The 72,089-nt window shown below is 35.7% G+C and overlaps 2 protein-coding genes across 4 annotated transcripts in view; one reads left to right on the top strand and one right to left on the bottom strand.

Annotated features, from left to right (window-relative positions):
• Positions 1-5,180, bottom strand: part of LOC105749104 (zinc finger protein 420-like) — a 15,876-nt gene extending 10,696 nt beyond the window's left edge. The window contains exons 1-2 of the mRNA XM_023495018.2: positions 4,923-5,180; positions 2,305-2,390 (exon numbers count right to left, since the gene is read on the bottom strand). Coding sequence (XP_023350786.1) covers positions 2,305-2,390; positions 4,923-4,926 — 90 coding nt within the window. The 5' untranslated portion in view covers positions 4,927-5,180. The remainder of the gene's footprint in view (positions 1-2,304; positions 2,391-4,922) is intronic.
• A 34,882-nt stretch (positions 5,181-40,062) lies between these two features.
• Positions 40,063-62,753, top strand: LOC111718678 (zinc finger protein 501). 3 transcript variants are annotated; one of them, XM_031950344.1, is made up of 7 exons: positions 40,063-40,319; positions 40,704-40,755; positions 41,048-41,132; positions 42,718-42,776; positions 51,161-51,287; positions 51,643-51,738; positions 58,832-62,753. In XM_031950344.1, the coding sequence occupies exons 3-7, from the start codon at positions 41,099-41,101 to the stop codon at positions 60,058-60,060; spliced, it is 1,545 nt and encodes a 514-aa protein (XP_031806204.1). In that variant the 5' UTR covers positions 40,063-40,319; positions 40,704-40,755; positions 41,048-41,098; the 3' UTR covers positions 60,061-62,753. The 3 variants fall into 3 exon arrangements, with proteins under 3 accessions (XP_031806204.1, XP_031806203.1, XP_023350792.1); XM_031950343.1 differs by having other exon boundaries at positions 42,685-42,776; XM_023495024.2 differs by lacking the exons at positions 40,063-40,319; positions 40,704-40,755; positions 41,048-41,132 and adding an exon at positions 52,983-53,113 and having other exon boundaries at positions 42,757-42,776.
• The last annotated feature ends 9,336 nt before the right edge of the window (positions 62,754-72,089 follow it).

Here is a 72,089-nt window from a genome sequence, read left to right as displayed (position 1 = left end):
TCTAAGTAATGTATGAATTTTTTATGTCTTTTCCATTTATATGTGTTTTATTATTTAAATGACTTTAATTAGGAAATCATGTTTTAAAATAAGAAAATATATACATGCACACACCTGGATAAATATAAACATATTCTGTGTAAACCCCTGGTTTTGTTAAAAGGCCTCAGTAGTCAGTTGTCTTTAGCTTTGCTTTGGTAATTCTGACCTTTAACCTTGGCACTTCTTCTAAAAAAGCTAAAAGCCAACAAAGAGAGGGAGAAAGTTTTCTTTGCCATCCTGAGTCAGAGGACAGATCTCAATATCTCTTTAAACACTTAGGTCCAGTCTTTGAAATAAAAGAACTTGGAATTAATAAAGATAAAATTTAATTTTGGCCTCTGACTTCCTGAGCTTCAAAGAATAGATATTAAAAATGGGTAAAATTTATTAAGAACAACATAACCTATGTGAAGAAGTGAGACCCTTTTCTTGACACAAGTAAAGGTCCCAAAGCACAGATTTTTGCTTTCTTTATAGATCTACTTCCCAGCTGTTGGTGTTTATACCACTAGATTCTTTAATAGGCCCAAAACTGGAGACTGTAGCAAGCCTGAAGGAACATACCCCTTATTAGAACTACCTGAGGCCTTACACTGCCACGTTCATTTCCATTTAAGATTAAGTACCAGCCAGTCATATCCCTGGCTATCAATCAAAGAAATCTGACTTCAAATAGGGAGTAAGGGAGAAGGAGCATTTATTAAATGCCTTCACTTTGCTAATTGCTTTACATAAATATCATAACCTTGGAAGGTTGTTATTATTCTCATTTTATTGTTGAGGAATCTGAGGCAGACAAAAGTGAAAGGGTCACACAGTTTTTAAGTATTTAAGACTTGATTTGAACTCAAGTCTTTGACTCCAAGTTTAGCGTTCTATACATTGTGCCACCTGACTTACTTCTCTGGTGCTCATTGAATTACCACAAAAGTCACTTATTTAGGAAGTATTTCCAACTAAATATGAGGATGAAAAAGAGAGCTTGATCATCTCTTCTAAACTCCAACTCACAGAGAGGAAGACTAGTTAGGAGGCTACTGAACTAGACAAGGTGATGAGGGCCCGAGTTAAGAAACAGTATAGTACCACTGTGAGTGAAGACAATGTGAGGGCTACAAAAGATTTGATGGAAACAATATAAGTTAACTTTGCTCAATGATAATTTGTATCTGTGTGTATATATATCTTTGTTCATTGATAAAAGCTCTTTGAAAGCAGAAAGTGGATCTTGGAATTCTTAGATTTGTTTTCCTTAAAACATTTTAGCTCAAAATAAAGAAAAGGGAGATATGGATGAAAGATGATAGTATTGACTTAACCTTTAGTTAACATTGAAATTTTGCAAAATATCATATATTAATTCATTTAATCACTAAGTAGGTCAGAAGATGAGGAAATATTAGGGCACAATAACTCTCAAAGACCACCTAAGTTATAAAGCGAATCAGTTTTCCATGGAAGAAATAAAGCAAGCATTTATTAAGTCCTTACTTTGTACCAAAAATACACACACAGATTAAAATTAAAAATTTTTGCTAAATAGCTAATGTAGATAGATATTCATTATCTACATTATTATCCTGAAGTTGTCCCATGTATGCAGATCTGTACTATTCAAAGTTATAATATGTAAGATATGGTAATTTGTTCCAAGACAATGAAAATATGCAATGTGAATCTCAATATTATGAGCAGACTTCAGGGGGTTTTATTATTTAAACTAATAGAATGAGCTTTACTATAAGCATTAAGGATATTATCTTCATTTCACAAATGAAAAAACAATCAAAAAGGTTAAAAGATAACTATGTTAAATCTAGGTCTTTGCTCACTCTTTATGCTCTGCTACAATGTTTGAGTAATCAAAAGTTTATAGAGAAAGGAGAGTGATGATGAGGAAGGATACTAAATGAGACAAAGACAGGCATTTTCTGGAGTTTAGTAGTTTTGTAGGAAAAGTACAGAACTGGATATTGAGAAACCTAATCTAAATGCCACCTCTGGGAAATAAGGCCAAAATTTAAGGTCAAGAAGGGTCCAAATTAAAGGGGCTGTACTAGATAATCTCTAACATCTCTTCCAACTCTCACAAACTAATAACTACTTCATTTGCCAGAATATGCCATTTTCTTGGGAAAAGCAATTAGGGTTTAGGTCTCTGCACAAAATTTGCATGGGCAAGAAAGACTGAAGTTTACAGAACAAAAAGCATGACATACTCTGAGAACTGAGATAACATTTGAGAGAAAAACACCAACTTACCCGAGACCTGGCTGTTAGGATCATTCTCTCCTCTTCTTCCACTATATTCTGTCTTGAAAGAAGGCCAGAGCCTTGAGAAAGCAGAGCTGGGAGAGAAAAAAGTAAAAGGGAAAATTTTCTTGATTTGCAGTACCCAAATTTACTAAGTTATAAATGCCTACATGTTAGTAGGTATTATCCTGAGCTCCTTACAGGAGAGCTAGCAATATCAGGAGCACATACAGACTGGCAATATCAAGAGCACATAAAGACTGGCAATATCAGGAGCTAGCAATATCCGAGAAGAAACTCAAGAGTTTATATAGAAGCCCCGACATTGTTCCAACAGGCTCTAAGGGACACAGCTCAGGCCTGGAAATCAGAATACATGGGTTGAATTCATAGCCATGCCCTTTCTGTGAAGTGGATGCTGCACTCTGTACTTCAGTCGTCTCATTTAGTCACTGGCTCAGTAGGCCTAAAACAGAATTCATTATTTTTCCTCCCAAATCTTTTCCAAATATCCTTATTTCTATTGAGGGTGCCAATATCTTTCTAATCTTCTGAGTTCTCAACTCTGCTGTCCTCTTTTGACTTCTCATATTCCCTCATCCCACACATCCTATCAGTTGCCATATTGTGTTGTTTTTATATCCACATCACTCACATCCATCCTGTTCTCATGACTCACATTAGCCACCATTTTTAATATAGGATTTTGTTACCTCATACCTGAACTACTAAAATTTGCTACAAATTGGTCTTCCAAGATAGTCATTTCTCTATTTAACATACTTCATTTTATTATGGAGTCCTTACTTCCCCTAGGATAAAAAACCCAAAAAACTAAAGTTTGGTTTCAAAAGCTCTTCACAACTTAGTATTAAACTATTTCTCCAGCTTTATCGCTTCCTAATCTTCATCTCTCCATCTATCCTCAAATGCATCTCCTAGCACTAGGGATGTCTCTTTTGAGATGCTCCTCATGCCTATAATGTGCTACTCCCTCCTTACCTCCAACTCATAGCCTCTCTCACTTTCTTCAGACTCAGATCATCTATTACTTTATAAATGCTTTCCTGATCTCCCTCAGTTGCTAGTGTCCCACCTCTCTAAATCATCTTATATTTATATATGTACAGGTTTGTTTCCACCAAACAGAACATAAGCTCCTCAAGAGCAGAAACTTTCTAATGTTTAATCTGTTCTTGACACATAGTGTCAATTAACTTCTCTAGAAATCACTTTCCTCAATCTGTATAAAAGGGATTCAACTAAATCTCTGAACTCTAAATCTATGATTGTATACAATGTTTGTAGCCAAACAGTATAAATTAAAGTCCTCAAAAGGAATCTGACTCAATTGGAAAATAACAGACAAAATAATAGCCATACATATAAAATACTATATTACATAAATATGCTATATATATTATTTACACTACTATATATTATATAATATATTATATTACTATACAATCACATATATGCATATTATAGTGCTTTATGATTTGCAAAGTACATTACAAATATTATCCCATGTTATCTTTATAATTGTTCTGAAAGGGAGATGCTATTATCATCCTCATTTCAGATGAGGAAACTGAGGCAAACACAAGTTAAATCACTTGATAAGGAGTACAAGGCGAAGCTGAGTGTCCGAAACAGGATTTTGTTTTTCCTAATTCCAAGGTCAATGTTCTTTCTTAACCAAGCAAGCACAGCACATTCCTCCTCTTCAATAATAACGAGGAGAATTACTAGTCTTCACCCCAAATAAAAGGATAGTTTATCTTTGGGTACCGATTCAGATAGCTCATAAGCCTAGGAGTCTGGAAGCCCAAATCAAAAATTTCACCGTTCAATCTCCCACATGACCTTGGAAGTCACTTAAGCTTTAAGAGCCCATACTTCCTAGGAGAGGCCTTGGAGTCTTCGGGGGTCGCTTCCATCTGAAGACGGACCATGCCAGGATCTCTATCTCTTTCCACTCCCCACCAACCGCACCCTCTGCAAGCAACACTCCCTCTCCCCCAGGCCCAGAGGCACACACAGATACAGATGGAGACCCAGAAATGTAGATGTCTCGCCCCCCCCACTTCGCCCTTCCCCTCTCCTCAGGCCCTGCAGGGCAGGCTCCTACGCAGACACACATTCAAAGACAGTCACCCAGCCGCCCCACGTTCCCCTCTTAACTCTGCCATCCACCCCCGGCTACACTGCGGTAACGGACCGCGCGCTTCCCCAGGTCAGGCAGGACACGCTTCTCAGACACTGACACACAGGCCCGCAGGGCACGCTCTGGCACACCTGCATACACACATATCCCACAGGGGACATAGGTATTACACACACTCCCTCTCCCCCAGGCCCTGCAGGGTATGCAGCTCACAGGCTCACACACAGACTATAACACGCTTTCCCTCTGCCCCAGGCCTTTCAGGGCACTTTCATACACGGACACACACCCTCCGTAGGGCACGCTGGTGTGGCACATCAGCGTCTTCCCCCGGGCCCTGCAGGGCACGCACATACACACTGGCCCAGCCCCTTCCCTCCCCGTACACCTCTGCTTCTAGCAGCGGGGGCCGCCGCCCTCCAGCCAGGCAGCGAGTCCGGGGGCTCGCTCACTAGCTCACCCATCCTCCTGGCTGGTGGCTGAGTCGGGAAGGAGAACAAAGGGCCGAGGACAGCCCACTCCCACGCGGCCCTGCACGGACTGGCTAGCTCCGTCAAGATCCGCACGGACGCTGCGTGATTCAAGGGCCGTGGGGAGTAGCGGCACAGCTTAAGTATCGGGCTTGGGGAGATGGAATCCCATGAAAGAAATGGGTCCCGGCTCTAAGGATTCTGGGGAACGTAGTTCAGCGGCCACTCCAACATCACGTGTTCCACTAGTCAATGGATAACTGAGTGTCGGCTGTGGGTTGAAGAAACCTTAGCCTGAAGCCTTCCTTTGTTTCCGCCTCAGCTGAACTCGGTTTTCTCGCTGTTAGTTACCTATGTAGTTACTTAAGCCAGTCATAATAACTTGCCCAGTCTCCTTCCTTTAGAAAGAGTGTTCATTCATTGCCCACTGGTTTACTCTCCATTCCTTTGCCAAACTTTTGCCCTCTGCCTCCTGATTTCTGCATTTTATTAAGTCTACTCACTCCAAGATCGGCATAGCCTCTTGATTGTTCAGCCTGAAGGACTGACTCGGCTTAGTCGCCTTAGTTTTTGTTTGATACTATTGACCACTCCTTCCTGGATATTTTTGGTCCATCTGGCCCCTTCTTTTCCTTCTTCGGTGATCTCACCTGCTCCAATTGCGCTGTCTCCGTCTCTCTCTGTGTCTGTTTCCAACTTCTATGAATTGTCCAGCACGTCCTGGCGGAGAATTAACACTTGTACCAAATACTTCTCACGCAACATGATCCAAACTGAACTCCATTTTTCGCTCTAAAACCGCTCCTCCTCCAAGTTTCCATTTCTTTTTATACTCCCAATAAGTCAGACTTGAAGCCTTGAGTCTTCCATTTCTATCCCATCCATCCATAGCTTAATTCTATCAATTCAACCTTTATAAACTTCTCTAACATTTGTTATCCTCTTTTCTCCGTTCAAATTTCTGCTGCTCTAATTTAGACTCTTTTCATGTGCCTTGAACTAATGCAATGTAACCTTTAAAAAAATTGGAAAGACAGTTTCTGGGTAATTAACATTTTATTAATAATGCTAGAATTTCATTAATAAAAGAGTTAGTGACAATCTAGAATGCCAAAGATAAATCATGGAGGTGGGCTCACCGTTTATATACCTTTTGAAAATGTATATTTCCTTAATTCCTAGACTCTTAAGTGTTTTCTTTGATGGTTCTCCCATACCTGGAATACTCTCCCTTCTCTGCTCTGCCTGCTGACCTTCCTGGATTCCTTTAAGTCTCGATTAAAATCCTATTTTTCCTGGAAACCTTCTCAAACTGCTCTGAATTGTTACTCTTTTCTTCTGTTAATTATTTCCTATTTATCCTTCAAACTGCTTACTTTGTGTATATTTGTTTACATGGTTTCTTCCTTATTAGATTGCAAACTTCTTGAGAGCAGAAACATCCTTTTGCCTCTTTATCTCAAGCACTTAGCATAGTACCCATCATATAGTAAGACTGTTTTAATAAAGAAAAATAAAAATAGAATTCAAATAAATATCCATCAACTGATTAAAAAAAAGAAGAAAAGTTGGTGTTTCTGAGAATGGCATTCAATTTTGACTTGTTAACAATTAAAGTAAGAATGAATATTATGATGAGAGGTAGGTTTATTCAAATGAGGGTCTTGAGGTACCTGACATTGAATACTCAAAAGAGACTTATCAATTCCCATACCTTCTGTCTGTTAAAAAAAAAAAAAAAAAAAGGAGAATCCACATTTCTCCAGATCTGTCTGAGTAAACCCCACAAGCAGGAATGCACCCATTCATCTGAATTTAGAATTTCCTTAAATTTCCTTATTGTCTTTGATTATACCTTAGCCTGGGTAAGTTTTTGACCAAAATTTCCTACACCAGTTGAATTCTGAATAAGAAAATAGAAAAGAAAGGAAACCTTGGCCCTAATTCAATAATTAGTTTATTATATATGAAATAAATAATCTCTTCCCTTAACAGTATCATCCTTGCTGATCTCTCTGCCTCCAGCATCTTCCCTCTTTAATCAGCTGCCAAAATAATCTCAAGAACATTTCTGACCACATCTCTCTCATATCCCAAAACTTTTATTGGTTTATATTGATAAATTACCTTTAGTATAATGTAAACTCCTATGGGCAAAATCTAAAATTCTACACAATCTGGCTCCACAATTATTTGGAATCAGTGCAATAGAGATGGAGATTCAGAAGACCTGCTGACCTTCAGTCAATCCCTTATTTAAACTTATTATTAAGCTAAGTGACTTAGCTTAATTTCTCTGTTCTTCAAGGAGCTCATATGTAAAGTGAACCTAATGACTTCTGGATCTCTTTTCTCTCTATGTGGCCCCATGATCATATTATTCCTCCACCTACATTCTATGTTCCAGATTAAATAAACTACTAGCTAAATTCAACATGTTGTCTTACTGATGTAATAAGGACTCTGAGTTTCCTGGATCTTTGTGGAGGGTGGGCCGCTTGGCTTGGGGAAATTCCTAAAAATGATCCTCACCTTCCTACCTGGTTCCCATGGGAATCTCTCATCTCCAATTAATCTGGGAATCACTTTGGTCTGGGAAACAATCACCACCCTTTATTAATTTCAAAATTAGCCCCTACTTGCTCCCTAGCTCTAAATCATAGAAAGCTGGATAAAAGTCAAGTTTCTGCACCCAAACTTTGGCTAATTCCTATCAGAAATTGGCCCATTGAGTGGTTTCTCAATAAAAATAAAACCATCTTTGTCATAATCTTTGTTGCTTTCTATCAGGAACTGGCCCAAAGAGTGGTTTCGCAATGAAAATAAACTCACTCTCTCTCTTTCTCTCTCTCTCTCTCTCTCTCTCTCTCTCTCTCTCTCTCTTTTGCCAAAAAATCTCACTTGCAGATCAGGACTGTGAATTCAATCATTTCATTTCCCATCTGTGGGGTGGCTGGAGCACAGGCCCTCAGACTCAAAGAGACATTTCATCTTTGATAAGGCTCTCCTTCATTTCTCCACTGAAACCAAGTCTCTTCTGAAGGCCCTCCAGAAAGCTATCTGAGCCCCAGGTGAAGGAGACAGACTTTGAAGGAGATAATAAAGAACTTTTTCTTTTTCAGGAATTCCTTTATGAATCTATTTTCTCTCTTATTCTGTTCTTTTCTCCATATTCTCTGCTGCCTACTTGTTGAATTAAGATATATTCCTATGTTTAACTGTACATGTAGTCTACTCTCCTTTTGACGAGGGGAGCCCCAAAACTCTTTCTCTTTCTCTCTTTCTGAATTTTGGGGGAATGCTAAGCTTTTCTCTAAGAGACCTGCCCCAGGGAATCAAGATAACGTGGTTTTCATTCTGTTATCTGGGTGGGACTAGTTGAGTCCAGGATCACTCTCAACTCTACTGAATTGGAAACTAGCCCAGAGACATTCATTCAATTCCAAGATTTTCTATTCTGATTCCAACTCAAACTGCTCCCAGCCCACATCAAGAGCTGTCCCCAGCTTCTAGCCAAGGTTTCAATTCTAAAAAGAGGCAACTTGGGGCTCAGTCCTTGCAGAGGACCTAATATGCCATGCCAAGGACTCTCTCTCTCCCCTTGGCATAAACTGCAACCCTCTGCCCGCTGAAATGATATTCTCTTTCAGTGTTGCTCCCTCTTTATCTTTATCTCTTCCTCCTATGGCCTATGCTCTCTTTATCTTCCTGCTGGGGATTTCTCTGCTAAGATAGGATTTTTTTTGCTAAAAACTTTATATCACTCTGTTGGGACCTTGCCACCAAGGAATTCAGTCTTTCTAGCAAAGGCTGACTTCCCAATGCCAATAATAAACTTTTTTTTTGCCAGTCTAGCTTTTTGGGTTGGTAAATTCCTTGATGAAGTGTTAGGATTCTTACAAGGTGCTAAGTCAGTTATTTAATTTAGCATGGTATTTAAAAGTTCTTTAGTTCACTAATGTACTTAGTACTTATTAGAGTTCTACAAGATCCACACCTTTAAGAGTGCATATATAAACTAGGAGCCTCAACTAGGATTTAGTCCAGGACATTCAGAAGTCAGAAACAACAAGCCCACTCTCAGAGAAGGAGACAGATTCATTTCATTTCCCACCTTTATGCTGGCTAGAGACATTGGGAGGGAGCTAGAGGCTGAAGCTGGCAGAGGCAAAGGTCTAGCAGCAAGAGCTCTCAGAACCAAGGAGAGAGAGACAGACAGGCCTCTAAGAAAACTAACTGGGCCCAAGGAGGAGACAATACTTGAAAGAGAAAATAAAGGATTTGGACTTTAATCCCTCGCTGCATTTGGAGAGATTACACTGAACTGAAATGAAGGCTGCTCCTGGAAGTCCCCCAAGAAACCTGCTCCCAGAGAACATTATAATTTAGAGAAGAACATTACAATGAAGAACCTCTGCACTGACCCTGCCCTGTGCCAAACCCCATCATTGGTTCCCAGAACCTCTTCACTTTGGCAAGTCCAGATAAAAGTGAGATTTTTAAGTGTCATCTCATCTTCTTCCTACTTATTTGTATAGTATTTTATTTCTGTACCTTAATTATGTGAGATAAATTCCCTTCCCATTTCTCTTCTTTTTTTCCCAAATATATTCTTTCCTTTTTTTTAATTTCTTTTTTTAAGATCATCAAGACATAACAAAATTACTCTCAAGACTTCTTTCTTATTTCCCTCTGTGTCTCCGTTAAAATAATGATTCTGTGTGAATTCTTATTTTATGTTTCTTTTGACTCATATTTGTATTTCAAGGTTCTGATCTTTTCATTAGGAACACTTAAATGTTTTCTATTTCAAAGGCCCATTTCTTTTGAGCATTATTCTCAATTTTTCTGAGTAAATTATTCTTAGTTGTAATTCTATATTTGCTGCCTTTTGGAACATAATGTATTCCATGTTCTCTGCTCCTTTATAGTGATAGCTGCTAATTTTGAGTGAATCTGACTGTGATTCTTTTTGTTTTGGGCTGCTTGAAGCATTTTTTCTTTGACTTTGAAGCTCTGGATTTTTGCTTTGTTGTTTATAGGAATTTTCATTTTGGTGTTTCTTTCAAAAAGTAACTTGTAACTTGTGAGTTCTTTGTATCTTCTCTGTCCTTTGGCAAAATTTTAAGACAAAAATTTAAGACATGATATAGAGTCTCTATTTTTGTACATGACTTTTTAATAGACAAGAATTTTTAAATTATGTATCCTTAATCAGGTTAGTTGTTTTTGAGATTTGACATATGAGATACATATTTTATTTTCATTTTTTCACTTTGAATATTTTTTTCTTGAAATCTCAGTGGAGTAATTTTGGTTCATTCTGTTTGGTCCATTCTAAGTCTAAAGGAGTCTGTTACTTGGATAATGTTTTATATTTCCTGTACTAAACTATTTCTAATTATTTCTGCTAGCATTTTCATTTCATGTAAAAATAATTTTTTTTTAAAAGCTTGCTTCTTTCCTATCTGGGTGACCCTGGGCAAGTCACTTAACCCCAATTGCCTCAGCAAAAAAAAAAAAAAAACTAACAAAAAAAACCAACAACAACAATAACAACAAAAAAGCCTCTTGCTTTATGTCTTCTAGAAATTTTAGTTGATCTTGTGTTCAACTTCTGTTATTCTTTAGAGTTTTGTCTGTAGATTTTTAAAAATAATTTTCTTTTTCTGATTTTGTGTCTTAGGTGCCTCTGTTTCCATAATAGCTTTTTGTTCTTGGAACATTTTTTTATTTACTTCTTTTTCTACATTTTCTTTTCAAAATGTATTAGTTTTCACATACTTTTTAAAAGACTGTATGGATCTTATTGTTGTACCATAGTTCTCTTTTAATGTTCTGACCTAGTTTCCCTAAATTCCTATTTAGTTACTCTGCCTCAGGTTATAACCATTCCTTCTTAATGTTTGATAGGATAAAGGTCTTATATCTTAGACCTTAGGCTATACTTATTCCCTCTTAATGTTTAATGGGATAAAGATCTTTATCCATTTTAGATATCATCAGAATATCAGGAGTCTCCCCAGTACATCCTATTATGTCATCCTAGTTGCTTCCCCACCATTAGGTCATTGTTCTTGTTACCCTATAAAAGAATCTTGTGTCCCACAGTCTGTGCTGGATTCTTTGAGACAATAGTCTCATTCATCCCTGGGACCAAACATGAATCCATTTGGTCCCAGTAAATTTCTCTATTAAATAAATTACTAAATTGTTCTCTAATCACTATCTTGCTCAGTTTCTTCAGCATTCTATTTTGGAGGCCCCAACGAGATGTTAGAAAATGAGCAGGATTAGAGATAAGAGACTTTCAGGTCTCTGCCTTGGGCATCAAGGAGGCTGGGGATCTGAATTCTTGGCCAGGAGAGGTGAGGCCTCCCTGAATTTTTTTTCCAGAGCCTCTGGGAAAGAGAGCAGTTTTCAGCCACAACAGCCTGATGGTAGACACCCCCATTTTGGCCACAGCAGAGTAAGTCTGTCTGGGTACGTTTTGGGGTACCATCTGGTAAATTCTTAAGACCTGTTCTGTTCTGTCTGTATAAGACCTGTTCTATATGCTAGCATCTGTATTCCCAGAATTATGAAATGCTGGCAGGCATAAATTCTGGGAGTAGAGTCTTCTGGATGCAGGGGACCCTACCTGGGTGTCTAAGACACATCTGTGTGCCAGTTGGCACAACTCTGGGCATTCTAGAGTATAAATCTGGGTGTCATTTTTTAAGACACCATCTGGCTTTAAAAAAAAAAAAAGAGGCTCCGTTTGGATTATGGGAGAAAAGACTGGAGTCAACAACTTCCCTCAGGGCTATTCTTTCAGATAGCCCCTGGTCTGTGTTAAATGTTTTGACTGTGCAGTCTATGTGTGTTCTCTGTGATTTGTTTGTCTGTTTTGTTAATTTAAGAGCTCTGTTAGGTTAAAGAACAACGATCAAATTCAATGTACTTAGTATAATTCTGAACTCCAGCTGGAGAAAACATTTGATTAGGAATTTTAGAATAATTCTAAATTTGGGAATGCCTTTGCATGCCAGATTTGTTCTGAGCATTTTGGGCAGTTTTAAAATTGTGGGAAATAATTTTACTGTTGCCTATGCTGGCTAGATTGAGTTATCTTTAAGTATAAGATCTTAAAAGAACAATAACTTGTTAAAGAAGTTCTGTTAACTTGCCTGAAAGGGGTCACATGCCTCTAATTAGGTAAAATATGTAGCAAAAAGGATCTGACTTTCTGATGGCTTCAACTCTGGCCAAGTTGGAGCCTTGGAGAAGTCCATTGGGAATAATGGCCACATGGGGCCAGAGGGAGAGAAAGAAACTATGCTGTTTCATTATTTAAAATGAAATAGGAAAAGCAGTTTTATGTTATTGGGAATTTAAAGCTGTATTTTGGTTCAGAGTTTGTTACCTATATTATAACATTGTAAGTTATGCTTTAAATCCATCTCTGCTGGAATGTGGGTTTTATGGAATCTTCCCTACTTTATCCCCCCACTGATTTCTGCTACTTTAAATGTTGGGTGGAGTAGGGATCTTTTGTCTTCAAAAGTGAAGATTAAACTCACCCCCCACTGCTCTCTGCTACTTCTATTGAACATCTAGTTAGCCCAGAGTGCAGGTTAGTTTACTTCCCTTCCCTCCTGCCTCTTTGGAGGTGGAGTGGGGGAGGAAGGGAAACGTGGCCACAAAGAATTCTTTCCTTCCCCCCCCCCCTCTAAACTGTTCCAGACTTTTTTTAAAATCAAGTTGTAGCCCCCTAGTTTTGGCTAAAAGGAGCAAACTGATTTGTATAAATATAAGGTTATGGTAAATATCTGTTTAGTATTTGTCTGAAAATTTGGTTAATGGGATTTGTTATTGGAGGTAAAATTTCTTGGGTTTGTAGTTAATATGTCACTGCATTTTTTTTCCTCCTGTAACTGTTTCTATAATCAGAGCAATGGTAAATGGGAAACTGTTAATGCAATCTAATTATGTCATACCTTGCTGTTTTCAATCTGGTTATCTGTAATCATTATACCCTAAATACTTGAGCAAATAAGTATTTAGTCTGGTCATCTATCAGTAACTAGATACTGTATCTGGATATTCAACTTTTTTTTAAGGTTTATAACTAATGAGAGGCCACATCTTGTAGCAGTCCTTGTGGACCAGTCTTTCTATCTCAGATTGTTGTAACTTTTCTTTGTTAGATTTTTTTTGTTGTTGCTGTTTCTAGATTTGGTCAAATTACAAATATATTGATTTGCTTCTGGGACCTAGATCCGAGCTTTGATTGTCAGCATGCCACACTACACCCATTCCTCTCCCTGGACTGAGCATCTCCGTGTGATGACTGTGTTAACAACCTGGATACTTTAGACTCTGGCTGAGGCCAGAGTCAGGATAAGCAAAAATCCTTGGTCTTTATTCTTGGTTGAAAATGAGATGGATGGACCCAGGAATCTCTACCTCTTCCCTCTCCCAGGAGTCACCCTGGCTTGTCTTACTCCACCCTCTAATCTCTCCTCCCAATCTCTCTATACACCAACAGATAGAGCCAGCACAGAATAGTGGGGTGTGCCATTTTCCAAGCATATGCTAATAGAGTATTGTGCAATAAGTAATTAGCCTTAAGTGCTCGGCTGTCTAAGTGCATCTGCTCAATTTCAGGCCATTATATCTCCACGCATCTTCAGCAGGAAGCAGTTTTTGAGAAAATCGCCCCTGTTCCTGATGTAATTTGGACTGATGGGGGAGTGGAAAAGTGATTGAATTGTTAGAATTTTTACTGTATTACTGTGTTTAAGACTTGGGATGGAAATTGTTAAACTTGTGTAACTATTGCTATTATGTTTGAGGGATTTTTAGTCTGTTATGTATATATGTATATGATTTATATGTGGGACGTTTATTTGATAATTCCTTTCTGTGAAAAAAAAAAGAGAGGAAGAAATAGGAAATTGGGAAAACTTGTGTATTTTCTTAGGTACTACTGTCCCACCCCTATCTGACTAGGTCAGATTTAATTGGAAGTTACTAGTTCAGATTTAATTGGAAGTCCTTTAAACATTCCTTTTCACTTTTTACTCCTTGCATAAATTTACTGGACTATGATTTGCTGGTTATGCTTTAACTTTGGAACCACTTATTTTGTTGGAATTGCCCTGGTAGACTCAGTTTTGGGGATTATTTTTTAGAAATAACCAGAAATCAGACACTGTCTTGGGGCTGTCAGTCTCTCTGATCTGTTTTTCCACTCCTGTTACCCCAAGTCCTTAATTAGTATTTCAGCATACTTAAAATGACCTTGCAATTTGGTATCAGGCCTCTAAAAGTTTGGGGCTTCCCTGCCTTAGTCTGATCTGCTCAGAAATCTGATCCTTTCTGCAGCCCTGTCTGTTCCTCTGGGCAGGGACAGGTGGAGCTACTCCAAGCCTCACCCTTCTCCCCAGGAGTGGATTGCCCCTCTGAATGTCTTGAGCCCTGCTGCTCTGTAAGCACAGGCTGAGTCATAAATGACCAGAGACCTAACTCACGGTGAACTGTCCATATGCTCCGCAACTGCAGAGGACCTGACATGATTGCATAAGGAGCTTTGTGTATTGCTGATTAGCTCTAGGGTTATCAGGGAGAGACTTGTCCTTGCCATAAGTCCTTGTATTGTTCTAGCTTTATTTTGATTTTTATTTGGTCTATTTACTTCACATAGGATTGGTCAAAATTATGGTGCTAAGACCTTCTAGAGGAAGGTAATTCAAAGATTTGAATAGTTAGAAGAGAATATGGAATGTTGTGACATGGTTCTCTTTTAATGTCTTGACCCAGTTTCCCTAATTATCCTATTTAATTACTCTGCCTCAGGTTACAACCATTCCCTCTTAATGTTTGATAGGATAAAGGTCTTATATCTTAGACCTTAGGCTATTCTTATTCCCTCTTAATGTTTAATGGAATAAAGGTCTTTATCCATTTTAGACATCATTAGAATATCAGGAGTCTCTCCAGTACCTCCCATTATGTCATCCTAGGTGCCTCCCCCCATTAGGTCATCCCTATCCAGGTACCTCCCCAATTATGTCATTGTTCTTGTTACTCTATAAATGAATCTTGTATTCCACAGTCCATGCTGGATTCTTTGAGACGATAGTCTCATTCAGCCCTGGGCTGAATAGGCCCAGTAAATCTTTCATTAAATAAATTATTAAATTGTTCTCTAATCGCTATCTTGCTCAGTTTCTCTGGCATTACATTATTTGTGCTAGTTTTTCTTCTCTATGGAGCTGCTCCTACTTTTTCCTGTAATGCCAAAGAAACTGAGCAAGACAGAGATTAGAGACCAATTCAATAGTTTATTAAATGGAGAGAAATACTGGGACCAATGGATCCATGGTTGATCCCAGAGCTAGACGAGACTATCATCTCAAATAATCTAGCCCCAAGTATCGGGACAGCAAGCTTTTTATAGAATAACAAGAACAATGACATAGTGGAGGCACCTAGGTGGGGATAAGCTAATGGAGGGAGGTTACTGATATTCTAATGACATCTAAAATGGATAAACCTTTATCTTGTCAAACATTAAGAAGGAATGTCTATAAAACCCTTATCTCAAACATTAAGAGGGAAAGGTTATAACCTAAGGCGGAATAACTAAATAGGACAATTGGAAAAACGGGGTCACGACATTAAAAAGGGAACTTTGGCATAATATTCCAAGTATTGATTGCAGTGTTCTTCAAAGATTTCAGGGTCCAAAAAGGACAAGGAACTGCAAAATTTTAGTGAACTCTATACCTTTGCAAAAGCAGACTAATGTCAGGACCTAACTCAAAAGAATTTGCTGGTTTGAACCCATTTCCTTGTCAAGGTGATGCGAGTGAACTCTGTATGACCTGAGTGAGCTCTGTAAAATGATGTAAAATCACAAAAAACATGTCCCTTTGATCTACAACCCAAATGGTCTCGCATCCTCTCAGAGCCAGATAAGCTAGAGAAATCACAATCCCAGGCAAGATTTCACATTCAATTGGAGAATTATCAAACTTTCTCTAGACTTACACATAAAATGGGTCTTCAAAAAAATGATTCTTTGCAGTTCTCTCCCTTGTGAAAGATATGTCCTCTGAGAGAATCCTTCTTGGTGTTTCTTTAACAATAAAGCCTTTTTTACCATAGCCTCTGGGGTTAGCAAATTCTTTCACTCAGAACTCCTGTCTCTTTCTGAAAGAAGGGACCTCACTCATTCATTGCCTCACCTCATCAAAGGGGAAAAATTTATTGTAATTGCAATGCCAATTACAAGTAGACTGAATTAAAAAATAAATTTAGCAAAATCCTAAGAGAGAAGAGCCCCCTTTATCCAGCTTTTTATCATTGACATGCTAATTCTATGGCCCAGAGGAGTGGTCTCTGGAATTTGGTTATCACTGACTAACAGATTATTTGACAGTCAGCAATGAACTGAGGAGTGGTCTATTCACTATCAGACATTGTCAGAACAATGGTATTCTTATGTTGAGTGTGAGGGGCTGCAAAGCCAGAGGACTTTGGAATCAGATTGCCAGCAACCCCCCAAAATTATCATCATATATCTTCTATATTTGATTATCTGTGAATGTGTTATTTCCCCTTAGTAGGAGTGTAAGTTCTTCATGGACAGAAACTGTCTCATTCCTGCTTTTTTTTTTTTTTCTGTACTGAAGTAATAATACTCAGGAAAGTTGCTATCTTCTATCATTCAAGGAAACTAGTTAGAGAAGAAATCTCAGAGAAATTGCATAATCCTTGAGATGAGAGGGGACCCTGAAACTCTCTAAAACTCCTTCAAGGAGAAAGTCTCCTTGAATCCTGCCTCTGTAAAGGACCCCACCCAAGGGAAATACAATAAACAGCTTTATTCTGTTATCCTGAGAGACCGGCACCACTCCCATTGATAACACTCACTACTGATTAAGCTTCCCATTGAACTGAAAATCAAACCTAGAGACACTCATTCAATTCTATTCAAATTCCAGCTCAAGCTGCACTGACCAGCCCCCAGCAACAGCAAACTCCAGTTTGTGGATAAAAATAGCCAACTTGGGGCTCAGTCCTTGCAGAGGACTTAACATGCCAAGGAACCTCTCCCTGGCACAGCAGCAGCCTCTGCCCACTGAAATGATATTCTCTTTCAGTGTTACCCTCTCTTTATCTTTCCTACCTATTTCCTTAACAAGACTTTATACCTCTCTGTTGGGATCTCTCTCCTAGAAATTCTCTATCTCTCTGCCAGGACTCCTCCACTAGAAACTTTATATGTCTCTGCTAGGACCTTGCCACTAAGGAATTCAGTCTTTCTATTCATGCATAGCAAAGGGTGACTTCTCAATACCAATAATAAACTTCTTTTTTTTAACCAGTCCAGCATTTTGGGTTTGAAAATTCCTTTATGAAGGACCTCTGTGCTGCCAGAAAAGGTTTCCACAATTCCCTATCTTGTGCTGAATCCCAGGGGATATATCTCATCATTTTGGTTCCCTGAACCCCAAACCTGCCACTAACCTAATCATTTAACTCCCTGACCACTAGGAACCCTAATCTTATCATTTGGTTCCCTGACTGGGAATTGAAATCTAGACCTCATCACTTGTACTCCAGACCCCCAGCAAATATGAGGAGGAGTAAGTGGGGAAAGGAATGTCTGTCAATTTTCATTTGAATAATGGGATTTAAGAGGGTGATGGTAGTGATGCTAAAAAGTTGTCTGACAAGAAGTAGGGTAGATGTAGACATTAGATAGATTCTTCAAAACTATAATTTAAGGAGGAACAGGTCAGATTTCTTTTGAAGTCAGGAAAAGATTCAATATTTCTTGCCCTGATGAAGTTATAACTTTCTTCACAAAGTTGTCAATGATGAGATAAACTAGATTCTGAGATAATGACAATAGTTTTGGAAATGTCCCAGGGCAGCTCAGAACTTTGAAGTCTGATATTGGGTTCTTGTCTCAGTGCTTCCAGGATCATCTTGATAGTCTCAGGTTCATCCTGAGATGGAACTGTATCATCTTGCACTATTGCTCTTGCTTGTCTCTTCTAGGAACTAAGTCTGTTGGGACTCCTTCTGGGTCCCTTGCTTGGCTTCTATTGTAGCTGTTTATTTTCTGCTTCAGCTAAGCTCAAAGATCTGATGGCCTCAATGGATCAGTAAGTACACTTGGGCCCACAGGGTAATAAGCTATGGGGCATTGAAATTGACCACAATACTCTTAAGCACCTTGTTCACAAAAAAGGTCAATAATTTTTTCTCATAGCCCAGCCCTAGACACTTCTACCTTCTGAAAAGCTTCAGGATATTGTGGCAGTGATATGGTCCTGGGTCCTTGGTTGCTTCATGGGCCACAGGGAGGGGTATTAACGGGAGAGAACCTGAATAATTGTATACAATTTGAAAACCAAGCTATTCCTTGAAGCAAGCAGGGAGAGGCATTGACAGCATTATCTTGTCTTTTTTTTTTTTTTTTCAGGTTTATTGTACTTTAATGTTGAATATAAAAGTATACATACTAAGTAAATACTAAGTATACACACTAAGTAAAATAGGCATGGAATATAAGAATGGAAACAATAATTATACATGAAACCATGAATCTCTTTTAGGTACAATTTGCTTTTCTGTTTGAGTAAATAATAAATGCAACCTGCAACTTTCAAAGTTGCCTTGCTTTTCTGTGATTCCTTCTGTCATTTTTTATGTAATAAAAAGTTCTTTGATAATTTTCTTTTCTTTCTATTTAATTTATTTATTGAACTAAATACAAAATAAGAAAAAACAGAATAGAAAAAAGAACAGAAAAGGAAAATGAAAAAACAAAACAAAATAAAACATTGTCATGTGCACAGCAGAACATGAGAGAGGATTTAAATACATAGCAAAAATTTACATTCCAAGAAATCATATATAATAATAGAAGAAAATTATTTTGTTCTTGGCTGTGCACTTTACTTTATTCTTTCCCCCCTTTTTATCTCTCCCTTCTTCCCCCAGCAGGCTACAGTCAAGCACGGATATATTTATACCTACATACATATATATTCATATACATATATATATTTCACACATACACACACATCCTCCCATTCCCCCCACATATACATATCTCTATACACACATACATAGATCTACATGCATACTCACATATATTAAGACACACACATAAATGTGTAGATATTACATATACATATATATGTGCATTTACCCATATGTAAACATGAATCTACAACAATATTAATATAGCTGACATATAACGTAGATCTCTTTCTTGATTAAATCTTTGACATCTAAGATCAATGATTACTAAACCTTCTTTTTTTCCCCTAACAAATTCTACTACTGATCTTGGTGTAAACTGTGTCCCCCCTGATCTTTGGGAGGGGTGGACCTGGGTTAGAGAAACCCTAAAATCTCAACCTCTCCTGGCCTCTGGGAGAGTCCCCACCCTCCTGTTGATAGGGGAAACTCCTATAGCAATCTCCACTTACAATTCAATTGAAGATTTTTGCCTGGGGAATAATTACCACCCTTTATTGAATTGAAAATTAGTCCCTCAAACTCATCTGAAGATTGTTCCCTAGGTTTAGGCCACAAAAAACCAATATAAACAAAGCAAACCCCAAACCTTTGCTAATTCCTAATCAGAAAAGCCCACTGAGGAAGTTAATTCTCAGTGTAATAAATGAATTTTTGTCACAAACCTACCTGAATCAGAATTGCAAATTCTTGCACAGAGAGCCTGTGGCACCAGACAGGGGATTTCTCAACCCTTATTTCTCATACCACAACAATCTTATTATAATGTTTTTATATATCTCTTATTTCCTATTCCTGCTAACTCTTTTACTTTAATTCTACTGGTTAACTTGCCTTGCTATTATTTAACCTCTCCCATCCATAAACCCCTATCTTCTCCCTTTACCCTTTATCCCATTCCATTAATCTACACTAATCTATCTTTTCCTAGACATGATATATTTGGACACAGATCTAATATTGCCAGTATATATTATTCCAGGACCTGCTGTCCTTTATTGTGGTTGCTGATAAGTCCTGTACAATTCTAATTGGAGCGCTAGCATATTTAAATTGTTTTTTTGTTTCTTGCAAAAATTTCTCTTTGATTTGGGAGTTTTGAAGTTTGGCAATAATATTACTATGTGTTTTCTACAAAGGATCTCTTTGAGCTGGTGATTGGTGGAATTTTTCTATTTCTACTTTTCCCTCCTGTTCTATTTTGCAACAATTTTCATTGATTATTTCTTACATTATTGTGTTAAAGGTCTTTTTTTGATCACAACTTTCAGATAGTCTAATTATTCTTATATTTTCTCTTCTTGATCTGTTTTCCAGATCTGTTGTTTTTCTTACAAGATATTTCACATTCTATTCTGTTTTTTTCATTCTTTATATTTTGTTTTGTTATTTCTTGGTCTCATAGCTTCATTGGCTTCCTTTTGCCCAATTCTAATTCTCAAGGAATTATTTTCTTCTGTCCCCACTCGTCAAACCAGAGGAACTTCTGCCCAAAGTTTTCTTTGTTTTTCACATATTTTACAAATATGTTTGCCCTGAGACTCAAATTTGTTCTGTTTGTGGGGGAAATCTGGAGAGCTTGAAATTTTCCTCTGCTATCTTTCTAGAATCCTCCTTTTATCTTGTATTTAAGTGAGCTTTTGGTTTCTGAGTGGGCCTTTTATTATCCTTAAGTGAGTCTTTATTGCAGTTGACTCCTGGTGAATTCAACAAGGAATTGTGTTAACAAAATTATAATGACCCCACAGTTACTGTATCCAATTAGAAGACCAAGTTGTAGATGTCAACTCTCATGGTTATTTTTCTCCTATAAAAGAACCTACTTGTATCCCATTTCTTCACTAACACCTTTTAGGGTTAGGCCATTTGCTAAGTGTCACAATAGCTAATTTCTTTTTTATACCTTAGTCCATTAGTCAATGGTGTAATCTCACTAACTCTTTTAGGAATTTAGCCTGCTTTCTAGGTGTCACAATGGCTAGTTCTTTAAGAACTTAATCTGCCTTGTTATAATATCTTCCCCCTTATTAAGAGCTAAAACTCCCTTTTGGAACTTAGCCTGCAGGTGTAATAATAAAATGATAATAATAAAATCTCTGCCTTTTAAGCCTACAAATTCTTTTGAGACACCTTGTAACATTAGCCCCCAACCCAATATATTTTTGGGATTCAGTGATTCTATATCCTATATCTCACCAAAAAATGTTTGCTATCTGAAGGTCTTTGGATTATATAGAAGAAGAAATATTGCAGTGCCTAATAATTGATTTAATGATGGAACTAGGGATCCTAAAAAACAGATCTTCAGGGAGAATGGTGTCCTGCTGCACATCCTCAATTTGATGTAAGAAAATGTATCTCTGTCCACCTTCCACTGTAAATACTCTATAGCACTAGCCCTCAGCAGTAGGTGTTGATGTCTTAAGGTCCAATTGGTAGCTATCCTGCAAAGTCTTTCATTTCTGGACCATGTCTGCTCCTTGATGCATCTCATATACAATGATTTTCCACCAGCATGGCTCCTTCCAAGAGAGTCACAAATTTGTATCCCTGGAACCTAGTTTTGTACTGATACCTAGAAAATACTTTAAAAATGTGTACTGCTTGATGGTTGAATAACATTTCCCTGGGAAAAGGCTATTGCCTTTTAAAAATTCCCATCTGTATTCCAATAACATCCTTTTCAATAGACTATATTCTTTTTCAGACAATCTGTGGTTTATTTTTTTAAATCTTTGTACCTCTAGTGCCAAAAATAGTCTCTGCATCTGGTGGGCAGATATAGATCAGGATGACTGGGGATGGTCATGGATGCAGTGGGAGACTTTGGCCTTTTTAAACTAGTCTTTAACAGGTCTCAGTTTGACGAAGACAACTATCCATTTAGTGATTAAAGTTAGGTAAGGAAGAAATGAGGCCAAAAATGGCCTTTTTTACCTAGTCCAAAAAAAAGTAATCAGTCTGGGAGGGGAAGAACTTCAGAATTTCTGGCTAAAACAGAAAAAAATGCTATTTACATTTACTTTAGGCAATCAGGACTAAAACAAAGACCAAGTAGGCTTGGTCTTGACTTTTTATTGGATGATCAATGAGAGCCAGAGTGAACTGGATTTAAGGCATGGTCATTAGGAAAGAAATCTAGCTAGTAAACCCCAAGATATCTAGGGAAGAAGGAAGGGAAGAAAAAGAAAGGAAGGAGGGAAGGAAAGAAGGAGGAAAGAAAGACAGAAGAAAATTGAGATGTGGGCACAGAAGGAACAACTCTAGGAATGATAAAGTATTTACTCCAACTTAGTTAAGGCTCTACTCAGTGGTCATCTAGTTCAACTCATATCCAAACAAGAATTGATACTACTACTACTACTACTACTACTACAACACACACACACACACACACACACACACAAAAAAAAAAAAAAAAAACTTTATTTTCTTGGATTTTTATTTTGGTTTATGTTTTCTTTTACAACTTGTTTTTTTTTTTATTTTGATCTGTGATTTTTTAACATTACAAATATGGAAATATATTTTGTTTTGCATGACTCTACATGTATAATCTTTATCAAATTTCTTGTATTCTAAATGAGGAAAATGAGAAAACAGAGAGAATTTGGAACTCAATTTTAAAAACGAATGTTGAAAATTTATTTTTACCTGTAATTGAAGAAAAAAGAAAAAAATATTAAATACAAAAAGAAAAAAAAATCCTACCTAGATTGTAAACTCAATTCTTAAACAACTCTATCCCATCCCCCTTTAGAAATATGAATCTACTATTAGGATTTGTCCTCTCTTGTGAAAATTCATATTTGAAAGCAACCTGAGATTGTATCTCAGAGCTGGTCATACACATATGCATTCTATGTTATAATAAACTCCTTTTCCCCATAATTTTCCTGAGTTTGCCTGATTTGTTAGAATGAAAGCCTAACCAAGATTTTTCTTTGAAAAATTTAACTAGCCAAAACATGAAACCAAATAGCCTTGTGGTTCCAATGGATTTTTGTGAGGAAAGTGTAACTTCATTCATATTTTTCCTTAAGGATAGTTTAAAAACAAAAATGTTGACAAAACTGGCTAATTACTTTGGAAAAACTTTCATGATAACTGACTGCAGCTTTTTTGGGGTTATCTATATAATACTAGAACTTGGACAAATTTGAACTGGAGGCATCTTGAGCTTTACCTAATTTTTTCTTAAATCTTGTACAATTTCTCCCAACTTATCTCCTTTTGTAGATTAGAGGCATTAAAAAAAATCATGTAGGTTATCAGTCAATAAATAAACATTTATTAAATCCCTACTATGTGCACTTTACTAAGTACTGAGGATACCAAGAAACTGTCATGAAAGAATTTATAATAACTGACGAAACAGATTCTAAGCTAAGCAATTTATTAGTAAACCAAGCATAATTAATTTTGTCAAAGGCACAAAGTAGCAGGCACAAAGATTTTAAGTACAGATTTTGCATAGATTTTATGTATTATAAGAAAACAAACAGCAGGATATAGAATAGGATAGAGGATTTGATGATCTGATTTCTTTTTTATTAAAACTTTTTATTTACAAAACATATACATGGGTAATTTTTCAACATTGACCCTTGCAAAACCTTCTGTTCTAAATTTTCACCTCTTTCCCCTCATCCCCTCCCTAGATAGCAGATAGTCCAATATATGTTAAATATGTTAAAATATATGTTAAATCCAATATATTTATACACAATTATACATTTATCTTCCTGCACAAGAGAAATTGGGATGATTTGATTTCTTACTGGAAAAAAGATAAGGGACTTTGTGAACTGAGAGGGAGTAAATGAGGTAGAATTCCCTTAAATCAGATGATTTACAGGAATGTTTCACAGTGGAGCTTATCTTCAAAATGGAATCATTTTGTTTTTCATAATTCCCCTCTGCAACACTCTGCAATTACTCTGCAACAAAAAGAAGCAGGGGAAGGATTCCATTGGGGTTGCTTGGTTTAGGCAATTACATTTCTGCTATAACTTTTTGGAATTTATGAAGGCTTGAATGACTAATCAGTCATTGGTTAATATATTGCTTAATATAAAAATAATAAGATTGCTCATATCTCATATCCCTTCTATACAGGGAGTACTACCCAAGCAAACGGGTCACTCCCACAGAAATAATGATAAACCTAGAATCTATAGGGCCCAATTGTTCCAAGATGATACAAAGTATGCCCAACATTATCATGAAATGTACTAACTGTACTAAGTCTTTTACAATCCTCTTGGAAGGAATGGAATTTGAAAAGAGCAAATGATAACTTTAAAATTAAGCAATAATAAGGAAATGAGCAAGATTTAAAACATATAATGAGTATGATTGTGAGGCATAAAGCAAATGGTATTGTTATGAGTATTTCCCCATAGTTGACAATTTTTCATTCCTTGGATTAACTGGAGAAGGAGAAATATGAAGTGATGGTGTTAAGAACAAAACAAAAGATTTTCAGATACATTGGTCATGTAAAATGGTGAGCAGGGGTCCTCAAACTACTGCCACAGGCCAGATGCGACAGCTGAGGACGATTATCCCCCTCACCCAGGGCTATGAAGTTTCTTTATTTAAAGGCCCACAAAACAAAGTTTTTGTTTTTACTATAGTCCAGCCCTCCAATAGCCTAGGGACAGTGAACTGGTCCCCTATTTAAAAAGTTTGAGGACCCTTGGGAGAAGGTATTATTTGGACACAGTGAATTCAAGAAAAAATTTTTCTAATCTTGATTGTAGGTGCTATGATCAGTATATTTGGAATGGGCCTTTTTTAGCAAATTGAGTTCTGCTGGTCTGCTGGAAAATTTTTGATGTAGAACTAATTCTCATGGTGAAACTCATAGTGAAAAATCCAAATGCCCAGCTGGGTCATGCAGCATCTGTGTCATGAAGTTCCCTCAGTATATTTTGTAGTTTCTATGTTATAAGAAGTAACAAAAATATCTTTTCTCAGTAATGATGTATAAACTAGGGAGAAAGGTTTTATCTTTAGAGGAGGATGGTTGAAAAGCATTTCAAAAGAAGGAAGCTATAATTCTCACTTTGGTCTAATTCACAGATTAAAAAAAAAAACACAAAGGGGAGTATTTCAGGTCATTTATGGTAGTTCTCAGAATACAATTCCTCAGTCTTGTTCTTAAGTTCTTTCTTCATATGTTTAACTTGACTAGAACTCTAGTAAGTGATAAGGGGTACAAAACCTAGGTGTTTCTCAAAGACAAGAATAAGTTTGGGAGAGAATTCATGTTAATGAAAAGAGACCGTCTGTTAGAATTAATACAACCCAGTGGGCCAAACTAGGAAACTAAATTTTTTTGGAGAACAATTTTAGTCACAAAACTAATTGTGGTCTTAAAACCAGGAAACAACACAACCTAGTAAGTGAGCTTATCAAGGATAATAAGGCAGACCTTATAGTGGCCAGACTTAGGCATGCTTATGAAATCAATTTTAAAGAAGTATAAACTAGGGTTTAATCATTAAAAAGTGATTTAAGCCCTAAGAAGTAGGTTAAGAGGGGAAAATATGCACAGAAATAGGGGGTAATACATAGAATGACCCACACTTTTCTAATTTTATCAACAATTCTTTGTTTTCCAAAATGGTTCCTGTTATGGCCAGAGAGACATAACTGGTGATAGAAACTTCAAAGGAGGAATGGTTTGCCTTCCATAGTCACCCAGACTCTGGATACCTGCTTGGCACAAAAATACAGTTTCTACTTCACAATTTCAGAGTTATTGCAAAGGGACCTCAAGGCTGCTGTTGCAGCAGCAGCAACACAATTGTTACCTCTTGAAATGGTCATTTCCATTGTATAAGCAGGACAATAGACAATAAAAGAGCAATGGGAAGCTGTAGAATACATAGAAGTTCACTGATGTATAATGTGTTCCGTTGATCTTACTAGAAGAAGTTAAGTAGCTCCTATGCAACCATAGCATCCTGTTAGGTTGACAAACTCCAAAGGTATAATGGGAGTCATTGTAGATGATTGCATTTGTGTAAGTGCAGCCAATTGGGCAGTTTGAACTTAAATGGTAGACAAGCTGACCAAATAGTTTCATGGTCAGAAACCATGGCAATGTTAGGGTAATGGCACTCTCATAATATAGGAACCTAGTATATAGAATGCAAACTGAATCCTGCTGGGAGGTATCAGAAAGGTCATTGTGAATTGGTTCTATGAAAAAACAAATAAACAATAAACCATGAACTTATTTTATTTAAAAAGGGAAAGAAGAAAGCTAAATAATTTTTAGTTGATCACTTACCCTTTAAGATATGTTGCTCCCCTCATGGAGTCCATTTACAATCTATGTTATATTGCAATCAGTAAACTCTGCCATTTTGAATCCATAATCTTTTTTTTTTTAATATCTTTGATCGTTTTAAATATTTCATCTACCTTCATGCTTTAATATAAACATATCCCTTTCTTGTAGACAAATTATTTCATGTAGTCCTTTTCTTTGTAGGAACTGTATACCTACTATATTCTTCACTACCCCACTATTTAAAAAAATCATAAATGTAGTCTTTTATATTTAGATTATGTTCTATTTGGAGTTTATTATAACCTACAATATATGATACCTGGATAAATCTGATTTCTAGTATTTAGCTTTAATTTATTTAGCAAAGAAAATGATAATTTATACATTTTGTGAGAAGATCTGTCTTCCTGGGAATCTAAAAGCATTTCTTCTTTTTGTTTGGCCAACAATAAATAAGATATTCCTTCCACTGATTTTTGTAAAAGTTGTTCCACTTTTGCCTCAAATAATATAATCCAGAAATCCATACATCTCAATTAAATCAATCCAAATTATAATTTAAGTATGAATAAACACTGTTGAAAAATTATACATACACACACATTTTAAATCAGCAAAAAAAATCTTTAAGTTTGTGATCACTATATAAACTTTTCCCCTGGTTCTGTTACCTTTACTCTGCCTCAGTTCATATAAGTCTTCCGAGGTTTCTCTGTAGCTATTCCCTTCATCCTGTCTTATAACTCCATAATTATCCCATCACATTTATAAAACTTAACCTGTTCAATCAGTTTCTCAGTTTATGAGCTCCACCTCAGCTCAGATTCCTTAGTTTATGAGCTCCACCTCAGATTCTTATTTTTTGCCACTTCAAAAAAGCTATAAATATTTTACAGATGCATAGAATTTTTATTGCTCAAGACCAATCTCCTTTAAACTGTCATCCCTCTAATTCCATCTTTTCCCTTCTCTCATTTCTCTATTGAGTGAAATGTATTTTTGTACCCAATTCTCAATCTCTCTGTCTCCTCTCTCTACTCCCTTCCTTCTCATGTTTCCTCCTTTGACCAATGCAGGTGAGAGTATGGTTCAATTGTCAGCTATTTTTCACATCTCCTCATCTTTATTTGTAGAGTGGTAGGAAAAAACTCTTGTTTCATCCTTCCTGCTGCTACCAAGATAAGAAAAAAAATTGAGAGGTTCTGCCCTGAAATTCCTGTCCCCATTTGCTCAAAGTGAGTATGTCATGTACTCTATTGAAGTCTGCAAAATCAAGTTTGAGACAATAACTATAGTTCCAGTTTTAACCATCTCTAGGCAACTACTGAATGTGGAGTGAACCTGGGAGCTAGGTTGCAGTTAATACAGGGCAAATACTGAAAAATCAAGTGTGGGAAGACTTGGCTACTTTCCTGTAGTTAGAGCATCATCTGGTGGCCAAAAAGTATAATACAACCTCTCTGTTAATGGGACGATCAAGTTGTAAAATAGCAGAGTTTTGGAATGAACCAGGCAAGGTATGGGAGAATGTAGCTTTGGTAAGCATAGCCTGTAATACCCACTACTCACACAATTTTTCATATTTGTATTTTCTCCAGCACCAGCACAGTCTTCTGCACAGTTAGCAATTGGTAAATATTTGTTGAATGAATGAATTCTTTGCAAGCTATTAATTGCATGTTTTCACTAGCCTTGATACATTTTGTGAATTTCCTTATCTTCTTTGGGATTACTATTGTAATTTCAAGGACTCCAAATAGCTTTTTAACAAAGTCATTTGTCAGAAAACCTTTTAAAAAAACCTGTAGATTTGAGGGATGATTGAAATAGGAGCATTTTCAGAGGGCTATTATGAAGAAAGTACTATGTACAACTCTATAGCCCTATAGAAATATGGAGTAAAGATGACAGGAAAAGATATTGATGAATTTTGGAGGGGATGTGGGAATACTGGGACATTAATACATTGTTGGTGGAGTTGTGAACTGCTTCAACTATTCTGGAGAGCAATTTGGAACTATGCTCAAAGGCCAATGTGCATACCTGTTGATCATGGAGTATCTCTACTGGATTGGTATCTCAAAGAGATCATAAAAAAGGGAAAAGGACCCACATGTGAAAAAATGTTTGTAGCAGTCCTTTTTGTAGTGGCAAGAAACTGGAACCTGAGTGGATGCCCATCAATTGGAAAATGGCTGAATAAGTTTGGGTCATATTATTATTCTATAAGAAAAGATCAGCAGGATGATTTCAGAAAGGCCTGGAGAGACTTGCATGAACTGATGCTGAGGAAAGTAAATAGAATCAAGAGAACATTGTACATAGTAACAAGATTATGTAACGATCAACTGTGATAGACTTGGCTCTTTTCAACAATGATGTGAATCAAGCCAGTTCTAATAGTCTTGTGATAAAGAGAGCAACCTGTATCCAGAGATAGGAGTGTGGGGAGTGAATGTGAATCACAACATAATATTTTCATCTTTTTTGTGGTGGTTTACTTGCTTTTTGGTTTTCTTTTTCATATTTTCCTTTTTGATCTGATTTTTCTTGTGCAGCATAATTGTGGAAATCTATATAGCATCACACATGTTTAACATGTATTGAATTGCTTGCCATTTGGGGAAGAAATTAGGGATAAAAAATTTGGAACATAAGTTTTTGCAAGGGTAAATGTTGAAAACTATGTATATATTTTGAAAATAAAAAGATTTGACTTCTGGGGGTGGAGCCAAGATGGTGGAGACAACACACGTTTCTGACCTTCTCTACAACCCTCACACTATTATAAAATCCCCCCTCTGAATTATCTCTAGACTGCCAGAACCCACAAATATTGGGAGTGCAACAAATTATCAGCAGAAGATAATTTTGAAGATCACCAGAAAAGGCCCGTTTCAATTGGAAACAGGAGGGAGGCAGCCAGCCACAAGGTTGAGCATAAATACCAGCACAGACAGTGCAGAGTCCCAGGGTGATGCTGTCTCTGGGGGAAGTGCAGACTCTGTGTGGCAGAGAATTTATGGGGAGGAAACAGAGCAGAAAAGGTCTGCTTCAATCAGAAACAGGAGGGAGGCAGGGAAGCACAAACATCAGTGCAGACAGCACAGAGTCCCAGGGTGGTGTAGACTCTCTATGGCAGAAAATCTATGGGGAGGAATCTACAGGAATCTACAGCAGTGTTGGCCACTCTGCCCTGGTTGAAAGCCCGTAGATCAGCAGAGAAGTTATAAAACATCCAACACAAACACAGAAGATCAATAGTGAACCCCAAAATGCCAGAATCTCACGGGACCTGGCCATGCCCTCAGTACCGGGAATGAGTCATTATTGATTTAGCACAGCTGCGGCAGCTTGGAAAACTTCCTCTATCCTAAAGTCAGACCTTAACTTTTTTTTAAATGAGTAAAAAAAATAAAGAGGTCTCTGATGATAGACAGCTTCTGTGGTGAGAGAGAAGAACAGATTTCAAACCCTGGGGACACTAAAGGCAGATTGTTTCCAGATGAAGCCCCAAAAGGCAATATAATCTGATCCCCATCACACGAGGCTATCCTAGAAGAAATTAAAAAGTATTTTAAAAGAGAGCTAGAAGAAAAATGGGGAAAGGAAATGAAAAATTTGAAAGAGGGTTTGGAAAAGGCATATAACTCATTGAAAGATAGATTTGATAAAATGGAAAAAGAAAGCAACTCCTAGAAAAACAGAATTGGTGAAACAGAAAAAGAAAATAACTCCTTAAAAAACAGAATTTGTGAAATGGAAAAAAATTCCATAGAACAGAACAAGTCATTTTAAAATTCAATCGGATAAATACAAAAAAGAAATAAAAAAAGCATATAAAGAAATTAATTCACTAAAATTCAGAATTGAACAAATGGAGATGCATGACTCAATGAGACAACAAGAATCAGTCAAGCAAAACTAAAAAAATGAAAAAATTGAAAAAAAATATAAAATACCTAATTGGGAAAACAACCGACCTGGAAAATAGATCTAGGAGAGACAATCTAAGGATTATTGGATTCCCTGAAATACATGATGAAAAAAAGAGCTTAGACACTAACTTTTAGGAAATAATCAAAGAGAACTACCTGGATATCATAGAATCAGGAGATAAAATGACCATTGAAACCAAAAGAGACCCTTCTGAAAGAGACTTATTAAAACCCCAAGGAATATTGTAGCTAAATTTGAGAGCTATCAGACCAAGGTAAAAATATTACAAGCAGCCAGAAAGAAACAATTCAAATACAGAGGAGCCACAATAAGGATTACTGAGGACCTAGCAGCTTCCACTTTAAAGGATCAAAAGGCCTGGAATCTGATATTATGAAAAGCAAAGGAACTTGGAATGCATCCAAGAATAAATTACCCTGCTAAACTCAGCATTTTCTTTCAGGGAAGAAGATGGACATTCAATGAAACTAGTGAATTCCATTTATTTTTTATGAAAAGACCAGAGTTAAACAAAAATTTTGACCTTCAAATATAGAAGTCAAGAGAAGCATAAAAAGGTAAAAAGAAAAAAAAAACTCTTGAGAACTGTATTTCTGTTATGGGTATACATTGAGAGTACATGTATAATCTGATTTTACTGTTATAAAAAAGAAACTAGAGATGGAAAGAGGATTGTAATAGAAAAAAAGGGGAAAGTGGAAGTAAAATTGAGGGAAATTACATCTCAGGAAGAGGCAAAGGAAACATATTATAATTGAGAGGGGAAAGGGAGGGTGACGAATATTGTGTGAATTTTACTCTCATCAGATTTGGTCCAAAGAAAGAGTATTAGATATATTTGGTTTCACCAAGAAGATATATCTCTCATCTTATAGAAAAGTGGGAGGGGAAAGGGGGAAAGGGAAGAGGTAGGCTAAATAGAAGGGAAAAGATAAATAGTAAGGGAAAGGTATAAGAAAGGGGGGTCTCTAAAGGGGGAGTTCTGCTTGAGGCAAGTGAAATTAAATACTGGGAAGGAGGGAAAGGGACAAAGGAAAGAAAAAAGTATAATTTGGGGTTAATAGGATGGCAAGAAATACAGAATTAGTAGTTTTAACTGTAAATGTGAATGGGGTGAACTTTCCCATAAGATGTTAGCAGATAGCAAACTGGATTAAAAGTCAGAATCCTACATGTTGTTTTCAAGAAACAGAGCAGAGCAATACATACAGAATAAAGTAAAAGGCTGAATGAATGAGAATCTATTATGCTTCAGGTGAAATAAAAAAGCAGGGGTAGCCATCCTGATGTCAGATCAAGAAAAAACAAAAATTGATCTAATTAAAAGAGAGAAGGAAGGAAACTATAGCTTGCTAAAGGGTACCATAGATAATGAAGCAATATCAATAATAAACATATATGCACCAAGTGGTGTAGCACTTAAATTCCTAAAGGAGAAGTTAAGAGAGTTGCAAGAAGACAGCAAAACTATAATCATGGGAGATCTCAACCTTGCTCTCTCAGAACTAGATAAATCAAACCACAAAATAAACAAGAAAAAAATTAAAGAGGTAAATTGAATGCTAGAAAAACTAAGATCTTTGGAGAAAATTGAATGGAATTAGAAAGGAGTACACTTTCTTCTCGGCAGTTCATGGAACCTATACAAAAACTGACCATATATTAGGACATAAAGAACTCAAAATCAAATGCAGAAAGGCAGAAATAGTAAATGCATTTTTTCAGATCACATTGTAATAAAAATTACATTCAATAAAGGGCCAGGGGAAAATAGACCAAAAAGAAATTGGAAATGACATAATCTCATCCTAAAGAATGAATGAGTGAAACAGCAAATCATAGCCACAATCAATAATTTCATCCAAGAGAATGACAATAATGAGACAACATACCAAAATTTGTGGGATGCAGCCAAAGTGGTAACAAGGGGAAATTTTATGTCTCTAGATGCTTACTTGCATAAAATAGAGAAAGAGATCAATAAATTGGGCTTGCAACTAAAAAAGCTAGAAAAGGAACAAATTAACCCCCCCCCAATCAAATACCAAACTTGAAGTTCTGAAAATAAAAGAGATCAATAAAATTGAAATTAAAAAAACTACTGAATTAATAAACAAAACTAAGAGTTAGTTTTATGAAAAAACCAACAAAATAGATAAACCTTTTTTTTAATTTGACTATAAAAAGGAAAGAGGAAAATCAAATTGTTAGTCTCAAAAATGAAAAGGGAGGACTATCCACCAATGAAGAAGAAACTAGAGCAATTAATAGGAGTTAGTTTTTCCAACTTTATGCCAATAAATTTGACAACCTAAGTGAAATGGAGGGATACCTACAAAAATATAGATTGCCTAGATTAACAGAAGAGGAAATAAATTGCTTAAATAATCCCATTTTAGAAAAAGTAGAACAATCTATTAATCAACACCCTAAGAAAAAATCCCCAGGACTAGATGGATTTACATGTGAATTCTATCAAATATTTAATGAACAATTAACTCCAATACTATATAAACTATTTGAAAAAAATAGGGAATGAAGGACTCCTACCAAATTCCTTTTATGACACAGGCATGGTACTGATACCTAAACCAGGTAGGACAAAAACGGAAAGAAAATTACAGACCAATCTCCCTAATGAATATTGATGCAAAAATCTTAAATAAAATATTAGCAAAGAGATTACAGATAATCATCCCTAGGATAGTACTTAGAGACACAATGTGAGGACTAGAAAGTTTAGAAATGATCTGATGTAACTGTCTCATTTTAAGGATGAGGAAATTGAGACCAAGAGACCAATCAGTGTTATATCTTTGAAGATCTTTCAGTTAGACATGGGACCAAGAGATTGCTCACTTGTCCACTTTAACTACAAAAGGGGATCTAACTCCAAACCACATGTTCCATAAGGAAGCTATCAATTTTGTTCCCAGGTCAAGTGACAGTTGTCATGGAGACAGATATACTATTACTTTCCTCAACTCCCAAGTGGAGAGGAATCTGGGCTATGTCTCTGACTGGTGGATCATTGCATGATGAAGAAAAGTTTCCAATACCTATCTGTTTTTTTTTTTTCCTCTGACAGATGCTTGGGATTCAGATTGATGATCTAAGTGCTTAGAGTCTAGGAATAAGAAAATAAAGGGAGGATTAAAGCCCAGAATTTTCAGGATTAGGCTGATGAGATGAAGGAAGGGTTAGCTACATGAGAAATGGACTAACTGCACCCCGCTTCCCACTCTTGATTTCTGCCCAATCTGAAAGATTAAGGAAAGAGGGAAGAAGTGATAAAGTAGGGAAGAGTGAAGAACAGCTAGCTGGGCTGGTATGATTAAATTTGTCAGCTTAGGCTAGACCTAATTGTTAGCCATGGATAGCTATTTCACTTGTCTTGTTACTTATTTTTTGGGGGAAATGGGAACATGGGAACTTAATTGATAAATAAACATAAGGGAAGGGAGCTGTGACTTCTCTCTTTTTCCTTTGCCTAGGACTTCAAGGTAGACTCTTAAAGAGTTGCCTAGAGCACTATGAGGTTATATCAGAGGTAGGTGATAAACTTGTCTTCTCAATAGATTAAGAATAAAACAAATACCCACAGTATCAATTTCTAGTTGTACTTCATAATTGTCCTAATTATTTTTCTCCTTTCCTGAGGATTCTTGTCCTAGCAGTTAAACAGTGATTTTTTTTTTCTTCTTTTAAAGGGAATAGGGATTGAGTTTCCCAGGTTCACAAAGTTAGGGAGTATCTGAGATTGAATTTGAACTGAGGTCTTCTCTGTTGATATACTTGGCTTGAGTGAAGGCCACATATTGACAAATCATAAATTATGTTTTTTCTAGTAAATTGATTGACAGCTTACATTACTATAGGTTTGCAGAAAGCAGGAAACAAGTCAGACATGGACTGATATTGCTGTAGTAGAATCTTAGATCTCCTTGAAGACCTATTAAATATATTGTGAATCCTAAAATAACACGAAAGATTTATTTACAACAAAATTAAGGTTTAATGTCAATATTTCCATGATGATTAATTACTACAACTCTTTGAAGGGCATAAGGGGATTCCAGTGATATTGTTGTTATCCTTTGTTTTTGAAGGACATTACTATGTTAGGATCAAGTTACAGTGTGTCTGATTGTGGCTGATCAGACCGAAATGAACTCGGAATGCTCTGCCACAGGTTGAACACAAATAGTCCCTAAGAACATTTGGGGTGGATTCTTTAATTTCACATATTTCATGTTTCCTTTGTGTTAATTCAATTCTTCTTTGCTCATAGAGCACAGCACCTTCTCTGATGAGAACATGTTATGCTGGATGATCTTGTGCCAATGTCTTCCATGTCATACAATTGATTCTAAAGTTCTTAAGAGAGAGCCTGAGGATGTTCTTGTATTGCTTTTTTATGTGAACGCTTGCCCTGTGTGAGTTCTCCATAAAATAATTTTTTTGGTAAGAGTATATTTGGCATTTGAGCAATGTAGCCAGCCCACAGAATTGTGTTCTCTGCAGTAGATGTAATATCTCTGAAACTAATGCAGATCAGTAACAAATTCATAATTAAAGGAAATGCTGAATTTCAATTAAATATTAGTGAAAATATAGGCATGGTTTTTTTTCCATCTAAATTGAGACTCCCTGAAATTCCTTTAAAGGATATGTATCTTAAAGTCAAGACATAATTCCAGGTTTTCCTGATTATGATGCCAAATGGTTATTTGCTGCACCATTTTATTTTTCAACAACTAGTGATTTTCAGTAGGTAATATGTTAAGATTATGTCTTTCAAACTCCATGAGCCCAAATATTATTTATTCTTTATAAACTCACCTCTTTAGATTTTTTTTTTTTGCCCCTTGCTGATATATAGTTTACATTGATTGGAAGCAGGTAAGTTTATATATTTCTTTCTTATCTTTTATTAGTCACTATTTAAGGTCAGACATTTCATCCTGTTTATTTGAAACCATCAGAAGGATATGTCTTAAATACTAGGCTAATGAAATTGAATTAAATATAAAGAAAAGTATGTAGTGATCTGATACAGGATTCACACACCAAAAGAGAACCTATGATTTTGCTGCCCTGACCCAAAAGTGCTTTTCAACTGGTTGAGAGGGGACTGAGTCTGAAAGCAGACTGCTCATAGTTGGGCACAAATCCAGGTCAGGTATTTGCAAAACTCAGACTTTGTCCTGGATTAGAACACTTTGGGAGCATTGAAAACTGAATAGTCATTAGCTTGTTTCCTGACTGTCTCTGAGATTCTCAAGAAAACATTAACTAAACAATGTCAGAATTTCCCTACCAAAGTGTCTCAGAAGTCGGACCTAATATCAAATTCAAAATCAGGAAGTAGGTTGGAAGAATAGACAAACCATCACGATGATGACTACATTACAACAAAAAACCCTACCATAATGAACTGTTGTAGTGTCAGTAACACTCAAGACAAACATCTACAAACTTTGTTTCATAATAAAACACAACTTGAGTACAAATTCAACTGGGATTCCTGAAGAGATGAAGCAAGAGTTTTTTTTTTTTTTAAGATTTAAAATATTTTAATGAATGGAAGGAGAATGAGAATGCTTGAATTAAAAGTTGAAAAAGAAATGAGAACTAGAAAGAACTAAAGGGAATTAATAATTTGGACAAAGTGGAAATAGAAAGATTCCATTAGTCTTCTCCTAAAAGAAACCCCTACCATAATAGCCAAAATTCATCACTTCCAGGTCAAAGGAAAAATACTGCAAACAGTTAGACAGAATTCATTCATCTCTTCTTCCCCAATTTTATTTATGTAAGCATTTAGAGATATAAAATTTCCCCTAAGAACTGTTTTGGCTATATCCCATAAATTTTGGTATGTTGTCTCAATGTTGTCATTCTCTGATGAAATTATTGTTTCTATGTTGACCATTCATTCTTTAGGATTAGATTATTTACTTTCTAATTGATTTTTTAATCTATCTTTCCAATGCTCTGTATTACATGTATTTTAGTTCCTTGATCTGGAAAAAAAGATGCATTTAATGTTTCTGCCTTTCTGCATTTGATTGTGAGGGTTTTATGCTTTGATACATAGTCAATTTTAGCTTAGATGCCTTGTACTAATGAGAAAAAGTATATTTCTTTCTATCCTCATTCAGTTTTTTCTAGAGGTCTACTTTTCTAAAATTCTATTTACTTCCTTAACTTGTTTCTTGTTTATTTTGTAGTTAGATTTATCTAATTCTAAGAGGGGGAGATTGAGCTTTGCTATTTTTTCCCTTAACTCATTTAACTTCTCAAAGAATTGGGATGGCATATTACTTCATTGTCTATGGTAGTTTAGACTTTTTTTTTTGTTTTGTTTTGTTTTTTGTTTTTAGCAAAATGTAGTTTCCTTTGTTATTTCTTTTAGTTAAATCTATTTTTGCTTTTGGTTTGTATTAGATCAAAATTTCTGTGTTTCTTCATGTGATCTAATTTACCCCATTTAATCTCCCCTTTTCTCTCCTTCCAGTACAATCCTTTTTCTATCCTTTAATTTCTTTTGTTATATCATCACATTAATGCCATTTTATACCCACATTCTCTGTTTATGTATACCCCTTATAACTACCCCAATAAAGATACAGTCCTCAAGAGTTACAATGATCATCTTCCCATATAGGGATGTAAACACTTTAACTTTTAAATAACATGTTTCTTTTTCTTTCCAATTTACCTTTTAATGCTTCTTTTGAGTCTTATATTTGAAAATTGAATTTTCTGTTCAGTTTGATCTTCTCATTAGGAAAGTTTCAAAGTCCACTATTTCATTTAATGTCTACTTTTTTTCTCTAAAATATTTTGTTTCTTAGTTATGGAATATCATATTCCAAAGTTCTTCAGTGCTTTAATATACAAGCTGCTAAATTCTGTGTAATCTTGACTGTAGTTCCTTGATATCTGAATTTTTCTTCCTGGCAGCCTGCAGCATTTTCTACTTGATTTGATAATTCTGGGATTTGACTACAATATTCCTTGAAATTTTCATTTTGGGATTTCTTTCATAAGATGATCTTTGGATTCTTTCAATGTCTCTTTCATTCTCTAGTTCTAAAATATCAGGACAATTTTTTCATGATTACTTCTCGAAAGATGCTGTCTAGGCTCTTCTTTCTTTTTTTTCTTTCTTCCTTTTTTCCTTCCTTCCTCTTTCTTTCTTTCTTTCCTTCTTTCTTTCTTTCTTTCTTTCTTTCTTTCTTTCTTTCTTTCTTTCTTTCTTTCTTTCTTTCTTTCTTTCTTTCTTTCTTTCTTTCTTTCTTCTTCTTTCTTTCTTTTTCTCCTCCTCCTTCTCCTTCTCTTCCTCCTCCTCCTCCTCTTCCTTCTCTTCCTCCTCCTCTTCTTCTTCTTCTCCTCCTCCTCCTCCTTCTCTTTCAGGTAGTCCAAAACTTTTTACATCATCTCTCCAGGATATGTTTTCCAGGTCAGTTGTTTTTCCAGTGAGGCAATTTACATTTTCTTCTATTTTTTTATTCTTTTGATTTTGTTTGATTCTTGATGTCTCATATAGTTATTAGCTTTCACTTGCTCAATTCTCATTTTTAAGGAATTACTATCTTCAGTTAGCTTTTGTACCTTCTTTTGCATCTGGCCAAATCTACTTTTTGAGGAATTGTTTTCTTCAGAGGATTTAAAAAGATTGATTTAGAAGAAAAGTAGAATAGATTTAGAAGCAAAAAGAAAGGAATTAGAATATGGTGAGAGACTGAAGATCAAAAAAGGAAGGGGATGACTGTGGGGACAATTTTCTGGAGAAAGTAGGAAGAGATAAGTAAACATGTAGAATGGTTGGCCATAGAGAGAAGGGCTATCAAAGACTGGAGTAAAGGGGGAAATGAGGGTTGAAAATCAGAATGCTATTACTTTTGTCTATTGATTCCACTTCAATTCTCCAACAGGATCATAGAATTGTCACGTTTGAAGTCAACTAGAAAAACCATTACTTGTAGAGAAAGCACCACTACAAAGTAATGTACAAATGATTATTCATTTTCCCCTTGATTTCCTGTGATAAGGAACTCATTTTCTCCTGAGGTAGTCCACTCCAGAACAGATTTGTCCCTGCAATTTCTACCCTTCCCCTTCCCCCCCAGAATTACTCTCTAGGGCCACAAAGAAATGTACTTTCACATTACTAAAAATGATGTCTAAAAATCTTGAGTCCTTTGAAAAGGAACACAAATGTGTAAAGTAAGCAGAGCTGGGTTTTTAATCAAGATTTTCTCATACAAATTCAATGCTTTTTTGACTATACCAAATTATTTGCTCTTCTATGTGGTATTTTTTCAAATGCCTAGAGATAGTTATATTCCTACTATATCTTTTCTTCAAGCTAAACATGCCTATTTCTTTCAACTGAACATCAGGTGGTTTGGTTTCAAACCCTCTGACCATTTTAGTTATCTTCTTTAAGGTAACTGCTACATGTCATCATCCTTTAAATGTGATTTGTAGACCTGAAGACAGTTTTCCAGATATGATGTGCTTAGGACAGAGCCAATGAAAGACTAACTCTCATTCTGGATACTATATTTCTAATGCACTCTAAGTTTATATTAGCTTTCTTCAAGTACTTTGAATGTACAGTGGTCTAAAATCCCTAGGCATTTAAAAAAATTTTATTATATGTGAGGATAGGAAAAGGTGGCAAATGGGGACACATAATTGTAACCTGCATCCGCGCTTTTAAGAGACAAGTGAGCTTTGTTCTTATCACTGGGATGTGGTGGGAATATTTAAGGATGACTAATAATGGATTTCTTTCAAAGCTGATCACTGATGTGGAGCCTTAATGTCATTAATTGCTTTTGGAAAATGCTTCATACCCAGCTAAACCACTGAAGATTATAAAAACCACAGCTGCCTTGTTAGGCTTGCCGGAAATTTCAATGATGGGAGAAACTCTGCATTTCCTCTAGAACTCTTATCTCTGGGAGGATGGTCAGGGGAATTTTCTAGGATTATCTTTTGTGCATCTTATCAGTTCTGGTCAGGTTTGATATTAACACATGCGTGTGTGTGTATGTTATTCTTTGCATATTAGGTGAATCTGTAGTAGTCATTGCTATGCTTGTCCATTTTTTAGAACAAATGATAGTGACTACAGTAGTGACTGGTCCATAATTTTTATGAAAAAGAACTGAGTGTTTTTAGCAAACCAAAGGCTCATAAACTAGTCAGTCATAAGACAAAAATGTTACATTTTGTATGAAGGATGGAAGTGTACAGAAATACAGTATATACAATGTTGATTGGTGCATAAGAAACTGTGTTCAAATCCCTTATCTGACATTGCTTGTGACCACATTTAAAGGATGATGACATGTAGCAGTTACCTTAAAGAAAATAACTAAAATGGTCAGAGGGTTTGAAACCAAGCCACCTGATGTTCAGTTGAAAGAAATAGGCATGTTTAGCTTGAAGAAAAGATATAGTAGGAATATGACTATCTCTAAGCATTTGAAAAAATACCACATAAAAGAGCAAATAATTTGGTATAGTCAAAAAAGCATTGAATCACAAAATCACAAAACCTTCCTGAACTTGTTTCCTCTTCCGGAAAAATGAGTGGGTTGTTCTAGTTAGTCCCTGAGATCCCTTCCAGTTCTAAATCTATGACTGATCATAACGTGGGTAGTATCACCCTGCGCAGAGAAAGGTCAGAGAACTTGATGATTTACACATTTCAGTTGCTTTAAGTGTGGCGAGGTATCGCCAGACTACAATTCCCAGAATCCTCCGAGCTGAGGTTTATCTATGCGAGCAGGCTTCATTTCCCACAAACCCACAGACAGAACCCCTTTGGGTCGGAGCCGCTGGGATCTTCCTATCCTTTCGGGACCGGACTGCGCTTTGCGGCGTCCTCTAGAAATCTTCGTTTGGGCCGGAGACAGGTGGCGGCGCAGGCGCAGGCCAAGTCTCGCATGGGCCTGGACTTGCCGCCCCTTTGTTTTCCTGTCCGCTCCTCGCAGCTATTCTAGTCCCGGGACCACGACCCTCGCGCCTGTTGCTCCCAGGCCCCGAAGGGAGGGTGAGAGCCCTACTAGGGAGATGGGGACTCCCGGTCCCTGGTCGTCAGGTTGCGGGGACTAGTGTCGGGCCTTCTCTGGACCCTCAGGAGGGAAGGGGACTGTGTGTGCGTGTGTACGCGCGCGCAGGTGCGGGGCTGTATTCTGCCCTTCAGTCAGTCTATTTGTCGGTCTATCAGCACCGCTGCCCGGGGGACGCCGGAAAAAACCCGAGCTGGCCCGATCTTCACTAGCTCACCTAGAGTGTCTGAGGAGGTGGGGGGCGGAGATGGTGTGGGGGGGGGGCGGGGATGGTGTGTGTGGGGGAACTCTAGGTCACGAGGTGGGGGTTGGAGGGTGGGGCGAGGCGAGAGCCTGGAGTGCTAGTCTCTGTGACCCTCCCGCAGGCCCTCCTCTCGAGTTTCACACAGCGTGGGCAAGCGGCCTAGTCAGCCCCAGGTAAATGACAGTTCTCCCCCTGCCCCGCCTACCCTCCTCCCCCCCCCATCCTCCTCCTCTCCCTATCCTCTTCCCCCCATCTTCCTCCCCCCCATCCCCCCGGCGGAGCTCAGTCCCCAGATAATAAAAAGTGCTGGTGAGAGTTTTCCTCTCTTGCACCCCATGTGACCGCCTCTTGCATTTGGAGGTTCTGATGCTCAGGCCCATGCACCTGCCCAGAGGCTTCGGGCGGCTGGGTAGGAGGTGGGCCTGGAGCTCTTGGGGCTGAGGGGAAGCCTGATCCTTCTTCCAGGATCCAGGAGTCGTCATTTCCTGGAAAACAGCCGGGAAGCAAGCAGTGACCATGAAAGGTCTGGCCCCGTCGCTCGGGGAGAGAGGTGAGAAGTGGCAGGAGCATGTGGGAGCGCTGGGAGGGAATAGACTGTGAAGGAATCCAGACCCGTGGTTGATGACTCTTCTCACGTCACACGCACTTGTGTGTCCTAGCTCTATGGTGTTCTCTGCGTTCCAAGTTGCCACCTCTGTCCATGCTGGCTGTGGAGTTACTTCTTTGTCTTTTGGTTGAATAAGTGAAAAATGTTTTCCCGTTCATCTCGTTGAGAGAAAGATATTTTTGAAAAGGAGCATTTACTAAAAAATAAAGGAATTAGAAACAAAAACTTGATGCATAAAATCGTTGATATAGAGAAGTTTTCAGCGCGCAGCTTTTTGACCCAAATTGAAGTCTTGCTTGAGAGTTGGCAGTCAACTTTGAATAGTACTTCATCCAACTCTCTCCTTCCCACCTCTTTTTTCTCAGAAGGTGGATGAATCTTTGAATCATCAAAGGAGAATCTGGATTGGGAGATAATGTCCCAAATGTATGTGTCTCCTTTTTTTCTTTTTTTGTCCAGATAAGAAATTTCATGGATATAGGGAATTCCCTGTTTTGTAAATTCTATCTGGATATGATGGCTTGACAGTCTGAAAAAAATTGTTTGGAGAGTTAAAGACTCAGCAGCTCTACTTTTTGTAAAATCCTTGAAGCAGAGACCATTCTCTTTTTATCCTCTTCCTTGATAGGAAACATTCCAATCACCTAATTTTGTTTCAACTCTCTATTTCTTAAGGCTTATTATCATCTCTATTTGAACAATGGAAACCTGAGATTCATGCCAAATTGTTATCATTTTATAGTTATTTGGTAACACAATTAGGATCAGAAGTAAAAAGTGCTTCATCTCAAGAGTGAGTGGATACAAGTTCAAAAAGCCAAACTGATACATATTTACTAGCTTTGAGATCTTGAACAAGTTGTAATTAAACTGTAATGTGATGTAGAGTTCATAATCTCTAAGGTTCTCTATAAGTCTGTCATATTGACTTGAATTTTTTAGTCTTTCCATATTACCCCTTTAATAGCTAAATTAACTTACATTTGATAGAATGTAAGCTCTAGGGGAGCAAGGACTGTTGGAATAATTTGTCTTTGTATCACAGTACCTGGGATGTTGCCAGGTACATATTAAGTACTTTACAGATAATTGTTGATTGCTTGTTTGATTTGATATGGAGCTCCCACTTCTCCAAATTCAACAAATTGATTCCACCATATACTTTCTGATCCAGGAAAGGGATTAGAGTAATAATTAAATTAGACAGGAAGGCATAGAGAGTTTGGGTTACATATTCTGTATCACAAAGCACATAATGACAAAGCTATGTGTCCTTACACCTAGATTAAGTAGATTTCTATGCTCTAGAACATGTTAGGAATACATGGACACTATTAGCTTTCTCTGATTATAGATGTGGATATGGCCAGAATTACCTTTGACCTACTTCTAAGGAGTTTGTGGGTTACATTGAAATAGGATGTTATAATTTCAAGATTTTGGAATTTTATGTGTCAGAAAGGTATTTCTTCGTGATTCCCTTTTCTTTTGCCAGATATCCCTATTCAAAATTTTGTCTCCCTCCAAGAGAAGCCCACAGAGGAGCTGGGAAGATTGATACCTGGCCTATCAAGAGCCAGAGCTCAGGTGAGTTGAGGATTTCTTTTCCTTATCTTAGGAATTCTGGGATTCTAGAAGGTTAAAACACCTTTCCAGGAGCATGAGCCCAAAGTATACTCTCCAGGACACAAGAATATTTTGAATAATAGAGAATTTTTCCAGTTTACTTAATGCCTTCTTTTACTCAATTTTTTTCTGTCCAATATCCCTTCTTATATTCAACAGATTATGCAAGTCTACTGTAACATGCATGCTAATACCAATGATTAAAACAAAAGAAGTATAGGAAGAAATGAAGTCTTGCTCTAAATGAACTTGTAGTTTCATTAAGTTTATGTTAGAATGGATGGTTATCTAAGGGCTCTTTTTTTTTTTAATTTAAAACTTTTGTTCCTTCCTTTCTTCCTTCTCCCTGCTCCTTCCTGCTTCCTCCCTCCACCCTTCACTTCCTTTCCTTCCTCCTTTTCTCCCTCCTTTTTTTCTTCCTCCCCCCCTCATTCCTTTCCTTCTTTTCCTTCCTTTCTTCTTTTCTTCCCTTCCTCCATCCTCCCGCTCTCCTTTCCTTCCTTTTTGGGGGGTGGTGGTGATTACATTTTGAGTTTCAAGTTGTTTCCCTCCCTCCTATGTACTTCCATATAGCAATTCTTTTTTTGGATGATGATTAGCATTTTTGTTTATAGGTCCTTTGTACTTGATTATTTTCCCTTTCTGTTAGGGTCAACCTGATAAGTTTGAGATGGTATCTGAAAGTTGTTTTAATTTGCTTTTCTCTAATCAATAATGATTTAAAGCATTTTTTCCTATGGCTACATATGTGTAGCTTTGATTTTATCTTCCCAAAACTGCTTCCTCTTATCCTTTATCAACTGGGGAATGATTCATTCTTTTTTTTTTTTTTTTTTTTTTTTTTTAAATTATAGCTTTTTATTTACAAGTTGTATGCATGGGTAATTTTACAGCATTGACAGTTGCCAAATCTTTTGTCCCAATTTTTCCCCTCCTTCTCCCCACCCCCTTCCCCACAATGGCAGGTTGACCAATACATGTTAAATATGTTAAAGTATAAATTAAATACAATATAAGTATACATGTCCAAACAGTTATTTTGCCGTACAAAAAGAATCGGACTTTGAAATAGTGTACTATTAGCCTGTGAAGGAAATCAAAAATGCAGGCAGACAAAAATAGAGGGATTGGGAATTCTATGTAGTGGTTCATAGTCATCTTCCAGAGTTCTTTTGCTGGGTGTAGCTGGTTTAATTCATTACTGTTCTATTGGAACTGATTTGGTACATCTCATTGCTGAAGATGGCCACGTCCATCAGAATTGATCATCATATAGTATAGTTGTTGAAGTATGTAATGATCTCCTGGTCCTGCTCATTTCACTCAGCATCAGTTCATGTGAGTCTCTCCAGGCCTTTCTGAAATTATCCTGTTGGTCATTTCTTACAGAAAAATAATGGAATGATTCATTCTTAATGAATTTGACACATTCCATTTTCTAACCTCTGGGAAGATTTTCCTGATAGGAAACCTGGTTTTCCCTCTGCAGCTTCCAGCCAATGCTCCTAATTCTGCTCTCTGAAGCTAGGCAGAATAAATTAAATCCCTCTTTCACTTGACATTCTTTAAAATAGTGTCATGTTCTTTGAGTTTTCTCATTTCTGAACTAAATATTCTTAGATCCTTCAGTTGCTTCTCATGTGTAATGATTTTGGGGTCCTTTATTATCTTGGCCACCCTTCTGAATGCTCCCCAGTTTATCAAGACCCTTCCTAAAACATAGCACCCTGAATTAAACACAGTGTTCCAGGTAATCATGTTTCTAATCCTGGGCCCTTTCTTAATTTAGCTTAAGTCTGATTTAACTTTTGTGGCTATGTTGGAAGCCGACTATGTTGCTTCTATCTTTTTATTTTTTATTCCTAAAATAATTTTTTTGCATATGGTTGTGAATATACATAATAAATATTTATTGAATATGATTTTAGGGAGTAGTAGGAAATAGGTTGATTTTGTAGGATAATGTCAGATTTTGGAGAGCCTTAAATATTACTCTAAAGAGTTTGGAGTATATCCTAAAAACATTTGAATATTGATTTTTTGAGTATTTTTTTAGAAGGCAGAGGGTTAGGAACTGAGGTGAGGGTAGAGGACAGATGAGGAGGGTAGGTGATATGATGAAAGTAGTGTGCAGAAGAAGCAGACACCTAAAAAGATAAAAAGTAAGGAAATAATCAAAGATAAGTTTAGGGTTTTTACTCATAAAGGTTGACAGAATGGTGATCTTAGTAATAAATATGGATATGACTGCCTAACTATATGAAAATAATTACCCAATTATGTAAAGAGTCCTTGAAACATTTTCTGTAAGAAATGGCTTTCTTTCCTCAAGAATACCTAAATAGTTTTCTTGATCTTTAGTAGAGTAATTTACTGCTTTTTTTAGAGGGATACTTCATTCCAGTTGTGTTACACTTTAGCCCGAGATGAAAATTTGTTGTTGTTTTTCTAGTCTCTACTTATTTCAACTTTATAATAGAATGCTCAAAAGTATTTCAGATTTTCTTGTAATATTTCTCTTTATGTCTGGGTCATTTATCCATTTTGACTTTATCATGATAAATGGTATTTACCAAGTTCTGCCAGACTGCTTTCCAGTTTTCCCAATTTTTACTGAAAATGAATTCTTATTCTAAAAGTCTTTACATTTGTCAAACAATGGGTTAAGTATATTCCTTTGTTGCGGTATGTTCCACTGCTCTATCTTTCTGTTTCTTATATGGGCCCTTGTTAGATATAATTTTTATTGCATAGTAACTTGTAAACAGCTTGATATTTCCATTTTTCTTTTAGCTATACACTTTTGTGCTCTAATTTATAATCAGTCTTTGTAAAGGTAACATGTACCACTGAGAAAAAGATATATTCCTTTGTATTTCCATTCATTTATCTTTGGATATCTATGATATCTGCCTTATCTAAAATTCTTTTCAGTTCCTTAATTTTTTTCTTCTTCTTCTTTTTTTTTTTTGTTAGATTTGTTTAGTTCTGAGAGAAGATTAAAGTTCCCCACTTTTGGAGTATTACTATTTCCACCAGTAATTCATTTAATTTTTCTTTTAAAAATTTAAATGCTAAGGTATTTGTTGCATGTAAGCTTAGTATTCATATTTCTTTATTATCTATGGTACCTTTTGTCATAATGTAGTTTTCCTATTTATCTATTTTAATTAAGTTTATTTTAGCTTTGACTCTAATCTTATGATTACCATTCCTGTTTTTTTTTTTAACATCAGCTGAAGTGTAATATGTTCTACTTCAGCCCTTTATTTTAACTGTATCTCACATTTAAAGTGTGTTCCTTATAAGCAGCATATTGCCAGATTCTCATTTTTAATCCATTCTGCTGTTAACCATTTTGTGAGTGAATTCTTCTCATTCATATTCAAAGTTATAATTATTCTTTGTATTTTCCTTCATCCTACTTTTCCTCATTATTGTCCTTTTTAGTCTCTCTCTTTTTTTTTTTAACCTTTTTCCTCCTTTAGTTTGCTTCTAACCACTGTCTCTATATTCCATACTTTTGTAAAGAATCTCTCCCTTATCCTCTCCTTTAAGTCTCATTTTCCTTATTCTACTGACTCTTCTCAGGGTCCCTTCCTTTTATTCTCCCCCCACCTTCTAAAATCTTAATCTGCACACTCTTTTTATACTCCCCCTTTTCTTGTTCCCGCACCTTCTTATTTTTTTTATAAATATATAAGAATTTTATATCCTTCTATATATATATGTTGTTCCTTCTCTAACTCGTATCTGATGAGAGTCAAGTTCTGGCACTACCAATCTTTTTCCCCATCTGATTCCACTATATCACTTCTTCCTTTCATGCCTCATTTGTTTGAGATAATTGCTCTTTTTGCCTTTTTTCTACGCACTATTGCTTTTTAGAATCATCATATCATACTCAGCTCATCTCCAGGCTTTCTTTTCAGCAATCCAGTTACTGACAGTCTTAAGAATACTGTTGACATTTTTACATGTAAATGATAAACTGTTTGTTTTTATTGAATCTCTTATAATTGGTCTTTGATGTTTATATCTTATGGATCTCCTGAATCTTATGTCTAATTTTCTATTAAGTTCAACTCTTTGTAATAAAAACTTGACCATCTTTAAATTCATTGAATGTCCTTTTTTGGGGAAGTTCAGGATTATACTTAACTTTGTTGGGTAAATTATGTTTGGCTGTAATTGCAGTTCTTTTGCTTTTCAATGTATAGTGTTCTAAGATCTTTGGGCTTTTAATGGTACAGTTACTAGGTCTTGTGTAATTCTAATTGTGGCTCCACATTATTTGATTTTTTTTTCTTGTTGCTCCTAATAGTTTCTCCTTAATATAGGGATTTTGAAATTTGACTATGATATTTCTATAGGTTTTTATCTTGGAATCTCTTTCAGGTGATAATTGGTAGATTTTTCTTATTTTTACTTTCCTTTCTTGTTCTTCAGGGCAATTTTCTTTAATTATTTCTTGTAATATTCTATTAAGATTATTTTTTTTTTGATTGTAGATTTTAGGTATCATTATTCTTATGTTTTCTCTTCTTCAGATCAGTTTTATTCTTATTAGATGTTTCACATTCACTCCTATTTTTTCATTTTTTTTTTGTCATATTATTTTTTGGTGTCTTATAAGTGTCATTAATTTCCCTTTGTTCAATTCTAGTTTTTAAGATTGTTCTTTTGTTTTTTCTAATTTTTCTTACTTAATTTTAAAAATCCTTTTAAAGTTCTTCTAGAAATTCTGACCATTTGATGTTACAATTTGGGGTAGGAGTATCTTTTTTTTGTTTCAGTCTCTTCCTCTAAAAATGAATCCACATTTTCTCTATCCTGATGATAGTTGTTTATACTTGGATTCTTTCTGCTTTGCTTACTCATTTTTATTTTATTTTTTAATTTTTAACAGCTTATTATTTTAATTACCTCTAGTCCTAGTGTGTGGCGAATGGTACGTCTGGCCTCAGATCCTTTTTACTGTTATTTTATGAATTTTGTCCAGAGCTCAGTCTTGGGACTCCTTCCCCCTCCATACCACAGTTAAGATCCCCAGCCACATTATTCTGAAAATGCTCTTGTCCCGTGGGAACCCTTCAGTGGCTGTAATCTTTAGCTCTCCCCTTTGTCTTGGAAATGAAACCAAGAAGTCAGCTGTCCTGTACGTGCTCACAAGTAGCATCTCCCTTGCCACATTGTTTCTGTGGTTTTTTTTTTAAATTAAAGTTTTTTTTTATTTTCAAAACATATGCATGGACAATTCTTCAACATTAGCCCTTGCAAAACCTTGTGTTCTAATTTTCCTTCTCTTCCTTACCCCTTCCCTAGATGGCAAGTAATCCAACTTATGTTAAACATAGAAATATATATTAAATCTAATATATGCGTACATATTTTACATAATTAGCTTGCTGCACAAGAAAAATCAAATCAAACAGGGAAAAAAATGAGAAAGAAAATAAAATGCAAGCAAACAGCAACAAAAAGAGTGAAAATGCTATGTTGTGAACCACTCTCAGTTCCTATACTCCTCACTCTAGGCTGAAAAGATGGCTCTTTTCATCACAAGATCATTGAAAATGGTCTGAATCATCTCATTGTTGAAGAGAGTTACATCTCTCAGAATTGATCATTGTATAATCTTGTTGCTGTGTACTAAGATCTGGTTCTGCTCTCTTCACTTAGCATCACTTCATGTAAGTCCAGGCCTCTCTATTCATCCTGCTGGTCATTTCTTACAGAACAATAATATTCCGTAACATTCATATACCACAATTTACTCAATCATTCTCCAATTGATGGGCATCCACTTGGTTTCTAGTTTCTTGCCACCATAAAAAGGGCTGCCACAAACATTTTTGCACATGTGTATTCCTTTCCCTCCTTTAAGACCTCTTTGGGATATGAGCCCAGTAATAACACTGCTGGATCAAAGGATATGCAGTTTGATAACTTTTTGAGTTATAGTTCCAAATTGCTCTCCAGAATGGTTGGATCCGTTCACAACTCCACCAATAATGTATCAGTGTCCCATTTTTCCCACATCCCCTACAACATTTGTCATTATCTTTTCCTGTCAGCTAATCTGACAGGTGTGTAGTGGTACCTCAGAGTTGTAATTTGCATTTCTGTGATCAATAATGATTTAGAGCATCTTTTCATATGACTAGAAATGGTGTCAATTTCTGTACTCATTAGGTGTGTGCTGTTTCCTTTTCACCTTCCTTTGGGCAGCACAGTCAGGCCTGGCATATCGAAGCATTATAGGGTGCTTTATTCTTCCCCTGCTGACTCCCTGAGGCTGAGGCTACTACCCTACCTAGCTGGCCCCAGAGCTTGTTTCAGAAGATAGCTCTTCATTTAGGCCAAATCAGGGTCTCAGGTCTTCTACAGTAGTCCTAGGAGGGCCACTGCTGTGCCCCAATTTTTATTTATTTTGCCCTCTAAATTCACCTTGAGATGCTATTTTGTCTTGTTTGTGAAGGAAATTTGGAGAGGTTATAATTTTCTGACCTACTCTGCCATTTTCCCACAATTTTATCTCCACTCTCTACCTGTGGTGGTAGGGATTACTTCTAAAATAAAATGAAGACTTTTTTGTCTGGCATTTAAAATCCTTTCCTACCTGTTCTCCCTCCTACTTTCCAGACTTGCTATATGTTATTCCCCTTCATATATTCTATATTCCAACTCAGCTAGCCTCCTTGTTGTTTCTCCTTTCTTTTTTGACCACTTTCAGTTTAGTTTAGTTTAGTTTTGATATTAAATACATTACAGATTTCTCTTGCTTTGTGAGAGGTCATTTTTAACAAGGTAAAACAGTTATGTAAAAGTGATGACACAGTGACTTCATATGAAAGTGTGCATCTATTACCTCCTGATCTTCTTGACATGAACAAAAATCTATTTTTCTTCCTTACATCCTCATCTCATTTGTAAAAAGGGCAAGAAATAATTAAACTTCTTGTAACAAAATGCATAGTCAAGTGAACAGATTACCCAGTGACTGTAAATAAAAATATACATGTCTAATTCTGCATTATAAATCTATTATCTCTGTAAATGGATAGCATGTTTCATTATTGGTCCTTTGCAATTATGAATGGCTATTATAGTGATCATATTTATTAAAATTTCCAGAACTGTTTGTTGTTATAGTGTTATTGTCATTGTATAAATTGTTCTTCTGGTTTTACCTATTTAATTCTTTTTTTAGTTTGTAAAATCTTCAGTATCAATCATTTTCATAATAGTGATGTAGTAAAAATTTCTCTGATTCTATTTGCTTTACTATGTGTCAGTTCATATAAATTTTTCCATGTCTTCTTGAAATCATGTATTTCCCCATTGCTTACAAAAGCACAATAGTACTTCATTTGGTATATACAATTATTGTATATTTTCTTAGTTACTAGTTTTTTGCCACCACAAGGAGAACTTGTTTATTTTTGTATGTAATGGACATTTCTCTCATTTTCTGATCTCTTTGGGGGCTTTACACAGGCTTTCTTGAATGTTTAGGAATATTTCCCTCCTTATCTCTGCCTCTCAAAATCTTTAGTTTTTTCAAATGCTGCTTTGTAGATAAGTCTTTTCCTGACTTCTCAGGAGCTAGTCCCACTATTTCCAAATTGCCTTTAATTTATTTTGTGTATTAGTGAATTTATAAAAGCATATTGGTATGAAATTTTTAAGAATCAAATTTATCATCATGATAGCTATTGTTTATGTATGCTAGGATTTGCAAATTTTATTTTGAGAAATTATCAGGATCTTTTTAAAAATATATTTAGAAGTCAATATTTTTATTTTTTTATCAATAGAAATTTTCAGTAACATACTGTTTTGTTTCATGAAACCTCCAGATATTTCAAGAATCTAACATCCAAATACTAGTTACTACATCTGTTAAAATAGATGTACAAAAAAAATGGGGAAAAAAAAGAAAGCATGTACTAATGTATACTCATACCCCTAAGATACAGATGCTTATGTAAAAAAAAAAAAAAAAACAAAAAAAAAAAAACTAAAACATAATTAGAGTCAAACAATTTGAGGATTGGGAGAACCTTTTAGGCCTATAGAATGATCTATATATACATGAAGGGAATCTTACTCTAACAAATCTGACAAGTAGTTATCCAGTTTCTGTTTGAAGAACGCCACTTCATGAGGCATTCTATTTCTCTTTTGAACAACTATAATGAAGTTTTTTCTGACATCAAGCCAAACTTGACCACTTTATAACTGTACCTATTTCTGTTTCTGGTTTTGCCCTTGGGATCTCCTCATTTCTCCTCAAGAATATTTTGGGAGATGGTTGAATAGAAATATCTTTGATATTTTAGGAGTCATTGACTTTCAAGGATGTTGCTGTGAATTTCACCCGGGAGGAGTGGAGGCACCTGGACATTGGTCAGAGGGACCTATACAGGGAAGTTATGCTGGAGAACTATAGAAACCTGGTCTCATTAGGTAAGATAGTGATTTGATATTCAGAAACTGTATTTATGTCTCCAATTGTTAAAATGTGTGAAACTTCTAAAATCTTTACTGAATTTAAGCTTGAGTTAAATAAATTGCAACTTCTCTTTTAGGTAACAAAATAGAACATTTATTTTACCTTTTATTAGATTATGATATTGTTTTTTGGCTAACAGATGAAAGGCCTTTATGGTATGGAAATTAAAATGGGAAGCTACTTTGTATGTCTGTGTGATGTTTTATCTCATTAATTCTTCAGCGTCTTTCAGAAGAACCTGGAAATGAACTCTGGAATTATTCATTGTTCCATAATAAACATTAAATTTCTGTCTTTCTTTTTGAGTAGGGCATCACATTTCCAAACCAAATATGATTACCCAGTTAGAAAAAGGAAGAGAGCCATGGATGATAGAAAGTGGAACCTCAAGATGCACTTGTTCAAGTAAGTGGAAAGTAAAACTCTCCTCCCTCCCAAACTGCACTCCTTTCCCCGCCAAAGCAGAAAATTCAGGGAAATGAGAGACAAGATAGGTAAATTATAAAGGGTATGATTTTGGAAATGAATGGAAAGAGTTATTCTCAAAGCCTGTGGAAACTTGATGCCATTTACTATATTCTACCACTGCCCTGGACTCCACCTCAAAGTATTGTAGAAGCTTAGAGTTGGAAGTAATGTCAGAAATCATTTTATCCTATATCCAACACAAGAATTTCTTCTGTAATATTCTTGATAAGTGAGCACTTCCAGGGACAAAGATTTCATTCCTTTGCTTATTCCATTTTAATTGCTAGAAATTCTTTATATTGTCTTTAAATCTTCCTTATGATTCCTACTCTCATCTTATTTTACTATACATAAAGATGGAAGCCTAATCTTCTTCCACATCATAGCCCTTCTCATTTTTGAAGATTACTTATGGGAAGAATGATAACTTTCCCATGCTTTTTTGATACTTTCCTCTGGTATCACAAGAGGTATTATTTATCTTCTTTAAACTGAACATGTCCTGTAATTCCCATCGCTTCTTGCTTTCTTGACCTTTTTATTCTTGTCTCATTTTCTGTCATCTTCTTTTTTGAATGTTTTTCCCTCTCTTTCACTTCTTTCACAACTGATCTCTTTAGTCTTACAACCTTTCCTTAAAGGCTTCCATTTCCATTGTCTTCGGAATCCCTTCCGTATGGCCCTTTCCTTCACATTTCCCAGAACAGTTAATGTGAATGTCTTCACTGATTTTTTTTTTTCTTACAGAAATTATCTTTTCTGAATCTTCACATACCTTTTATTTGACATGTTGAGTACTGGCTTGAATTTTTCTTTCTTTGTGCAACAAGGCACTATCTTGCAGTTAATTTAAAACATTTTAGCATGAAGGCCTGCAGTTAATGGAAAGTACTTGATCAGTGAGAAGCACACCAACTAATCAACCAACATTAACAGCCAATAGCATTCTAGCAAAGTATGTTCTGGGGATTTGCAGCTGTTATTGAGAAGTAATATGGCATTATAATTTCAAGTCATTAAGGAGCAAAGGTCCTGGCATGCTTTCAGCCCAAACTATGCTTTCTTTAGCTTCTATCAGCAAATTAGATCTGTTTTAATCAGTGTCTTGTTTTGGCAGGGTCTGACACTGGTAATACCCATTGTTATACTCCTCCCCTTCACTTTCTCTCACCTCTTCCCAGCATGCTGGAAAGGGTATTTTGCAGAGTACAGACTGTGTATGATTCTGTAGCTGAGATGCTTGTGCAGAACTTTGGACCTGGAGGAGCCCCATCACTGCAATGTCTTGGATCCTTTCCTCAGCTGACCCTTTGTGAGTTTTTGTGTCTACTTCTGGGCCAGCAGTTCTGGTGTTGGTACTCAGGAGATATGTTGTATCCTTTTCCTGCGACATAGGGGGACTCCTTGGGGGAAGGCCCTTTCTAATTTTTCTCTTTCTTTGGGTGATTGGAAGAAGTCAGGGAAGTGGTTTAAACTGGTCAGTTTGGGATGGGCAATGGATACTACACTAGGCTAATTTTGGTGACATCTGTGAGGCTAACTTGGGAAAGAAGAAAATTTATTTTCATGTATTGCTGTAGTCTCTTCTCATCTCTTTCTTTTTCCTTTTTCCTTTTTTTTTTCCAGACATCTAATTTTAGGCATCCCTTAATGCTTTATTATTAGCACTCTATCTCTTCCTACAAAGATATAGGATTCCTTCTAGGCTGATAACTCAAAGATATATTTCTCTCTTGGCTATCTCCTCTATATTTCAGGATTATCATTTAAATTACTTATAAAACATTTTTATTTGAATTCCTATTGTCTGCTGAACTCAACATGTGAAAAATCAAACTTATTTTTACATTCTAGCTCCAGTCTAGCACCTATTCTCAAATTCTACATTTTTGATTTAGGGTACCACTAGACCAGCTTTCAAATAGGATTCAGTTTGAATACTCCCGATTTTTGTCTCTTTTGTTCAGTCTGTTTCCAGTTCTTCTGTTTTCTTTCTTTGAAACAATTTCCCCAAGGTTTATCCTTTAGTGTCCATTCAGCCACCAACCACGTAGGCATAGTCCATATCACTTCATAACTGGATTTATGAAATTCTTATTTGGCCTCCCAAATAATTCCTTTTTGTTCTGCTGATAGACCTAAATGACTTCCATGCTAGCACAATTAATGTAGCTATTAACTTGCAACTCTGTAAAGATTATACAGAAAACAAGAATAGAAACACTACCTCTGTGCCCCAGACTAATAAGAAATGTCTAAACCTCAAGTACAAAAGCAGCTGAAGCAATATACTAATTTTTTAGAATTGAGGAAGTAGAGGGCAGAATGGATATTGGAGAGTTTCTTTACCCTACCCTATTGTTAACCTAATTCAAAAGTTTAAAGTGCCTTCCTGTTGGAGAGTTTGGTGTTTGAGTTTGGACTATGACTTATTGTAACAACCTATTGTAAATTTTTACATTTAAATTTTATTTTGCTTTATTAGCCCCAAATAACTTTTCTTCCAGTAAGTATTATTATTGTCTTCTCTAGAAGCCATGTCTTTCTACAACTGTGGCTTTGAAGATGTTCTGCACTTGTGAAACATCTTCCTTTCTGCTTATCCAAACTCTTCCCATCCTTTAATGCCTACCTATGTTTTATCTCTTCCTTAAAACCTTGCTTTATCGTCTGTTTTCTGAACTTCTAGACCAGTTATAGTCCAACATGATATAATATAAAGTTTTTAATAACTTCATCCTGTACTTTAATTCTTTGAAAGAGCCATGATAATACTAAAACTTCCTATACTCCTTGCAAATTGAAACCTATTCATGCCTTCTCACTATTGAGATTCTTGCCCATATCCTTCCACAAATTCATTTCAATTCCACATCCATTTATTAAGTGGCAGTGCTGAGGATAAGAAACAGTGCCTGTTTTCCAGGATCCTTGTATTCTGTCTTGGGGAAAGGGTTCAGCATGTATGACATAAAATACAGGAAAATTGAGGAGAGAGAGAATACTACTACTAGGGGGAAATTGGGGAAGTTTTTAACAGAGGAAGTTTGAAACTTGAAGGAAGAATTTTGAGAGATAGATGAAAAGTGAATACATTTTAGGAATGAAGGCTGGCTTGTGAAAATGAAAAGAGGTGGGAGATGGACTATCAACTTCAGGGAGTAGCTAGTAATCTAGTTAGGTTGGAATATAGTATTTGTGAAAATAATTGTTAGGAAGTCATGCTGAACTACTTGAATAGGAATTATTTTTAATTTTGTTGGTATCTCCTGTGCTTAGGAAATCCTTAGCACTTAATGAGTCCTTAATAAATGCATGAAGATTAATGACTGAATGACTGAATCCAGTAGTAATGGTAGGTAGGAGCCAGGTTGTGGAGATCTTTAATTGCCAAGGTATCTTATCTGTATCTTATCTACAGACAATGAGGAGCTAGTCAATATTTTTGAGCAGAGAAGTAATATAGTGCTACTTGTACCTTAGATAAATTATTTTGACATCTATGAGAAAGTTAAATGGGAAGTAGGAGAACTTGGAAACAAGGAAACCATTTAGGAGGCTATACTAGTAGTTCAAGTAAGGGATTATGAGGGTCTGAAATAGCATAGTAGTTATATAAGTGGAGAGATGCTATATAGGCCAGAATTGACCAATTTTAGCAACTGATTAGAATACGTGTTGAGGGTGAGGGAAGAGTCACAACTGAGATAATGAATCTGAATGATTTGGATAATAGTGATCTCCTTGATAAAAACAAAGAAAGTTGAAGGAGAAGGTTGTTTTAAACAAACTGAATTTGAGATGCCTATGGGAGATCTTGGCGGAGATGTCAAATAGGCAATTGGAGCTGAGTTCAGTATCATGTTAGATATATTAGTATCATTTACAAAAAGATGTAACGTTTAACCCATTGGAGTTGAAATCTTGAGGGGAATTTATATAGAGAAAAAAAGAGGGACTCAGAGTCCTGAAGAATGTCCATGCTAAGAATGCAGTGATGATTAAGAAAATAGGGAGTGGTAGATGGATAGGAAAAAGAATTTCTTGAAAGTGAATGGATCAGAGTGTTTCAGAAGGTAAGAGTAGTCAGTAGAATGAAAAGGTTTGGAGTTCAAATTAGTTGAATTAATGGATCTGCCTTTTATGCTGGAGAGCTCCTAGATATTTATTTCATAGTTTTTATTGTAACAGGTTTTCTTTCTGGTATTCTTTACTTTCATTACATGATTGATCACCTCCCTTTTTTAGTCAAAGAAATAATGTTAATTATCTTTTATAATCTATATCCTATAACTTCCTATATTCTTTAATTTTTATGTATGTTAGTCTTTAACAAACATTTATTTTCTTCTAAGAAATAAGAATCTAATTGGAAATTCAAGACAGATAACACATAACATTTAAAAATATTAAATATTTAAACATAATATTTAGGTAACATTAAAAAGAATATTATATGATTGGTTGACAAAGTGGTTGATATAATCAATCAGCAAATATTTATTAAGGATTTTGTTTGTGTGAAGCTTTACTATGTTTTGAGGATACTAAGGTATACAAAAAAAGTCCCTGACTTCAAGGAGTCTGTCTAATAAGGGAAAAAACCACATATATAATATTTTTATAAGTTTATAAAAATACATGAAGACTAGATGGAAGTCACCTTATATAGAAAGGTTTTAACAGTTGGGGGACTGGAAAAGGCCTCTAAGAGAAGATAACAGTTGAGCTGTGAAATCAGGGATTTTAAGAGGCATAAGTTATATGGGAGAACACTGCAAAAGCTCAGAGATGGGAAAGTTTGTCATGTTTGAGGAATAGCAAATAGGCTAGGCTTACTAGATAGAAGATTGTGTAGAGGGGACTGATGTGTAAAAAGACTGGAAATATAGGAAGGAACCAGGTTGTAGACAAAGTACTTCATATTTAATTTTTGAAGTAATAGGGAAGTATTGGTTTTTTGGGGAGAAGGGTGAAAGTAAAAGGTCTCTGTAGCATGGTTAGAACTATATTTTAGAAAAATCACTTTGGTAACTGCATGTATGGGAGTGGGAAGAGTCTTAATTCAAGGAGACCGATTAAAATTTTTGTGGTAGTTTGTCAGAGGTGATGAGGACCTAAATTATGGAGGAGGCTATATGAATTATTGTGAAGGTGAAAGATAAAGATTTAGTAACTAATTGGATATGTGGGCTGAGTAAGGGTGAAGAGTCAAGGATGATATACTTGGAGCTTATGCAACTGGGAGAATGTTAGTGTCCTTGCCAATAGTAGAAGAGTTTAGAAGAGAGTTTTAGAAAAGATAAATTTATTCTGGATGTGTTAAGTTTAAGATGCTCATAGAATATCCACTAAAAATGTTGGTGATGCAGTACAAGAACTAAGGAGAGAAACCAGGATTAGGTATATAGATTTGAGAATCTTAATATAAATCATTTAAGGGAATCAATTCAGGATATATTTTTGAATGCCTTCTGTGTTTAAAACCTTGTGCTACATTTTATGGTCATTATAAAGAAGAATAATATATAACCCTTGTCCTCATGGAGCATGCAGCCTATTACAAGTAATCAGATATGAATGGATATAGCTGTTATAGAAGGCATAATGTTAAAAGGGAAATCTATGGACTAAATTGGGCACAGAGGGTTTTTTTTTTTTGGGTTATTGTTTTTGTTCTTTGAGTTAGTAAAACATAAACTTAACTCCAAAGGATGTTTAGAATTTGAACAGTTGAAGAGAAAGGGAAGTCAGCATGTTTTAAGTGAGGAATTGGAGGGAGCCATGTTTGGGATCATTAAGATACTGACTTGGCTAGAGTATAGACTACTTGTGGGAAAATGCAATATAAATTTCAGTAGGGTTTTGAAGGCTTTGTTTTGTGATATGCACAGGTCGAAGACTGAGGACATCATCTTTTAGCCATTAAAGGTTTTGCAAAGAGGCATGCCATGTTGTAAAAAAGTGTTAGAGGGAGAGGAGCAGCTAAGTAGTGCAAGGGATAGAGCATTAGCCTTGGTGTTAGGAGGATCCAAGTTCAAATCTGGGATGCTTAGTAACTTTTGACTCTGGGCAAATCAACCCTGATTATCTCACTTAAGAAAAAACAAATTGGATTGGGAATCGGGAGAGACCTGAGCTGAACATTTTTCTCACCATAACCTAATAAAGTATTTCAAAAATTATTACTTTTATTTTGCGGATGAAAAAACTAAGACTGATAGACTAAGTGAGTTGCTCCAAGATCATACAGTAAATGTCCAAGGCAGGATATTTACTGAATGTAAGGAACTATCCTAGAATGAAATAGCTTATTTATGTAGTGTTTTATAATTTAAAAAATAATTTTCCTTAGATTAGAAGTTATGATGTTTTCTGAGCCATAGACCTCTTGAGCAGTTTGGTGTGAAACCTTTCAGAACAATGTTTTTAAATTCATAAAATAAAATTTATAGGATTATGAAGTAAACTAATTAATTGAAATATAGTTAAATATTTTTCTAAAAGTTCACAGATTCTATGTTAAGAACTCTTGCCTTAGATGATCTTATTTAATACTTAATGAAACCCTGTGAAATATAATCTATAGATAGGTAATTACTAGAGATGAAGAAATGTATATTCACAGAGATACAGTTGCTTTTGTAGGGCTATATAGCTAGCTTCTCAGTTGTCTGACTCCAAATTTGGTGTTCTTGCTACTGTTTCAAAGTGAAATGATGAAGGACTGATAATTTGATGCCAGACTACCACCTTTAATCTTGATTCTTTGCCTTGATATGTTCTTCTAGCCATATCCCCTGTGCTTAAAAATGGTCATTATATCAATCAGTCTGGTTTGGTGGATTCTATATGTTCCCCTTTCTTGTTGCATTAGTTTTAACCAGTTCTTTCTTCCTTTATTGTTACTCCTTTCCCTTTTTCTTCCCAGAATTGCTAAGAACATTTTACAGAGTGGAAAAAACCAAATATGCCTTATACTTATTAGCACTATAATTTTCCCATTCTCATTGCATTTCATTTCTTTCAGACAGGGAAACTAGGCCTGAAGCCAAAGATTCAGCTCCAAAGGAAGGCATTTCCAAAGAGAACTCACACCAAGAAGGAATCACCATGAGTGGTCTCTGGTCTTCCAAAGTAGGAAAAACCTGGGAATGTGATAGTCAGTCAAATTGTCAACAGGGAATCCAGGAAAGACAAGTGAAACAAGTGGAAGTTACCCAGAAGAAAAACCTCACTGAGAAGAAACTCCCTAAATCTAATAAATTTCGAGTAAGCTACAGTCTGCACTCTGCTACTGCTTCTCAGGAAGTTTCTGTGGGAGAGAATTGTCATAAATGTGACATGTGCAGAAAGAACTTCAAAGAGAATTCTGGCCTAATTAAACATAAGAAAATTTGTTCAGGGAAGAAACGCTTTGAATGTAATGAATGTGATAAAGCTTTCAGCCAGCGTGCACACCTTATTCAGCATCAGAGAATTCATACTGGAGAGAGACCCTATGAATGTAATGAATGTGGTAAAGCTTTTAGACGAACTATAGACCTTACTCAACATCAGAGAATTCATACTGGAGAAAAGCCCTATGAATGTAATCAGTGTGAGAGAGCTTTTAGCCAGCGTGCACATCTTATTCAACATCAGAGAATCCATACTGGAGAGAGACCCTATGAATGCAGTGAATGTTCGAAAGCCTTTAGCTGGAGTACACACCTTACTGAACATCAGAAAATTCATACAGGAGAGAAACCCTATGAATGTAATGAATGTGGAAAAGCCTTCCGAAAAAGTACAGATCTTAATCGACATCAAAGAATTCATACTGGAGAGAAACCCTATGAATGTAGTGAATGTGAGAAAGCTTTTAGCCAGCGTGCACATCTTACTCAACATCAGAGGATTCATACTGGAGAGAAACCTTATGAATGCAATGAATGTGGGAAAACCTTCAGATGGAGTACACACCTAACTCAACATCAACGAATCCATACAGGAGAGAAACCCTATGAATGCAATGAATGTGGGAAAACTTTCCGTCGGAGTACTGAACTTACTCAGCATCAAAGAATTCACACTGGAGAGAAGCCATATAAATGTAATGAATGTGAGAAAGCCTTCAGCTGTAGGACACATCTTATTCATCATAAAAGTACTCATAGTGGAGAGAAACCCTATGAATGCAATGAATGTGGTAAAACCTTCAATCGTAGTTCATCTCTTACTCAACATCAGAGGATCCATACTGGAGAGGAACCCTAAACATGACAGTAGATATGGAAACACTTCTTATGAGAGATGAATTGTTGCATCAGAAATTCACATTTGATGAGTGTTAAAATATAGGCCTTTGATATTTGTTTGCTTTTAAGAATAAAAATGTAACATGACCAGCATTAGCCAACTCAGCATAAAAAAGAAGATAACATACTAGAATATAAAAAGTATACCAATTTAAGGTCAAAAACTCTAGGTTTGATTTTCCTGGCTTTCCCTGGCTTTCTTGACACTGCAGCTCTTGGTGACATTTTTTTCCTCACCCTTCTATCCTGTTTCTCCCCCCACTTCCCTCCCACTGGCCTATAATTATATTTAACAGTGGTTGAATCTATGACTTCAAATTTTTGTTGTCTCTGTGTGGTGTAATTCCTTTGCTTCCCGAGTTTTATTTCCTGCTTTCATTTAATTATTGCATATTTTGGTTCTGGTGCCCAACTTATTCTTCCTTTCATTGAACTATATTTTTTACTGAGGTCAGCCTGGCTGTTAAGTGTTGGCTTGCTAGAGTTGGCTGATTGAATATAACAAAGAACTCTGGGTATATGAAACGTTTCAGCCAGAATACTTTACTCAATATCAGAAAGAAACAAAAGCATACTGAATATATGAGAAGGACTTCAAAATCAGCTCAACTTTTGATAAATGTTATTGTGTTCATATTGGAGAGAATTTCTATGAAGATAATGTTTGGAAACCTTCTGCCAGAGTATACACCTTACTTAACATCAAGGAAATTATACTGATGAAGAATTCTATACATACAGTGATTAAAAGCCTTCAATTATAGTTTATCCCTCATCTTTCAGTGGAGAGTAACCATGACAAAGGTTCTGAATGAAGGGAAATTTTTCAGACTTATTCCTTGGTTCATTAACTTTCAGTCAAGATATCAGTTTGTCACCCCAACTCTGATTTTATTTGGTATATTTTAAAGTATGGGCTCAGCATTAGTGTGTTATCTTCCATAAGTAACCAGCCTAGGTAAATTCTATGAAGGCCTTTACCAGAAAGTTGACTACCAGGTGAAAAAATTAATTTGGTCACAAAACTCATGAAGATGAAATGTAGGATTATAGACTGCATTCTTGAAATCATTGATTTGTGAAAAACTGATGTATTTTAAAGACAATTTTTTTTCTTTTAAAAAATTTCTTTAAATATAAATAGGCTGCTGTCAGCTAACAGTAGAATTTTGCAAATCTGAGTGTGCTGGTCTGTTTACTTAGAATAATCCTTAAGTTTAGTTTAAGATTTCTGGAAAATGTAGGAATATGAGTGTAAAGCAACTAAAGCTTTTGAAACATAACAGTGGGTCTGTAAAGAAACTTTTCAGAGCAAAGAACTGAACAGTCTGTTCTTACATTTGTAGTAGGTTCCCTTACAGGAAAATCGAAATGATTTATATTTAGTATTATTATAAGAAAGCAATGTTAAAATGTAGGGTTGGGATTTGAGATTCCTGACCAGGTGATTGTTGTCCAAAGTTTTTTATAGAAATGATTACAAATACTATATTTAATCTATTATAAATGCTTTAGATGCATGATACCAAGTTTTCTAAAGTGTTAAATAGGACAACTCAGTGATGTATCATCTAAAATTGTATTTTATATGAAAAAATATTTTTGTGCAGACCATTGATTTCATTAATTGGAGAACTCTCTATGTAGAATCTAACCCTAATGATGCAGATCAACAACTTGTTTTTAACTTGAATTTGTCATGAGGTACTTGGGAAGTTGAGAGAGTGAGTGATTTGTCCATGATTACATAGTATGTTCCAGAGGCAGGTCTTGAATTTAAGTCTTCTGAATCCCAAGACCAGCTACTCTGTCTACTACTTCTTAATTTCTCTCTGGCTTCTTTATTATCCCTATGTTATTTTATATGGCAACAAGTCAGAAGGTGAAGGAACACTTTCCCTATAGTCATGAAATTCAGAACGACTTTTGGGGATATTTTTAGATACCTCTGAAAGGCTTTTGGGAAACATAAAAATTTGATGACCTTTCAAAAAACTGATTCAGAAACTTTTATTTTTCTATTCTTTTTTATTCACTATAAATTTTCTTCTTTTAACAAGCAAGAGTGATTTAAGTAAGAACATAGCATAATGGAAACAGTTTGCATCAAAGAATTAAACTCATGCCTATGTAATCCTGGGCAAATTGTAGCCTCTCAAGATCCTAGGCAACTTTCTAAGACTGTAAATTGCAGAGTTGATTAGTAGAAGAAATCTCTCCTAGGGAATACCTTACATTGATGAAATCCCAAGTCTTTCTGATTCTTGGCACTGGAGGTCAAATTATTTATTCTAATTTGAAAGTACGATGCTTTTCTGTAATTTGAGATATCATCTCATAAATTTCATCTTTTTCTTTGTTATGCCTCATCAGTGATTGAATCGATGTTATAATTGAAGACAGCTTACAAACAGAACAGCTATAAGAAAATAGTGCTTATTATTGTTGTGTGAACCCTCTAGAAATTGCTTTCTCCTTTCCAACTTTTTGCTCCTTGTTTTTATTTATACTTGTGGTACATTTGTGTGAGTTTAATGCTTATGGAATAGTTTAGTTCATTTCCCCGTGTTAATGCTTTTTGTTTTTACTGATTTTCATTATAGATTGTTCTCTTTATATTGTTGAAATACTAACCTTGGTTTGTTTGCAGACTTTCGCTCATTTGGAGTGTTGTTTTTCCTTTTGAACTGTGACAGTTTTTTTGCTTTATCCATCTGACTTCTCCATCCTCCTTTGTGAACGGAAGGAGCATGTTAATCCCAGGACTTTTAGTAGATACAGAGAAATGGATGAAACATATCACCACATGTCAGACACGGGTAGATTGAATATGATGAGAAAATGGCAGGTCATATGGAAAGATGATAAAAGATCCTTAGTTGTAGGAGCTGTTGCAACAGTTTTTTCAAAGCTGTTTCTTAGATAAATTTTCAGATTTCTTGTAATTTCTGAGTTTTTGACTTTGATGAATTTATATCTGAAAACTAGCTTGTGGAATTTCTTCATGGATCACCCAAGGATGGGATTTCTGCTAGTTAGATTATTCATTCAAATGGACTGCTAAATGATATCTTGATGATACCAGCCAATTACCTAGTAGCATATTTTTATTGTTTTATGGCACAAATTCAATACATGAAGTGACTTTGAGATTTAACACTGACATTTGACAAATTTTTATAAATGCTTAAGGGATTGGATTGTGGAGGGAATGTGTTTCATTTTCGGGATAGTTAGTCAAGACTTTGAGTATGATAAAGATAACCACAGACTAAATTAGTAAGGCTTAATAATGAACTTAATTTAGACAACATTGCCTTCACCAGAGAGCCATAATTATCTAAGGCTCATAGAAAGAAACATGCTTTTGTCCTTAGCCCTATGTCTTTTCTTATGCCTAAAGTATAAAAATCTCCTCTATTCATGCTGAATTTTGAAATGCAGATGAGTAGATTCCTGGTTCAGTTGTATTGTTTGAAGCAGAAAAATAAACTTGAAGGGAAATAATTCTTATTCTGTTGGATGCTGGGGCACTACCAGCCCATCTTCTTGTTCTAGGACCCAAAAGACCTAGATCAGTAGAAGTACTTCATTATAGAGGATCTCACTCAAACTTCTATCATTAGGTATGCTTAATCATCACATGTTTGCCAGTCAAGCAAATATTCCCCCAATACTGGGTTACCCAGCTACACTAGCTTCAGATGCTAATTCAAGGTCTTGAGGCAAATTTAGGGACCATAGAGTAGTCCAGTGGTAAGGAATCCTGAGCCAATCCCAAGGTAAACTTAAAATAGGCCCATAGGTAAGTGGGTAACCCTTCTGGTTTTTCCTAATGCTTGACACTTAAATACTCTGACTGACTGGCCTAATCACAAAAGTAATTGAAGATTTAAATGGGAGGGCATAAAAAAGTGCTGTTCCTAAACCAAAAGAGCTCTTCTAAATCAAAAATGGCTGATGATGCTCATAATCTGATGACTATAATAAAGTTATATTTTTTGGGGGAGAACTTGGCAAATTATATTTAGCTTAGAATTCTGCATGCAGCACTGCTATAGTGCCATCCTATTGGCTACAGACAATAGTACTCCTTTGGTTAATCCCTATCCAGAGCTCTCTAAAAAAACTAGATATTTGTAAGCATAATCTACCCCTTGCATTTGAAACCCTGTCCATAATTCAGGTTGATAACTGTGTTGCAGACTTTATTCTAGAAATCCAAATTAGAAAGAGTTCCTATACTTATGACCTAATTCAGGTATCCTTTTGGAATTTTTCATTAAACTCCAGAGATTTAGGTAGGTAAACTTTTCCCCTCAAAGTCTTTAATATATTTGTGAAATGGAAAAATGGGGAATTCTGGTTTTCTAATTATGTCTACATAGTTAGAATTTAAAACTTTCCCAATCTGATGAACCAGCTAGGGTGGGTTACATTTTAGAAACAACAAATCGCTATAGCACAAGTTAGACCACAGTGCAGACCCGCTTTCATTAGTTTAATCACCTGCTGCCATTTTCACTCTATAAGAAATCGACATATTCCATTATCTCATGTTTGTGTCATGATCTACCTGACTTAACCAGGGAATAACAATATAATTTGGATATCATATTGATGTATTTTAGATCTAATATTAACACCTGCTGACTGCAGCTAGTTCATGTCTGAGTAAATCACTTCTGAAGAATATGTAAAAATGTCTAGTTTGAATGAACCAAAGACTAGGAGTCATTTCTTAAGGAATTAATGGGTTAGGAATTTAGAAGATGTATGTTGATGGAATATTTAATAAGAACTGGAACAACCTGCATATTGTGGGAGGCATTACTGGTGATTTGTCATAGAATTTTCTTTCCAGCTTTCCACTCAACCATGAAAAAATCATTAAAAAAAGGTGCAGTTCTCTTTTTAGCATACAATGATCATTTGTGGAGGAGATGGATGCTACCAGTATGTCCATTAGCCACTGTCTTCTAGAACAACCTGTTCATCTTGTTCCCTGAACATTTTTCTAATCATAAGCACTCTATAGCAAAGCACAATTTTTGTAATCTGAGGAAGAAGCTATTCTTGATCAAAGCCTTTTTGACTTGGTGTTATCATCTGGAGGAAGTGTGACATTTTGGCATGTGGAAAAAGTTGAAAACTGATAATCCCTAAACTGAGCAATATTTGTGAGCTCTATCTTTTAGGAAGAAGAACAACAATGGCTCTAGAATCAGAGGACCAATATTCATATCTTGTGCATATTTTTAGTGTAATTGTGGAAAAGTCACTTGGACTTCCTAGGTATTAGTTTTCTTATCCATATAAAGAAAGGGTTAAACTAGCTAAGCCACCTTTCAGCTCTTAGTCTTTGAGCCTATGTGTTGTTTCCAAATTCATTTTGTCTCTAGATGGCAGAAAGTGTATAGATTAAGACAATTTTGTGATTGTACTGTTTCAGGATATGGTCCAGTATGATTAGATCATTCTGATTTACCAGCCTGGAGGGCACTTGGGCCCTTGACTAACAGAAACATTACTAATAATTCCTGATGGACCAATTTTTTACTTGAATCCACTTACTTCCTATCTCTATACTGGACCTGAGAGATTTACCCCAAGGTGACCATGCTTTATTTTCTGAGATAGAATTCAGGAGCCGGGAGATTTTTAGATCTTAAAAAAAATCTTTATAACAAGTTCCTCTGGCCAAGTCACCAAAGACCTGGTCACACTCTTAGGTCGTCTTCATGGATAAGATATTCTTGATAATTGCACAATTTTAGTGGTTAAGTAAGATACTCAAGGTACAAGCACTTCATTGATTATTGTTAATCATAGCTAGGGAGAAATAGTATGTTGATCAAGAACCAGAATGGCTGATAGTTCACATCTGCAAAAGCACTAAATGTTCTACCAGCCCATGGTATAGAATAGTGTAATTTCCCACTGCTTTATGTATAATCTTGAGTAAGTAACTACTCTTCACTATGAATACTTCATGAGTTAAACAGGATTTTCTACTGAAATTCTGTGACTTCTAGAAACTTCTGTTAAGGATCAACACTTTAAGGAATAATTAAGGAAACTAGAGAATTTGAAATCTGAGGTCATGAAGAGTCAGTTTCCTATTGACTAGCATTTGAAATAACTTCACATACATGCTAGTTCTTGAGAATTAGATTACTAACTTTCCTATCTCCTACCTCTCCCACTAGAATTCCCAAGACAATAGCAGAATGGGATGTGTGTTTCCTTTTTTTTTTTTTTTTTAAAGTGTTCCTTGCCTTCATTACTCTTACTAACTCCTAATTCTCCTATCCACAAATCTTTTCCCAAATAAATGTTGACTAGATTGAATAATCTGCCTGTAAGTGACTTTGGACCACTTGAGATTTTAGGGAGCCCTGCAATATATGCTATAGAAATAATACAGTGCAAAACACTTAAACCTGCTTCAGGAAATATGTCCAAATTATGGGTAGGGTATATTACAAATCACTACAGTGTATTCATATCCACAGAACATAAGAAAATAAATTTAACAAAACAGTGCCAACAAGCAGTATATCAATAAGTCTGTTAAATTGCTTGAGTATTTGTAATGTAAGTAGCAACACAAAAATGAATATATTAGAATTCTAGCTATAGAATATATATTACAGTATTCCATAATCAAGTAAACACAAATAGCAGAATTATACTAATACAGCTCATGGTATTCAATCATTAATGTAAACACTAAATGTGCAATTACATGCAAGACGACATACTGGTTAGTAGTATTTTTGTTTAGCTATATATGCAGATACTTCATAGGTTGAATGATAAGTTAATTTGGTCATGAGTAGAAGAGACTGGCCTTTCCTATGATTTGCTGATCTGACTATATCTAAACACCATGGTGAGTATGGGCTGATCATGCTCCTTGTAAAAACTAAGCCTGAATTCCTAAACCTGAGCTTGTGGAGAGCACAAGTTAGCTAATAGTATTTTTAGGTTCTATGGAGTACCTATACTTAGAACTCTGTGACTGAAATTCTAGGCAGGATAGGATAGTTTGGGTTCAGTCAATTTTTCCCCTTTTTGGAACTGTACTTAGGCCTCCCTATTAGATTACAGTGCAGTGTCTCCTTCATTGGAAGTGTCACTGAGCCACTGTTTCATATAGATATCATTGTACATCAGGTAGGTAGCATAACTTATAGATTGTGGAGATGTGTCAACTATTATTAAGTGTTCAAATGCCAGGCACCACTTTATTCTTTGTTTTTTCCTTTTATCCCCACCCCTAACCCAAGTAGGCTATAGTTAAGAAAAGAAACATTTATATATATACATATATAAGTATACATATACACATACATGCACACATACATACTCTCACACATAGACATACACAAGATATGTGTATATCTTTCCTATATCCCTGTTGATTCTTTGCTTTATTTCTGTTACTAACTTGCCTTGCTATTTACTTAACCTCTTCCTACACATGAATGCCTCCTTTGTCTTCTTGCCTCACCCTTGGCTTCTCTGTTTGCCCATCCCTCCCTCCTTATTTCTGAGTTATATTATTTGAGAATTAGCTGAAGGACCACGACACAGCCTATTGGCACAGTGTAAAGAACAAAATAATGGTACTGAGCTCTCAGATGGGCCAGTGAGCCTTGAAATTCACTTAGAGGCTTCAGAAATGGATATGGAGTTTATATAATATATGTGTACATAGCAAAATATTTTTATGATCAACAGTGTATTTTAATAACATTATATCTAAATAACATATCTTTGTGAACAAGCTTGTATATTTATAAATATAAAGTGTTGCCTATTTAAAACCCATTCTGGATGTAAGTAGGTTTCCAGAACTACAAGCCCTCCTCCCCCTCTAATGCTTCTGTGTCTATTCTTCCTCTGCACCTCATTTGTATGACAAAATTACTATTTTTACCTTAACTCTGCCCCAAACTTTATTTTGAGCTATTGTATTGTTGATGTCAATCTTAAACATATGCTATAAATTTCCCATGTGAAAAAAACAAGCTGGGGATAAGGACATGACAGAGATAGGCAGCTTCTCGACATGTTGGGATTTTCTTAGAGCCTTCTCTCATTAAGCATTGACCAAAGATATGATGAAATGGTTTATCTCTATTGAAGTTGGAAGCCAGAAAACATTTTCTTCAGCTTTCCTTACTTAGATGTAATTGAATAATTAGTCTCCATCAGTGAGGAGAGAGTCTCATGTAATTGGTTCTTTGAGCCAGAGATTAGTACCTATTCCCAAATTTCTGCTCCCAAGACCCCTTTGCTCACTGTGGCCTCTATTCTCTGGCTGATTTTTTTTTCTCCTGGGGGAATGGGATGGGAGTCAGTTCTCAGGTACTATTTCCTATTGTCTGCATATACTATAATTAAATATAACTAAACAGATCAAGTAATACATACAGTACTGTCTGAAAAGGCTCCCCTATTCTGACTTTGCTATGAATTTTACTATAATCTTCCAACTCTTTCAAGTGTCTTTTTTGGGTGCTTAAAATATATTTTTATTTTCTGGATTCACTCCTAGAGTCAGGACATTGCTATGATTTTCTACAAGAAAACATCATACTTTTAAAACTCAAACATCTGTTCTGCAGAACATCTGTTTTATAGTTTGATCTATGCTACTATTATTCAACAAACTAATAATGTTGAGTTAAATGCCAGATATAAAATATATTACAATGACAAAATAAAGCAAAGTTGTATGTAAATGATACAAATCTGTTAAGTATATAAACTAATATAATATTACTATTACTAATTAGTAGCTAATATTAGTAATAGTTACTAGTAATATTAATAAATAAAAATCTCATAATACATTTTAAATCATAATTTAACCATTAGTATCATTGAAATAAGTCCTTTCATAGAGAAGTAATAATACAACCCTATAGTAGAATGCTAACAATAGAATGAGAGAGACAATGGACCATGCTAGGATGCTAAATAAAGCTTGAAATTAAAACCAGATTTAAAAATATAAAAAATAAAGCAAATAAAAATTAACCTGAAAGCTGAAACATTATTTTAAAAGGATTCAGAATCAAAAGAAAATTAAGTAAAAATATTTTAAAATAACATAAAAAAATAATAGGCATAGTGAAGTATACTTGATTTACTGCATATGTTTTCTTCTAAGGAAGTAAACATGAAAAACAAAGCAAAACGACTAAAGCTCCTGAATGAAATTGTCACATATTACTACCTAGTTGCATTGATGGGAAAGACAAACTGAACTGTCACTCATTCCCTGAGTGAAAATTCCTAGACAATTTCCCCTTTCCTCCCTCCCCCCCTGCCCCCCTCCCCCAACCCTCTATTTCTTTAGTGTGGAACTTCCCTAGCAGTTCACTTAGCCTTCATTCCTTTCCCAAGTAACTTAGTCCCTCTCTCCAAAAACCTTTTGTAAAATAGCTACCTTCAGAGAAAGGAAAATTATTGTCATTTTCCGGTTTCCAGACTGTAGTTACTATCACTTCATGTTTTTTAAACTTAGCTATTTGGATTTTGGATTTTTTTTTTTTTGGCCAGACTGCTAATAGTTAATAGTCCAACACTGGCACGTCTTGTTATCATAATGCCTTGAGGTCTAGCCATCTCTATGTCTGGATCAAATAATTAACCTCTCTAAAATAAAGCATGCAAATATCTAAATATATGAAAACTAAATAAAGTATTGCTGGGACTCAGGGAGGACCTCAAAATATTGAAATTTCCTACCAGTGTTGCAGGCATCTCAAAGGAATTTGAAGGAATCTCCAAGTCAAAAGGAAGAGTTTTATTATAATTGTAATGATCACTAAAGTGGGCTAAATTCCAAGACAGTAAGATAGCAAAGAACAGGGAGCAAACCGATAAATTTATAGGGATTTGGAGAGTATGGATCAAAGAATAGAGCAGGGTAAATGTCATGAGATTGGGGTCAACATGATTGATAGAAAGTTTGGTACTGGAAGTTAATAATGACCCCTCTTTCTTCTTTCATGAAACTAAAATGCTTATTTTTTGAGTCCAGATCTGGGATAGCAGTCTAGACTTTTGGATAACAAACCAGATATCTCGATGGATAGCTTGGTGGAATAAAGACGTCAAGGCCAACTCCTTTTTTTTTTTTCACAAACATTCTCCAAGGTTGTGCAGTATCACTTCCAAAAGCTACATTTTAAGGAGACATTATTTCTAAGACCAGGTGGTCTGAAGTTTCTTGAAAAGTATTGGCATCTCTATTACTATTGGGATTTCTACTATGTCAATATAACTTTACTTAGGATTTCTATTTGTCAGTTTTTTTTTTTAAATCAAAGTTGAATGCTATCTAGAATAAAAAGTAAAAAATAATGAATGAATAAAACATTTATTGAGTGTTTACTATGTGCAAAACACAGAGCTAAGTTATGAGGATTCAAATAGAAAATTAAAATAGTCCCTGCTTTCTCAAAGAGATTAAGACAAGAAACAAGTGATATTTCATGCCTAACCATTTTAGTTATAACTAATAACTACTAAAAGTTTTTCTTGGGTCATAGGATCAGGTCTGATCTTCCAATAGATTCTCCCAATACTGGGATTATGGATCCTTTCATTGGGGCTTAGTCATTACACAGATTCAAATTTAACACTCTGGCAGGTCCTCATGGCTTGTTTTTCAGTTTCTGTTGTATCTTGCAGGTGATTGCTCCCAATGGTTTCTTCTTCTATTCTACTTGGATTCCTCCTTTGTTCTTTCTCCTTGTTTGACTTTCCAGTTCTCCTACCTGTATAAGTCTCTTCTCATGGTCAGGATCAGCTGAACTTTGGGTAGTTTTCCCTTATGTCAAGGCCAAGGATTCTGGTAGCTAGGAAATACTGTGGAGGAAAAAATCTAAAACTGTCGAATAGGAGAGAGTCTGTTGTCTTTCCTTGGGAAGAAATCAAAAGATGGGTTAAATGGATATTATAAAGAGAATCATATTGTCAAAGCAGTCCTATTAGTCAAAATACATCCTTGGTTCACACCCTAGGGGACTACTATCTAGTACTATAAACCACCCAGTTAAGTCTTATTGGGATTACCTAGGAAAGGAGAGGCCTACATTATTGATTTAGGCATGTGTGCTTAAAGATAATCAAGGAATTGGGCAACTTAAAGCAAAGAGCTCCTATCATGATTGTACAAACTCTTCAGAACTTTGTCCCCAACCCTCCATTGCTATATTACATGTATTAATCTGACTTAAGTGGATTGTATATTTCTAGAATTCCTCTTTATTTTTATTTTACCTTCATATTAAAATGTATCCCTTCCCTTTCCCCTATTTAGCAAATAATTTCTAATAACAGAGATTAAAAATTAAAAAAAAACCTGTCATTGATTTTAATAATGGATAGTCCTCTTTGTCTAGCTTTAGCTTTTAAAAATAGACTTGAACCCTTTTAATTATCTTTGATGATCTTGGGTCTGGATTCCTGACATAACTGTTTTGTTTTTCTTCATACTCCTTGCACTTAGCATAGTGCCTCGCCCATAGCAAAAGTAAATGATTGACTGAGGATTTTTTTCTTCAGAATGAATGAGAACCAATTTTAATTTTTTGATTTGTCATATTAAAATGAAATGCCAATAAGCTTCTAAGCTTTGGTTAGAATGGTGTTCAAACTTAAAGGTCACAGTTATGGGCTTGATTTCAAATTCTTAAAATTAAAAGGATTATTCCTTTTAATCACAATCCTCTATGTTGCCTTTTTCTAGCAAATAGAATTAGAGCATTACATTTGTTTGTTTTTTTAACTATATGTTGTAATTGAATGCATTGTGATTCACACCAAAAAGTTGTCGTACTAGAATTCCTTTTTAAATTAATGTCCTTCAAGACAATTAAATTTGTAGATTACACATTTATTCCTAGTCCATGATTATTCAAAACATTTGTGCAATTTGGTTGGAATTACCTTAAAAACTTTTAT

The sequence above is a fragment of the Sarcophilus harrisii genome, chromosome 2 (genome assembly GCF_902635505.1).
Source record: "Sarcophilus harrisii chromosome 2, mSarHar1.11, whole genome shotgun sequence".
Taxonomy (NCBI): Eukaryota; Metazoa; Chordata; class Mammalia; order Dasyuromorphia; family Dasyuridae; genus Sarcophilus; species Sarcophilus harrisii.
Note: the sequence above shows the minus strand (reverse complement) of the source record. Positions and strands in the feature narration are given on the sequence as shown.

Coding starts and splice junctions, on each gene's coding strand:
- LOC111718678 (XM_031950343.1), top strand. CDS start 41,099: ATGAAAGGTCTGGCCCCGTCGCTCGGGGAGAGAG. Junction 41,133..42,684: donor CCCGTCGCTCGGGGAGAGAG/GTGAGAAGTGGC, acceptor TTCTTTTGCCAG/ATATCCCTATTCAAAATTTT. Junction 51,739..58,831: donor CTCAAGATGCACTTGTTCAA/GTAAGTGGAAAG, acceptor CATTTCTTTCAG/ACAGGGAAACTAGGCCTGAA.